The 70871-nt window shown below is 40.8% G+C and overlaps 2 protein-coding genes across 4 annotated transcripts in view; one reads left to right on the plus strand and one right to left on the minus strand.

The window, feature by feature from the left end:
- The first annotated feature begins 9913 nt into the window (after nt 1-9913).
- Nucleotides 9914-47015, plus strand: ACO1 (aconitase 1). Of its 2 annotated transcripts, none has more exons than XM_017833769.1 (21): nt 9914-10001; nt 21557-21677; nt 23446-23614; nt 26640-26777; nt 28797-28866; nt 28975-29158; nt 31814-31953; nt 32923-33094; nt 33546-33646; nt 34621-34737; nt 35980-36139; nt 39362-39497; nt 39984-40068; nt 40350-40506; nt 41066-41190; nt 41443-41547; nt 42221-42363; nt 43777-43924; nt 44341-44463; nt 45373-45558; nt 46297-47015. In XM_017833769.1, exons 2-21 carry the CDS (start codon nt 21581-21583, stop codon nt 46408-46410), a joined length of 2670 nt encoding a protein of 889 aa, XP_017689258.1. In that variant the 5' UTR covers nt 9914-10001; nt 21557-21580; the 3' UTR covers nt 46411-47015. The 2 variants fall into 2 exon arrangements, with proteins under 2 accessions (XP_017689258.1, XP_017689259.1); XM_017833770.1 differs by lacking the exon at nt 9914-10001 and adding an exon at nt 10270-10387.
- A 2318-nt stretch (nt 47016-49333) lies between these two features.
- DDX58 (DEXD/H-box helicase 58) overlaps nt 49334-70871 on the minus strand; it is a 22876-nt gene continuing 1338 nt past the window's right edge. Inside the window, exons 3-18 of one of the 2 annotated variants that reach the window (XM_017833766.1) lie at nt 70019-70197; nt 68088-68238; nt 66172-66297; nt 65250-65363; nt 64144-64297; nt 63101-63359; nt 62220-62382; nt 61710-61811; nt 59459-59616; nt 58690-58825; nt 57663-57811; nt 56335-56425; nt 55451-55621; nt 53795-53946; nt 51847-51996; nt 49334-50133 (exon numbers count right to left, since the gene is read on the minus strand). In XM_017833766.1, the coding sequence (XP_017689255.1) occupies nt 49837-50133; nt 51847-51996; nt 53795-53946; nt 55451-55621; nt 56335-56425; nt 57663-57811; nt 58690-58825; nt 59459-59616; nt 61710-61811; nt 62220-62382; nt 63101-63359; nt 64144-64297; nt 65250-65363; nt 66172-66297; nt 68088-68238; nt 70019-70197 (2552 nt within the window). In that variant the 3' untranslated portion in view covers nt 49334-49836. Of the gene's footprint in view, nt 50134-51846; nt 51997-52067; nt 52733-53794; nt 53947-55450; nt 55622-56334; nt 56426-57662; nt 57812-58689; nt 58826-59458; nt 59617-61709; nt 61812-62219; nt 62383-63100; nt 63360-64143; nt 64298-65249; nt 65364-66171; nt 66298-68087; nt 68239-70018; nt 70198-70871 lie in introns of those variants that run through there. The other variant, XM_017833767.1, reaches the window with a different exon arrangement.

Consider the following 70871-nt stretch of genomic DNA (forward strand, 5'->3'; position numbering starts at 1 on the left):
GAATAATGCAGGATAGGAGAGGACTCTGGAGCTCAGAGCAGGGGCAACCTCAAAGTTATATCCAGCTTTGGTACGAAAGCAATTCCCTGCTTTCTCCCAGGAGGGCTGCTGACCTGCTCTATCACCCTGTTACACAGACAAAACTTTACAATGTGTAACTCAATTCCAGATTTCGGAACGAATGTGAGTTTTCCAATCCATGCTGCAAGTCAAACAATTAAAAATCTGCTTGTGTGCCTTGTGATGTAACTGGGCGAGACAAGCAGGTGATTGTGGACAGAAGCTTTAAAGGTGTGCAGGGCAGCCAATAGCTCGGACAACAGCAGGTCAAGTAGGGAAGGCAATGTGGCAGTGACCCTTATCCCTGCATAGGCTGATGTCCTTAAGCACCCTACAGGCCAGAGGAAATGAACACCCAACCTCAAAAAGTAGTCCATTGCTAGGCTAACAGTGATTCTGCACCAGTGCATTACACCCTGGGCACAGGCACCAGCACCTCCAGCACCAAGGCTGTGATGGGCCTGGAAGCAATTCCTAGGAGAGTAGTTGAGAGCTTTTCTGCACAGCCTAAACCCAGGGACCCATCTGCAGGCTGGTTACAGGGCAGAAAAGCCATGAACCATTCAGATTCCCACCACAGATCACTGGCATCATGGAAGTCTAAGCACTGGAGTGCTGAACTGCATTAAAAAAAAAGTGAATGATTTCACTGATGGAAATGAAGCACTGAGAGCCTCATAACATACAAATTAATGTTTCATAGTAAGTCCCATTGGATAGCTTTCTCTTGACACAATCACTGCTTTTGATTAAGGTCTGTGGTGAATGAGGAAGTCTGTTCACTGAAACAGAGATTAACAATGGAGGTACTATTTGCACATAGAGCAGTAGTAGAGAATTATCCATTCTCATGGCATCTAAATGTTGTGCTAAGAAACAGGATAAAAAACCCCACCAAGCTCTGTCTCCTTCGCTATGTTATCCTTGTGTTCAGTGTGAGCCCTGTTGGTTGGTGCAATTACTGAAGCAGATCCTGCTGCAGGCTTAGTTGTATGGAATGGTTTGAACTACTTGCAAAGAGGCAAAATAAGACAACTTTTAAAAACAGAAATAGTATTGCAGTACCTGATGTGACGTGTAATTTAGCTCTGTGCTCTCACTTTCATTAGGGGGCAGGGATACATTTACTATCTGCCCTCAGAGGCAGGAAAATATGTCAGGGAAACATCCATCCTGACTGTGCCATATCATAAGTGATCTGCTTTGGTTTGGTCAGTGGAAGCCTTGGAAGAAACTAAGTGGTATATTCTTAAATTACGACTGCTGTTTTTATTTAGCATGTTAACTTGCTGCGGGAAAATTGAGAAATCAGAAAGCAAAGTATGAGTACAAACATTTTTTGAAAAATAGGCAATATCCAATTTTTCATTGAAAAGTAGTTAAAAACAGGTAATCAGTCATGTTCAGGCATAAAGATAAGCAAAATATTATGGACAAACATAGTCTACCATTAGGGTGGAGCAAAGGAATTTCTGATGCTTTTCTCTGCATCTTTGCTCTTTGAGCAAAATATACAGATATAGGCAGTATAAACTTTGGACTTCTTTTCAAGAAGCATGTTTTTTAATGCTTTCTATAATGTGCCAGGTTTTTTTACAGCTATGATTAAGTGTTCGCTTTTCATATGGGTGTCAATTTTCACACTTTGAAGAAATTATTTCATCAGCAGTTCTTCTGGCATGAATATGTAAATGGATAATCACAGGAGACAATGAAATCCTGGAAAGTTAAGAATTTCAGGTTGAAAGCAAGTTTTTCTATCACTTCCCATACTTTAGAGAGATCAGTGAGATTTATTTTCAGATGCTTTCTTCTCCTCTATCTCCATTTAAGTAGGAAGCAGGACAGTGAGCGTCTGCTCTTAGCTCCTGCGCTGAATCTGGCTCCACTTTCCTCTCAGTTCTGGAAAAAAGAGTTTGGCACAATTTTCTAGTATGAATGAATGAGTTGTCCAAGGGTAAAAATGGTATTTGGCAAATAAGGCCTAAATAAGCATCGAATTGAACATCAGCACAAGGTGTCAGCACACAGATGAATGACACCTAGGGAAAGTGAAATACTCCCTGCTGCTGTTCTTGCGTCTTTCATTATTATGTCGTAGCTTTTATTTGTTATTAGAGCAAGACTTTACTGCTCCATTTTAGTACTATTATTATCCACAGGGACTCCAGAGGTCACATATAAATGCAGAGCCTTTGCTAAGTTAGTAAGACACATCTGGATGTTTTTTCTGATCAGAAATCAGGAATCAGAGATACAGGAAGAAGAACACTGTCCTCAGGTCCAGGTGCTCAGAGGTTTATGGCAAGTTTTGTACATAATTTTGTGCAATAAGTCCCTCACTGCAAGGTAAAATATCATCTGAGCAGTCTGTAAAAGGGAAAAGTGACAGTATGCCTTGGCTGGTGTAAGTCACAACAGCTCCTCTAAAAGCAAAGTAGCTACAACAGCGTGGATCTTATCAAGTTGAACTACAGACTTTGAGTTTTCAGCCGGTGCAAAAATAGTTAATATTTGTTGAATTAATTGCTATGAGACTTCTCCTTAGTTTATGGCTAGTATGGAGGTGAAGAAAGACATAACTAATGAAGTATCTAGGCCTCTACCAACCCAGATTAAGACAGCCTTTGAGATTAGAGACTGCACTGATTTCAGCTGCCTTGCTAAAGGTAGGTCACAAAGGTTCCCTCTTCTCCCTGACTTTGGGATTAACTGATGCCTGAAAATTACTGTTTCTTAAAGGGAAAAGGCACAGGATTTTTCAAGTTTGTATGGTTTTGTTTGCTTATGGAAACAGCACATCACTTTGGCTAAATGTGTAAAATTATGCAGCTCTTGTAAAATATTCTGAAATACCAGCTAGTCCTAACCCATGATGGACACATCATTACAGAGAACTTTGAATGTGAAGTTGTACCTGCATTGTAGCAAAAATGTAAAGTAAAGCAAAGTGTTATTGTTTCTTCCTGCTATTTAAGTGGAGTAACTCCTGAATTGTGAGCTATAAAAAAGAAATTCATCATCACTTTACTTCTTAGAAGGGAGAGAACCTATTGGAACAGGGCCCATGAGAAGTGGGTAAACCAAGTTCCAAATGTCAGGGCAACTACAAATGATTACTAGTCACAGAATCATAGAATCAACCAGGTAGGAAAGACCTCTGAGATCATCCAGTCCAACCCTTGATCCAACACCGCTGTGGTTGCCAGACCATGGCACTAAGTGCCACATCCACTCTCATCTTAAAAACCTCCAGGGACAGTGAATCCACCACTTCCCCGAGCAGCCCATTCCAATGTCTGATTACTCTCTCTGTAAAAAATTTCTTCCCAATATCCAACCTAAACCTCCCCAGGCACTGCTTAAGACCATGCCCTCTTGTCCTACTGCTGGTTGCCTGGGAGAAGAAACCGATGCCCACGTGGCCACAACCTCCTGTCAAGGAGTTGTAGAGAGTGATGAGGTCTCCCCTGAGCCTCCTCACTCTCCAGGCTGAACAGCCCCAGCTCCCTCAGCCTTTCCTCATCGGACTTGTGTTCAAGTCCCTTCACCAGCCTTGTTGCTCTTCTCTGGACCTGCTCCAGCCCCTCAATGTCCTTCCTGAACTGAGGGGCCCAGAACTGGACACAGCACTCCAGGGGTGGCCTCACCAGCACTGAGTACAGGGGAAGAATCACTTCCCTGGTCCTGCTGGCCACACTGTTCCTGATCCAGGCCAGGATGCCATTGGCCTTCTTGGCCACCTGGGCACACTGCTGGCTCATGTTCAGCTTCCTGTCAATCCAAACTCCCAGGTCCCTTCCTGCCTGGCTGCTCCCCAGCCACTCTGTCCCAGCCTGTAGCACTGCAGGGGGTTGTTGTGGCCAAAGTGCAGGACCTGGCACTTGGCCTTGTTGAACCTCATCCCATTGGAATCAGCCCAACTCTCCAGCTTGTCCAGGTCCCTCTGCAGAGCCCTCCTGCCTTCCAGCAGATCAACACGCTCCCCCAACTCGGTGTCATCTGCAAATTTGCTAATGGTACACTCAATCCCCTCATCAGATCATCAATAAAGATATTAAACAGAACTGATAAAGATATTAAACAGAACAGTATAGGGAATGTAAGGGTAGTGCTGTACAAATGCTTGAGGGTGTTATGTTTACCAGTCACCAAATGCATGCAGAGAGCATGTAGTAGGAAGCAGATCCCTCTTAGGTGGGGGTTAGTGACTGTGTGCAAGTTCTTTAGGCAAGTACAACAACAAAGTGAAAGCAGGTACCTTGGACTAGCCACATGGTAGATGGTAGAGCAGCCTGGGCTCCAGAGTTTGTTTTTTCTACCAACTTTCTGCGTTAGATTTCTCCCCTTTCATCTTTTTTCAGCTGTATCAGATGAGTAACATTTTCTGTCAGAGTCCTGAGCTCAGTAACGGAGTGTTAGTGCAATTGCAATACAAACTATGAACAGTACAGGTCCAGGCTAATTAAGATTATTATACATTGCAGATACACAAAAAGTTTAAAGAATATTTGGAATATGGGTTGTTTTCGGGTGAACATTCCCAGGGATTTAGTCCGGGTTAAAGTTGTCTACACCATTCCAGCTATGCAGATAAATACACTGGTGGTCATCAAAAACTTCTGCATTTACTCCAAGTTATACAATGTCGAAAGGGACAAGAACATTCCTTCCACTTCTACGATGTGAACAGTTTGTCTTTCTAATGCTCAGCACAGCAACTATAAGAGATTACAGAAATTGGTCAAAGATTACTCACTTTGGAAGAAATTCTCCAAAAGCATTATGTAGCCTGGCATTGAAGGCATGGTGAGGACAGTCAAGCGACAACAGTTTTGCTTGTCTCAGACAAGGTACATAATCCCATCCTCAAGTACCTTTTCTTCAGTTCCTCTGTCAGAGTCAAACTTAAGTGCTTTTATTCTGCAAGAGAACTGTACTGTTCCTTGACCGTGTGAGTTTCTATTCAGGAGCAAGATCAGGATCCAAGCCCCCAGGTCAATGCTCTCTAATAGTAGTGAATGATACCGTGCCTCCGCTTAACCAGTAGATGGCAGAACTTAAATCTCTGTTTTGCTACTGAAATTGAAATTCAATAAACATTACGGTAATTCTGTGAAGACTTATTTTAAAATAGAAAATTAAGTAAATCAGTGCTTAGACCAGAAACAAATTATAGTATATTTGTTAAAATATGCCAACCACATAATTTCCTTTAGAGGATACACAATCATCTAATTAAAGAGGAGATGCAGCAGGTCACTTAGGTCAATAACCAGAACCCATTCTGGTATTTCTGAGATGTCTTCTGAGAGATGTTACACTACGTCTTTTCAGACTTGCACTACTGTTGCACAGCAACAATTCAAAAGAGCTTAAAACAGTCGTGACTGACAATGAAATCTGAGCATGAACTCCTTTGTGAGCCGCCAAACAAATTTATTTTCCCGTACTCAGGACAAGCTGTAGGCCATAACCTGCAGGCTATCACACAGGTTCTCACACTCATTCACAGTTGGCTTCCTGGAGTGAAACACTTTTACCAAGTGCTGAATTCATTTGAATATATAAATTCATATCATGCTCTGTAGGACATACTACATTAAATGATGTACCCTTAGGTGCTGCTTAGGGGGACACAGCACTCCAGAACAAACCTCACCAGGCATTTTTATTATACTGCACAGAGCCAGGAAAAGCAGGAGGATACAGGCAGACACTTCTTTGGGATGACCTCTTCAAAGGACAAACAGCTCTGGGTCCTCTAGGCTGACAATTCCATTTTATTGCCTCCCCCTCATCTCTGTCCTAGCTCAGTTAGAGACTGATTGCAGCAATCCTGTGACTGCAGCAATCGTGTAATTGCTGCAACCTCAGTGATCAGCTGAGACTTCATGGAGGATTGCCACAGCACAGAAGTCTACTGCCATATGTTAAGGCTTTATTGGCTGTAATAAGCTGAAAGCTGCCCCTTGGGAATTCAAAGTGTTTGTAACTTCTTGATAGGATCAGAAAGAGTGAAATATGTTCAGAGACAAAAAAATGAAGTCAGATAGGAATTAAACAGACATTATATGCTCCCCGGACTTCCAGGACACTGGTGAATAATCTTACAGAACATTCTAGAAGGAATCTGAGCTTAGACTGAGCTTCTTGTAAATGGATTTCAGCATGACAGAAAGGACAAAGGACTGACACATAGTTCCTCATCTACTGTGAAATAATTTAATGAGAAATCCTAAAAGCAGGAAGTCACGAGTACTGGGATGTTCATGACTGCAGTTGTTATTCCTTTCTGAGTCCATCTTCACTGCAAGAACTGAAAGTAATTTTCTTTAACCCTGATTTAGCTCAGTGCGTGATTGCCCAAGAAAACTCTTGGACATCCTTGCAATCTGATTCTAAAACCAAGAACCCATTTCAGTAAACATCTTCCTCACAAACAATGGATCTAATGTAGTTCTCACCTTCTAACAGACTTGGGAGAGAGGCAAATCCTAAAACAAACTTTAAGTTATTGTAAACTCATCCCCACTGGGAAGAAGGACAACCTCAAATACTCATAATGTAAGTGTCAGCCTGCAATAACCTTCAGACAGCATTACCATAAACCCTTGAACAATCAGCCTGTCTTGCAATCCCCTGATGGCCTCTGTGTCCTTATACAGAACCAGCAGAGGCTGAAGCAGTTTTGCCTCTCTTTCTGTTATATAAAATCTTCCCTCCTACCCCTCAACCTCAGAGGCCTTCCCTCCCCACAGAACAGAAAATACAAACCTTGCAGATATGCAGCGATAGAAGTCAGCCCTGATGTATGGATTTCCCATTTCTGTTGCTGACTTGCGATTTCACTAACCTTTGCTTTTTTGCCCAGGAGACTTTAAGTTAATCAGATTTATCAGGTTAATCAACAATTTCTTTGGTATGTAAGTATGAAGAATGTTATTCATGATTCAAAACTTAGTGACAGATGTGGGCCTTGGTTCTGTTAGAAAAAACAACAACAAAAATATCACAATCCTTTTTTTTTTTAAAGGAAGTGACCCAAAGAGTTATTATAGGACTTTATATCACAAAGAGGAACACAGTTGAAATGCTTTTATTACTATTAATTAAAAATATACAAAAATAAAAAAATCTATCCAATAATGAAATATCTGCAGTTCTAAGGAAAGCACTAAGAGGTTTTAGAAATTCTTTGGTTTTTCAGACCATCAGAGTCATCTACTATCTTGGGGTGTCCTGTAGAAAATATGGGCCTTCACTTTCAACAGCCAAACTACACACATGACTTTGTTCTACCAAACTCAATCTTGTGAGCCTCTCTGGCCAAAGATATGAAAAGAATATTATTAATGAATGTCCAGTTCCATGTTAATCATGTGTTAAAGCAAATCCTATGTTCTAAAAACTAATTCAATTCTAAAAGGAGAATTAAAAAAAGTGCATTTGAATTAGAGCATTTGTGCTGAACAGAAAACAGGTCAACCTGGAAAAGATTTTGAACAATAACTCAAAAGTACTGTATGTTGTAGATTACAGGCCATTTAGAGGTATCAAGACAGAGAATAGCAGGTTTAACTACAAGGGGCCCCAGAAGTCTTAACTGTTACAGTAAAATCAGTAGCAGATGTGCCAAAGCCAGGATTCAGTATTTAGTTAAAAAAAAAAAAAAATCTACACAACCTATCTTGTTGTCCAGACCATGGGGTCTTTACCACTGATTTCTCCTGGTCTGCCAGTTCCAGCTAGACAGTGTGTGTTGGCAGGAGGATCTGCCAGCAGAGGTTGGTGTGCGGGAATGCAACCCACAAACAACCAGAAGAGACATTGTGGGCATTTTCTGTGTTTCATCCTTCTTTCCAAGTGGAGCTCAGTACTTCCATTTTCACTCTTTGCACCAGTTTGCTCACCTGAGACTTGCTCCTCTGCAGCAAAGCCAGCAATCAACTCAGTTTGCTCTTAGCCTAAGTTTTCTTCAGGTAAAAACCAAAGCATTACTGGTGTTTTCCTTAACTCTCATTGGTTAGCATGTCCCCTAGCCACTGCTTTCCAAGAGCTTCCCCAGACTTGTAAGACATTTACATTCCTTCCATGCAACTTCCCTTTACTATGTATGCAATTATTTTCCTAGAATTACATGGGTTTTAGTTTACTTTGTTGCTAAGGAAACTTTCCTGTTTGACCACCCAGGAGCCACTCCAGCAGTCACACTTGCACCACGTGAGCTGGGACTAAGGTCCTTTTGCAGTGGCTGGCTCCAGTGAGCCCATGGGTGCCCCACTTGACTCCCTACACACCCTACTCTTACACAATCAGACCAGGTTTCCTCACCAGATTGACCCCAGGTTTTCCACACCAGAAGCCTCTGGATTCTTAAAATACTTTAATTATAGTGCAGCAACAAAATAACAACTCAAGCTGGGTGCTTTCTAGGAGAGACACTGAGCAAAGCAAACCCTGGGTTTACCTGCACAGTTTAAAAATCTGTGTGAAAGTCTGGGGTCTTCAGCTGACTCATCAGCTCCTGCTGTGTCTCTCAGTGTCTGGTCACTTGTCTGGCCCACAGGTCCCTGTGTCCTTTGTTATGCAAAGGGTCAGGCACCACCTGAACCTGCAGCTGGCACTGCAGCTGCACATCCAGCTACTTGCACTGAATGTACTCAACATTATTCAGGCCCAAACTGTACATCATTCTACTGGGGACACACTGGACACTGATGAACACTCCACAGCACTCGACCGTGGGGGTGATGTAAATTAGGTTCTCTAGGAATGTCCTGTACTCTGACATTGTTCTTCAGTATTGACGTCACGATATTGATCTTGACCAGTTTGTAAGTAAAAAGCTGGTTTTGCCAACAGCCAGGCCAGTGAGCTCTCCCCCAGCCCCAAGAAGCAACGTCAGGTCCCCCTCCTATTGCACTGATGCAAGGATGAGGATGCAGTCCTGTGTGTCAGGCAGTGTCCTGAGCAACACCTGTTGTCTTTCAGGCCCAGGCCATATGAAGAGTGGCTGAGGTCACTTGGTCTGTTCAGCCTGGAGAAGATTGAGGGGAGACCTCATCACAGTCTACAGCTTTGTTGTGAGAGGAAGAGGAGAGGCAGACACCGATCTCTTCTCTGGTGACCAGTGACAGGACCTGAGGAAATGGCCTGAAGTTGTGCCAAGGGAGGTTTAGGTTGGATATTAGAAAGAGGTTCTTCACCCAGAGGGTGGTTGGGTGCTGGAACAGGCTCCCCAGGGAAGTGGTCACAGCACCAAGCCTGACAGAGTTCAAGGAGCATTTGGACAATGATCTCGGGCAATGACTCCTGGGAACAGTCTTGTGCAGGGCCAGGACACAATGACCCTTGTCAGTCCCTTCCAGCTCAGCATACTCTGTGACTCTCTGACCCCTGGACTCTGAAGCCAGAGCAAGCTCACGGGCTCCGAGTACGTGGCACCTCCTGCACACCGCAGCCCGCACACGGAACAGCACACGGAACAGCACAGCCCGCGCCCCGCAGCCCACCTTACAGCGCCCGTCCCCGAGGTGGCTCTGCCCGCAGCAGATCTGACCTTGACCTCGGTGCCACCCCCCTGCCCACCCTGCCCTCTGCACTGACAGCTCTTCCTCTCTTCCTCCCACATACAGGGAGGGGCGCCGGTCGAGGAAGGCAGCGGCCCGCTGAGGGGCGAGCCGGGGCCAGGGCTGCGGGCAGGAAGGGGAAGCCCTCCCGCTCCGCGCCCCCGCCGTCCGTCCGGCTGGCTGGCTGGCTGGCTGGCTGGCTGGCTGCCCTCCCTCGCTTCCCCCCTCCCGCTCCGGCGGCTGGCGGCCATCCCGCCGCGGCTCGGGCCTTGGGGGGCGGGGCGGGGCCCGCACGCCACCGCCCCTTCCCTGCCTGCGCCCGGCGGCCCCTGACGGCGAGCGGCGGCGGTCTGGTGCTCCTCGCTCCCGGTGAGTGCGGGCCCGGCCGCCCCGCTGCGCTCCCGCCCGGTGCCAGCGCCTCGGGCGCCTGGGAGCCGCGTCCCCGGCACCCCATTGCCCGGCGGTCCCGGAGAGAGGTGGCGAGGAGGGGGCGCCCCTCGGGGCAGAGCGGGGTCGGGTGCGGGGCCGGGTGCGGGCCCGGGCGGAGGGCGGGGACCGGCGGCTGGCAGGGCCCGGCGGCTCCCGCGGCGGGCGCTGGAAAGGGTCGCTGTGTTCTGCGGGGGGAAGGCGGAGCGGCCCCTGAGGCACCATCTCGGAGAGGCGGCAGCAGCAGCTGTGTGGGCCCCCGCGGCTCCGGGCCCCGGCCGGCAGAAGTCGGGTCCCTCCAACGCCCGGCTTTGGGCCGGCTGACACAGGTACCGGGATCGGCTTTGGCAGAGCGGGAAGCGAGGAGTAGATGTAGCTGGATGAGATGAGCGGGCGTGGAAGAGAAGTTGTGCTGCTCTGCCCTCATCTGAGTGGATTTTCCTGCTGGAACAACTCGAACCTTGTCTGTTGGTATTTCAGTAGTATCTAAGTAGTAGAGGATAGTGCATAGCGTACATAGAAGGCACACAGCAACCCCGCTATGTTGCAAAAACCCCAATAGATCTGCAACGTAAGTGAGACAGGGAAGGGATGGAAGAAACTTATTGGAAAGTGAAGCCTAGAAAGTGTCAGGTTTTAAGTATTTTAGGAGGCAAAATCGTCTGTTTTGGTACAGATTCATGGTACAGACAGCAGGTGCAGGTGCTCCATAACAGCTATGGAGGTTGTAGCCCAGATTGCAGCTATTTGCCTTCTAGTCTAACCTGACTGAGGACTGTGGCTGTGGAGATGCCTCGTTTCAGAGTCGGGATCAGGTGTATGTTTGGATTAGTCCCGTGTATCTTTCACCACATTGCCATGTTTCATAACACCACCATGGTTCCGTTTTATTTTTTAACTGAAGGTTGTACTTTGCTATTTAGTTTCCACCCCTAAAGCTAGTGTAGGTGGGGGGGGGGAGGAGGAAGACGGAGTGGTCTGGACTTCGATATTCTTTAGTATCAGCAGGAAACTTGGTCTAAAACAGAGGATTCTCTCTCCAAACAATTGGAATTGAATTAATATCTCTGAGCACTCAGTGCTGTTGCTATTGTTCAGACTAGCTCTATCAATCCACAATACCTAAGTAAAGGAAGACCACCACAGAGAAATATTAACACTGGAATGTTTATTTAGTATTGCTTTGCTTAAAAGTGATTGTGCTCCATCAGAATGTCCTAATAAACTTCTGGGGATTGTTACTGCTTCAAAGAAAGTAAGAGGAATGTAATGGACACAGAGTGGGAAATGCAGCTGATTCTTGTGCCCTCCAGGATCTGTATGGTGTGTGAGGAATTATTTGAAAAATTATCAATACTTTACTTATCTTGAATCTTGTAAGACAGAGGAAATGCCTGAAGAAGCCAGAAATATACGTATGTATGAAGAAGTCTGATCATTAAGCTGTGCTTTGCAGACTATATCATGCAGACTACTGCTGAACTGAAAAAACTGTAGGGCTTTCAAGCTGCATTTTTTTGTCATATCACATTTGTAATTTAGCATCTTTTTTTCTCTCTGGTTCCTTTTGGCCCGAGGATGATACACTCCAACTTTGATATTATTCAATGAAGTTTTTATACTAATGGTGGAAGAGCTGAAACAATAAGTGTAGAAAATTAGAGAAGAAACCATATTTGAACAGTAAGAAGTGCAGCAAATCGCTTTCACTAAGTGTTTTCCAACGTAGACTGTCACAGTAGGATTTTACCATTTAAGAGCTGGAAATTTTCTCCCTCCTTGCAGTAACAATCCACTTAAACTAACTGGGAAGATATGGTTTGAAGAGTGGTTCCTTTCCATCTTTTTAAATACAGAGGAGGCAGAGAGTCTGCTCCATTTGTGTGAAAAGGAGGTAAGATTTTTTCAGGGTTCTTGCCTTCAGTCCTGCCTTAGGGATTGGTTAGTTCAAAAGATTTTCTCTATGTATTTGGTGCTTCCTTGGAGGAATTGGGACATCCCACATTTATAGGGTCAGGACTTGTGAAAGGGGGTGTTTAGTTTTCGTTGTTTGGGGTTTTTTTCCCCTCTATCTTTTTTGTGTGAAAACTGCTCCACAAAAGGTTGAATTAAGAGTGTTTTTTGGAAACTTAATTTGCCTCCTCATGGAGCCTGGCCAGTAAACCCTGCTAACAGCTACTTTGAATTTATGAAATTGTATCAGATACACGCTTGCTTGGCTTACAGACTGAAGCCATTGGTGTTTGAAAGCTGAATTCGTCTAGTGTGAATAGTTCAATAGCTACTGAGATTGAAAGCTACAGTTTTTGGTGTGAGAAAATTATCTGTATTTCCAGACCACAAATTCACGATTTGTCTTGAAATGGTGTGAAAAGTTAGGACTTCTTCCCTACAATGTCATACCATTTCATACATCCCCTCACCAGTTCTTTATTCTGAAAAGACTCCTTCTACCTGCATATCTCTGATAGTTTTGAAACAGTTCAGATGGCAAGCTACAGAAAAAGGAGTTTTAAAGGTGCAGGGACAGTAGTTCACAGAGCTGGTGTAATGGTAATGGCATGAGTAGAGAGCTGATTCATAATACTTGCCTTTTGTTTCCCCTTCTCAGGCACCTCTGCAGTGTTTCTTCACCCTTCACATGAGTCTTTTGAAACTAACAGACCAATACTGAGATGTCTTTTAATCTGCCTGCTGAAATTGAACCCAAATTTCAGAGCAAACCTTTGTACACAGTTATAGCACTCTCTGTATTCCAGATTTCTTGCAGTTGCTTCCATGCTGTTTCTGTTGTTTGTTGGTTGGTTTTTTTTTAACTAAAACTGAAAGCTAGTTCTTTGTTAAAACTAGTCCAAGCTGCATATTTGTTAATGAACAGTCTGAGTTTACTAACATAGGGTAAAAGAGGAGCAAGTTTGTACAGAGATAGGAAGTAGGTTAAAGTTCAAAGTTACCCTTTCAGGAGGAGGGAAAAAACCTTCAAGGCTTCATTTTTCGATGTTGGTAGTCTCCAGATAGGGCTCCCTGTATTCTCAGGCATATCACTGCTCATTTTTCTGCAGCAAAAAGGAAAATTAATCTCTGCTTTTTAACTGGGACACTCAGTGGTGAGTCTGCTGTCGCAGCACCCCCTTAACACTTACACCTCCTTAATTATGATCTGGATTTTGTTAAGACTAGATTGCATTCCAGAGGCTGTTGAGGATACTAGACATGTGTGCTTACCTAGGTTACCAAAAGCATGGTGAGATCTATAGAAGTGTTTTGACTGTCCCTCTAAGCCATAAGTGCACAATAACTGCTAAAGTGAGGGAGGAGGTAGCGATTGGCTTTCTGGAGGGATGACTTGCATGAGTTTAATATCTACATCTTGGAACTGGGCATGCATCTAAACTTCCAGCTTGCTTGGAACTGGAGTTACTTTAAGACCTAAAGGTTTGATTTTACAAGCTTGATCTCTGAATTGAATTTTCAGTCCCTACATGTGCAATATAGCACTGCTAGCAAAGTGAAATTGTCAAAGTGCTTATGACAACCTGTGAAATACATGAATTACAGGAATATGCAATTAGTAAGTAACCTGTCCGGTGCATTGGAAGTGTTGCACATTATCGCTCTGAATAAATAAGTATTTCAGCATTGCAGTTTTGGCTATCAGCAGAAAGAAGTAAAGTCTGCAGCCCTGTTTCTTCAGTGTGAGTGACTGAGTTCCTCTTGAGCATTAGAGTTGAAATGGGCTCCCTGAAACTTTGCCTAGATATTGTTTAAAAAAACCTCCTTTATGTATTACTGCATTTTCTTCCAGTGTGGAATAATGGTGTAGTTTATACTAGCAGAACAGCTGCTCAGTCACCAAATTGTTAAAGGACTTCTTTTTAAGGATCTACATGTAATGATCTACATGTAATGAAGAAACACAAAGATTCTTTCTCCGATCTCTGTTAGCACCGAAATCTCATCCCTGACTGTTGACAGCAATACAACAGTGTATATTTTTTGCATAGTGGCCTCACCTGTCACAGGTAGAGTAAGTGTTAAACAGTAAGAGCTTCTCTGAATCACAAGAAACCTGTGTTTATTGCAACGGTAGTTGCACTCATCTGTTCTTTGCACATCCAGAAGTAATTATAGCATTTTATGATTTTATAAAACAAGACTCTACCTGTTCTAGTAGTGGTGTTGAAGTCTATGTGTGGGTTTAGGGTTTTCGTGGCTTTTTGGTGGTGTTTTTTTCCATTTTTTGGTGGGTGGGGGTTTTTGTTGTGTTGTCTTTGTCCATCAGTACATTGGTCCGTCGGTACATTTCCCCTGGGTAACAGAAGCATTTTTCTTAGGCAACTTGGATATTTAAACTAAAAATATTTTCTACAAATATACAAATGTATTTATTAGGGTTTTTTTCCCAAACTGAACTGAATTATGGATGGATTTACTTACCAAAATTTTATTCCTGCAGACATCTGAGTAGTACTGGAGAGGTTGCCTTTCCATATCAAAAATGCAGACTTCTGTCAACGTGCTTAACCTGTGTATTTTCCTTCCTTGGTTTTCAGGGAAGGTAGGCATACACAGACCATGCTGCAATTCCAATAGAACAGAAGTTCCTACATGCCAGACCTGCTAGATCTTTGTTCATGGCTAAACCATTTGTAACCTCTGTAAACTGGAAGTAGTCATCAGTCATTATTTTTAATGAAGGCCCATTGCTGAGTAGAATGTGAAACCATGAGAAGTTTTAGAGGCTCAGGGGAACTGAGCAATAGCCCTTAATTTGACAAGTGCTGTTCAGATATATGTAACTGCTAGTAGTGTCACGAAGTGCATGCTCAATATTGTGATGATGAATTTACAGCTCAGTAACCCACTGCTCTGCTGCAGCTTCCTTTAGATTTTCTTAGTTACCTTTTACTTTTTGCTTTTTAGAGGTGCTTGTTGCGTACTTGGCAGCTAAGTGCAGATACGTATGCATACATACACACAATGAGTGGACAAAACTAAAGGAAACAACTTGAGGGAGTAGGAATGATAGTTGCAATGGTAAGATTGCAGCTAGTGGTAAGATCAGATTCAGGATGAGTGGAAAATGTTCCATATGTCCTCTGCCTTATCACCAGGCAGTCCTACCAGCTCACCTTTTGTTTTCCCAGTTTTCAATTGGAAGCTTCAGCACAGAAACATCATATTTTGTCATATTTCTTCCCAAGTTTCCTGCAAGTACCAGCAAGTCTGAGCCTTCCCCTTTTTCTTGATGACTGATAAAATACCATCTTTTCTTTGGCTGAGTGTAACTTTTTTAGCATTTCTAGTGTCTGGTAGAGTGTTCAAATTAAACTGCTTCTTTGCTGAGTGTGCGCTTCCCAGTAGTGGTCAAGAATTTACTCACATTTCAGGAAAAAGAGCATTGACTACTTGAAATCTGTTTTAGTTAAGCTATTAGGAGTTTAGTTTTATGAAGAAGTGTTTAAAATTAACCTCTTCCTGTTAATAATGTGGGCACCCTCTCATAATTTGAAAGACAGCAACTAAGAAACCAAAGATGGAATAGAAAAGGCAGTTGAACATGTTACCTTTCCCCAAGTGTGATAAATAGAAACCCAGAGTCGGGTGATTTCCAATTAGAATTTATTATATGATAAAAGCAAATTCAGCGGTGGGTGATCAGGCAGGGGTTTCAACAACTCCCAACTCCTGTCACACCCAAAGAAGACAGTTCTTCTACATTTATTTCCAGCTAATTCATGAATATTCATTATACATAAGCAAAAACATTACACATTGTTAAGTCAGACATTCAACAGATATTTTTCTTAAACAAGAATATTATCTATAAGCATCCATAATATATTGTCAAGTCAGACATTCAGCAGATGTTTGCTTGTTATCTATACAAAGTTATAAATTTTTAAGAAAGGTGCTATTATCCAGCTAAACGAAACTCTTTCACTATAAATCTTACACAAGATAAAAGGGAGGTAACTTGTTGTATGTCTTTATAGGGGCCCAATTAAGTTTTATGATTTGTTTTTCTTTTCTCTCTCCAGGTCATATTGACCTTACACTGTTTTTCTTTTAATTAGCCCGAATCATTTTCTCAGTTTATCACACCAAGTGAGATTAATATGTCTGTACTAAAATGCTGGATAACTGTGCCTGTTCTGTTCCTCCTTTATGGCCTGAAGCTTGAAGAAAGTCATCTCATCTAGAATCTTTTTCTTTCCTTTTTTACTTTGTGCGGGTCAAACAAAATAAATCCATGTCCTTAGTTTGTCCTCAGGAACTTATGTAATAAATGTGATTATTTCTAATCGGGAGTCTTTTGTAAACATTTGTGTCATGTACTACAGAAAGAGAATGATTTACTGTCAGCATGTATTTTAGCAGGAAAGTACTCTGTGTGCTACAGTTTTCTCTTTTTATGGGTAGCGAGAGATAAGTAGGGTGCTCTAATATCCCTAAAAAAACCCCAAACCAGTATTGTTGCTGGTATTGATCTGGCTACAACAAAGGAATGTAAGAGCAGTTATGTTTTTTAAAAATAATCTTTTTTTTTTTTGTGGTGTGAAAGAGATAGTTTCTTTTAGCCTGGTTAACTGTATTAAGTTTCAGCTTCAACTCTAAAGAGAGTAGAATAGTATGTTGAAGTGATGTCTAGAACGGTTTTCAGATTTTTTTCTGGGGTATAGTGAGAGGCTAAACAGCAAATTTTTTCCTTCTACAGTCTTTGTGAGATAATTTGTGCAAGTGGAAAATGACAGGATATATAAGCATGCTTTCTCAATTCCATTAATTTCAGTAAAATTTCATTTGTTATCATTGATCCAAGTCACACAACTGCTTTTAAAAGGGTCTGAAGTAGAGTTTAGGGGCCACAGTCAATCAAGAATGTGCTTTAAACTGAACCAAGTCCTTTTCCAATCAATGTTGTTATGATTTGACTAGTACTGTGTTTATATTGGACACTCAGAGAAGTTACAGCAGCTGAAGGTTTGAAATCAGCACATGAAACATATGCTTAAGTCTCCTGTGAGTGTTCTTTTTTTTAAAAAAATAAAAAGTCTTAGTTACATACTTTAATCTTTTTTGTGGAGATCCACATGAGACTTCAATATGCTTTGAATGTACTTGATTTAGTTAAGTATCAAGAGAAGACAAGGAAAGAGAATGGACAAACACCTTTTTCCTTCTGTCCCCTTGGGCTTGTGCATGTTTATTATGTCATGATCATCATGGTCTTCAGGACAATAGAGATTCCCACAGACAGTTCAGCCAACCATTTTTGCACTGATCTTTTGGTGCTAGTAAATATCTGAACTCTCGTGGTAAAAGCTGAGTTTGCTGGCTCACTCAATGAAGTGAGGAATGTTTTGCATACAGATTTTGTTAGTGCAAAAGCTTTATTAGAGTATTGCAATGTAAAACTCGTGTTTCCAGAGAAATTTGAAGGTCGTGACCTCATTGAAATAAATTTGCTTCTCCCGATGTTCATGGTTAGAATCTTTCTGCAGTGTTGCTTCTCTGGGGGAGAGAGAATTGGAACTGGTAGAGAGGAAAGCCAGAAATCAGACTGACTGATGATCAGACAGAGCGATGAGCTGATATACAATCTGGATGAATTGAGAAATACTCTGACAAGAGATGGAGCTGGGTAGCACAGTGATAAGCTATTGCGTTGAGGTAACAAGGTGAGTGAAACCCAATATTGATAGTTAGGGAGTACAGATTTAAGGATGATCAGCATTAGTATGAGCCGAATTGTGGGTATTATTAGGCACGGCAAGGGCTAAAATAAAGGTTGTTTGTCTGGTGCACTTTATAGAAGTGCTTTAACCTCTGAGAAGGTTTCAGCAATGAGATGCTCCTTTTTTTTTTTTTCCCAGTTGAACCATTTTCATAGGTTCAGTCAGCTGAAACCACTGGAGTCCTGGGGCTATGTCAAGAATTGTACAAACACTAAAGAACATCTGTCTGGATAACTGGAGAGGGGAAACTCCTTGGGCTAGAGTAGCTACTGTTTTCCAAGGCCAGGATGAGCACTATTTGTGTGGGTGGGTGTTATCATTAGAAACTTCTTAAGAGGAATTCTGCCTTCCTGAGGGCCACTATTCCACATTTTCAGGTTCACATAATCCACAATTTCAGATGTGACCTCTGCTCAAGCAGTTTTAAGGTTGTTGGGCAGAAGTTCAAGTGCTTGTTTTGGTATGTCTGACCAGGTCATGTGCACTGTGGTCATGCACTGGCCATGGCCAACACGTGTGACCCTGTGTACTGCACCAGTCCCAGGCAGACAGATGTCTTCTCCTCTGTGTGCTAGCCTGTTTGCATGTTTACATTTTGATGCCTGCAAAATAAATATTCTGTGCTGCAATCACAAGTTAATCTGTATCAAGTTAATCAAAAAGTTAATCTGTATCTGTCACAATGATTGGTTTAAAAATTTTTGTATCCTTAGTATGCAGAGTCTTGCTCCTTGGCGTCTTTTTTGGCAGATGACCAGCTTGAGTTCAGTGCTGTGGCCACTTGGTTTACAATTTACTGTGTGGAAGTAGTAGTTGGTGTGACTGAGGCTTCTCTGGCTCTGTGAAATTTGCTACAGCAATGCTGCTAGTTGGTATTTTTCTAGAGACTTTACCTCTTTCTAGGTATTTCTGAATGGCTTCCAGGCTTGTAATAGAGTTGTTCATATCAGTGGGACCAGGAAGGTGAAAAGAACATGTGATCGTGCTTTGGTCAGCCCACAGTTTGGCTTCTTTGTGTAATTCAGTTGATGAGAGGAGGTTTATACTGTGGTACTTCATACTGTGAACTAAAAGAGCTCTGTTCAGGGGAGAGGGTGATATCTGGTAAAGAAATGTTTACATGCAGATAATGCGTCGTAACATTTTGATTTGCTCAGACATGGACTTGGATGGGAAATGTTAGAGCTGCAATTTACACTTGGATGAGAATATGTGAACTGAGTACAGTGGACTCATTGTGGTCATATCAAAGTAATGATCTGCTGGTTTATCTGTTAGGGGATATTTGAATGTTTCCTATCTTCAGCTGCTCTTAGACTTTCCCATAAGAAGTGAATATGCATTAGTTAATGTTCTCAACTTGGAGGCAAAAAAGTAAAGCTCATCAGGAGCGTAACTGGCAAGGAAAGGAAGGAAGAAGTTAATTTTGATCATGCTCAATCATAGAAGCACAGTTTTCTTAGAGGAACAGCTGAGTGGTCCATGCTATTTAAAGATCATGACATCTAAAACTTGATGGGCTTGTGTGCGGGATGAGTATCTGCAGAGCTGGGAGGAGGAATCTTGGAAAATAATTTGTGGATGGGAACGTGTGAGGTGATACATTTGAGAGGGTGTATGTTTGCAGTCTATTTATTTGCCAGCCTTTCAACTTCCCTGGCCATTCAGCTTTTTATCTAGAAATATCCATCACTTTTCCTTTCTTTTATAGTATCTTGCTGCTTTACACCCTGGACCTTTCTTTGTAATCATTTTTGCCATCTCTCCTTGGTTGTTGTGTTCAAAGTATATGAATTTCTAATTTAAAAAATAGTGGAATAATTTAAAAATCCCCCAGAAATATATTCCATATAGTAGTGTTTCCTGAACAGTCAATGAAACTGGCTGGTGAGATAAATTAATTCATTCTTTGACCTTGCTTTATCTGCTTGTGCATCTTTTTTGCACCAGTCTCCAAAGCCTGTCAGAGGATGTGTCTCTCATGCCTTGTTGTATTTGGGTTTTTTTTGTTGTTGTTTGGTTGGTTTTTTTTAAACTGAGGCAAGGGAAGATAATGTTACTTGAATGAAGACAGAAACAGTGCTGTGGAAAAACATCAACAGATCTGGAAATCGGACCTTTGATTATTTCTCTTCTAAAAAAATTTTAATCATGACTGGGAATGTTGCCAGACACTGCAAGAGAATTCTTCTTACTGTTAAATCATTAGCTTGATCCTTGGCATGTGTTGGCCTAAGGCAGTGCTCTCAGAAGAGGCCTGGGCAGAGTTCAAGTCTTCAGCGTGTCCTAGGAACTGTTCCATTAGGCAGTTTGCATGCAGTTAACCTTTTCTGGAGATTGAGAGATATTTGTATAGTGAATTTAGGCCCCTCTGTGGTAGTTGGCCTTGATATTGGGAATATCTCAACTTCTGTAAAGGAACCCTAAATGACCCTAAAGGTCCCAGTAGAATGCTCTAACCCAGTAAGGCATTAGGATAGCCACGAAAAAAAAAAAAAGACAAAATATCTCAAACTAAAATCATGTTTACAATAGAGTCTGCCTAAATTTTCTTTTTGGTGGTGACCTTAACAAATCTCTGAAATCAGGAGGGTTCCTTTTTTTCATTTGATAGGGTTTGTATTCTTAGTCTGTAATAATTCTTCTCAAATAAAACAATAGTGTTTTCTGTTTTGGTTTAATTGTTTTTAATTTTTAATGCAAATGCCTGTCTGTTTAGCTTTAGATCAATGCCACTTCTGCTAGTTTTGGCTAGGATACAGTTAATTTTCTCCCTAGTAGGTAGTATGTGGCTGTGGTTTGGATTTGTGCTGGAAGCAGGGTTGATATCACAGAGATGCTTTTGCTGCTGCTGAGCAGGGCTTCCACAGAGACAAGAGCTTTATGTATTAAAATGTCTGTATCTCAACCCATGAGTTTTCTACCTCTTACTGTTCTGATTGCCTCCTTGACCCCTCCAGGAGAGAGTGAGGAAGTGGCTGTGTGGTGCTTAGTTGCCTGGGGTTGAACCACAACCCACTTAAGAAATGGGGCCATGTTCTCATGGTGGCTCATGAATCACAGAGGCACAAAGAGCTGTCTGGAAGCAGTGAAAAGAAGAGAATAGTGAAGACACTGAACTCTCTTTGTAAAATCATGTCCAGAGAAGGGCAATGGAGCTGGTGAAGGGTCTGGAGCACAAGTCTTAACGAGGAGTAGCTGCAGGAGCTGGGGCTGTTTAGCCTGGAGAAAAGGAGACTGAGGGCTGACCTTATTGCTCTTTACAACAACCTGAAAGGAAGTCGTAGCCAGGTGGGGTTGGTCTCAACGGGATGAGAAGAAATGGCTTCAAGTTGCACGAGGGGAGGTTTAGATTAGGCATTAGGAAAAAACGTCTTCCAGGACTTGGAATAGGCTGCCCTGGGAAGTGGTGGATTCACCACCCTTGGAGGTATTCAGCAGATGTGTTGATGTGGCACTTGGGGACATGGTTTAGTGGTGGACATGATAGTGCTGGGTTAACACTTGGACTAAATCTTAGAAGTTATTTCCAACGTTAAGCTTCTGTGATACTAAACCACGTGGTATATCTGTATTTTCACGATGCTTTTGTCTCTGAGGAAGTGTTGCATGTATATTTGTAGTGAAAAGGGCATTTTTGTCTTTTTGTACCGTTTTGCCTTTTTGAAAGTTGGAACAGATACATTGTGGACTGTGGGACGTGTACTTTGTATGCAGGACACGCGTAATGAAAATGTCTTTGATTTTTTATTTGTTTAGGGATTCTAAGGGTCTTGAACAACCATGAGCAACCCCTTTGTACAGATTGTGGAGCCGCTGGACCCAAAACAGCCTCTGAAGAAGTTCTTTAATCTGAGCAAATTGGGAGATGTGAGATATGGTACGTTGACAACGTAAGGAAAACATTTTGTTTACATTGAACAGAACTGGAACAGGTATTGCCACATTAGATGATATTTGGTCTCTGAAGAGAACTATGAATTCAAAAGATTTTTTTTAAAACAAAATTTGAGGAAAATTTACTTCTATAAATTTAGAACTACAAAAATATTGGCAAGATCACAGTAACATTTTCTCAAGATACTGTGCACACAGCAATCTTGTTTTTTCCTGAGTGGATAAGGAGGGCTAGGCAAAACTAAGAGCACAAGTTTTCTAATATAACTGAGCTACTGTGAAAGGCTGGAAAGGATCTAACACTGATATATGACTGAATCATTCAGAAAGATAATTCAGCTTTAAAAACAGTGCTGGTTAGAGAATCCTTTCTGAGGAGAATCCTTTCTGAGGAGGCTTTTTCTTTAGTTCTTCTGACACTTCACGGATCTTTCACGTGGCACTGGTAAAAATTTTACAGTCTGTGCCACTGAGATAGAAAGGGGGTACCTATAGCTTAAAGCTGTCTGTGTTACATGGTTTTGGTCTTTCAAAAAGGAAACAGGTGATTAAGGAAAATTTAGGAAGCAACAAATATCCATTACAGGCTAAAATAGTGTGTAAGTGAGAAATCGATTAATGTCAGACTTGGTGTGTGAAAAGCAGAGATGAGTCTTAAGAAGTAGACAAATACATGTATGGCATTACCAATTGATCCATTCAGGGATTGCAAGAGTGATAAAGTCCAGATTCTTTAAAGAAAAAAAGATGCAATTCTCACTACCCAACAGAAAAATGGAATAGCTTAGCAACAGAAGAATGGGGCAGGGAAGGGCAGGAGAATATTTTGGAAAAAATCCAAACCAACAACAGCAACAATAACTTGCCAAAACCCCAAACAAACAAATACCCCCAAAACAAAACAAAAAACAACAACAAAAACAACTGAAATGATTCTGAATTACTGTATCCTGAATAGCAGTTGTTTGTTTTTTTTTTTTAATAATATCAATAATGAGGTCTCACTGTGATTAAGTGACTTTTATGTCTCAGGGCCCCTGTGTAGAAAGTTGGGACAAACTTCTCAAAAGATTTTGAATATAAATATTCTGAGAGGCAATCAAACATCTATTATTATAGTGGACAAGGGGGGCAAGTCTTGAGTAACTTGTGTTTTTTTAATTCACACCCATTGCTTGTAGTAAGGCTGTCAGTACTGCTCCAATAGCATTTTGTGTCATCTTCTACAAATATGTCTAATCTGAAATAGATTAACAGATGCACAGTCTAACCTCCATTCAGTTTCATTTTCCATCTTTTGAGAAGAAGAGACTGCATAGACCACTAAAGCTGTGCTTTCTAACATGTCTGGTAGAAAATTATGTTTTTCTAGTGCATTTGTATGTCTGTGTTCAGTGGCAAGAATGAGAGGAAACTGCAGAAAAACAAGGTGAGCACAGCATGTTTTCCAAGTAGCGTTGCTGTGGCGGGTGGAAAAGCTGTGGAAAAGTCCTTTCAGCAAAGATGTCTATGGTCTCACAGGAGCTGAGATGATAAATCTACTCGAAGAATTGAGGGGAAGAGGTCAGTTAGTACTGACCTCCTGACAAAGCCAGAGGCTAGAAAAGAGGATTTGATAATTTGGGATAAAGCCTTGTGAAAATATGGGGTCAGCACTTGAAGAACTGTCTGCCCCAGGCATGGAACTTTGCACTTGCTGACATATGCCTTAAGGTAAAACTGAATTTGTTTCTTGCCTCTTCCCCATGCAGCACGCCTGCCATTTTCTATTCGAATCCTCTTGGAAGCAGCAATCCGTAACTGTGATGAGTTCCTAGTGAAGAAGGGAGATGTTGAGAATATTCTCAACTGGAAAGAGGTGCAACACAAGAATGTTGAAGTGCCATTTAAGCCTGCAAGAGTTATTCTGCAGGACTTCACGTGAGTTTGATGCTCTCCAAAGCTCGGAAGGGGGGCTTTTGAGAGTGCAGCAATGCTCAGCTTGGGGTGGAGGGGTGAGCTGAGGGAAAAAATAACAGTGAGATATTTGGAAAAGCTTTTTTCAAGTTTCCTTGATGTCATGCTACAGACAACATTTGAAGAGGCAGACACTCAGGGTAAAAGCATTGAGTGAAACTCTTCTGGGATGTAGAAATAAATATCTTTACATAACTTCAAAACAGAGGGGAAGAAAATGTGGTGGATTGCATCCAAATGCATTTGGATTGCATCCAAATGAGGCAATCCAAAGTTTAGAGGTTTTGTTCTTTGAAGGGAAGGGGAGTATTGTATTTTTTGTGTGTGTTTTTTGGTTGTTTGGTTTTTTGTTTGTTTTTGGTTCCCTAGGATCTCTTGCTTTCAATTTTCTACCCTTTTCAGTTCTCATTTTTAACCCGCATCGTTACTTTCTCTTCCAAGTCAGTATTATTTCAAATACATTTTTATAGACTTCTCTGCTATTAAAAAAATTAATGTCTGTTTTTCCCAGAAGTGCAAACTGAGATTCCTACCTAATGGACTCTGAAAAGTGGGACTTGTTATTGCAGTGTGTTTAGCCCCCATGTGTCAGTAATAATCATGTAATAGTCCCTGGTAAATGTGGAAAGTCAATTTTCAGGTTGAACAATAACTTCTAACTATTGTTAATACAGCGTTTGACTTGCAAGTTGACTGTTCTTTGTACCTTCGTACTCTGTCTTAATAGAACGGTTTAGTTCATCCATGGTAAGCCCTGTGCTGCTATGCTGCCAGTTGATTTTCTTTCTCAAAAGTAAAGGGTCTTAGCTGTCATACCTTCTGTTTGGCATTTTTGTAGAGGTTATCCAAGTGCTAGAGACCCAGTACAACTCAGATCCTAAAGACATTAGGAAAAAGGGGCTAAACCTCAACTGAAAGAAGTGCTGATTTCCTGGCTATTTTTCACCTGCTGGCTGTTGTTAACACTTTGAAAAGCTGGAGAACAGAGAAAGCTGAACTTTCAAGTAAACATTGTTTCCTCTGTTACTGCAATTCTTTCTTGCCCCCTGCTCTTCTGCTGAGTTTTAAAAATTTGCCTAGAAGTATGCAGGGCAGCTGCATTCCTGAAAAATGAGCTCTTGGACAGGCCTCTGAGGAATCTTTTGAATAAGGCAGCTTTGGCAACTTTCCAAAAGCCATACAATTACATTCAAGTTGTCCTTGTTTAGAATTATTTAATTTCCCTATCTGGATCATTCTCTAATTATTCTGAGTTCTTCTAAATACTGTAGATGGATGTTGTGTCTGTTCCATTTCAGTTGTATAACATTCATAAGCTGGCAAAATAACTCTTCCACTGCTTCCCTCCCACCCCTGCCCTCCCCCAAATTCCCCTAGGTAGCATTACATAATATTTGCTATTTTCCTTGTAATATGCATATCCTGGGAGGTCAAACTGCTTCACATTGCTGAACAATATCAGTTAATTGTGTTAAAGTTAGATAATGTGGACCTTTTTTGCTGTTTATTTTTTGTAAATATTCAGGATTTTCAAGGTAAAATTCTGTGGAAATTACAAAGATTTTACTGTTCTTGTTGCATTGTTTCTGATGTATGCTCAAATGGTAATAGCTTCCTTATAGTCAGAGTTGAAAACATAAACTCTTACTGCTTTGGGCTGCTCTTGCAAAAATGTAGTGTTTTCAGTGGGTTGCTGACTGATGCCAGATCCTTGAGTGCACATCAGAGAACTCTTTTTGTCTCATCAGCCAGCAAAATCAGATAGGCAGATATGTAAGAGGATTTCCCAAGTTGATTGAAAATACCATGGTAAAATATACCTAAACAGAAGCTGACAATGTGAGAAGCTGCGAAGCATCAGAAGCTTCATTAAAATAAATATTGAAATGTGTGTGATCTCTTAGGTAAGTCAGGTGTTGAAAGGCCAGAAGTTCTGGTTATTCACTCCTTATTTGCTTATGAATAAACATGCATTGCAAATGGAGGATGAATGAGAGACTCTCAGGTGCATTACTTTGACCTTTTGTACAGTTTACTGACCTCACGTAGGAAGGAAGGAAGGCAGGCTTAATTTAGGGATTTAAAAATCATTTTGGTTGAATGAGACATACAAACATAGACAAAAAGATCTGTTAAAGTTTTTCTGAGTTATTTGGAGTTCAGGGGGTTGCTGGATGGTCACAAGATATGTGACAATTCATAACAATATGAATGTTGGCTTGTAGCTGTCTGAGTGCCATTTGTGATATAAGGTCTTTTGTCAGTCATAAGTACAAGAATTTGTTAGTAGGAATGCATGGTGCACCTTATTTCTGCCTTTGTGTTTTCCAGTGATCTGCCAGGACAGTTAAATCCACTTCTGAAAATACAGTTATTCTGTGAAGGTGTTTTGCAGTCAAGTCCTTTGTAACTTAGGAAATCTCATGCCCTGCTCTGCCAGTTTCACCTGAAGTGTGGAACATACAGGTTACAGAGAAGGTTCTCCCGTGTCTTGCAAAACTTGGAAGAGATGACTCTTGCCTTAAAATCAACTAAATAAACATAGCAAAGAATCAAAGAAATAACACTGTTGTTTTCCCTCTCCCCACTTCATTTTTAAACTGGGGAGGAGAGAGGGGAACAGAGCAAAAGAAGAGAAACCAGTTCAAGGTCCCTAAGGAATGCTGTCTAGGAACAAATTTCCAAATTCTCAGCCAAGCATGTAGAACTGCTTCTGTTACTTGATGAATTTTGAGTTTAGCTTTTTATTTTTGCAGTGCTCAGGATATAGGTACAGTTCTGTCCCTTTTGTTCTTCTGACTTTGTCTTCCTAAGGGTCCCTTCCACGGAGAAATGATCTCAAGACTGAGGATATGGCTGTGGTTTGCTTTGCATGTGACAGTAGGTGTCTGTTCTGCATCTCCTGGATCTCAGTTGTGTTTGGTTTGGGGTTTTTTTTCCCCCCTCTTTTCCGAATTGTTTCACCATGCTTGTTTATCCTCTGTTTCAGCGGGGTGCCTGCCGTGGTTGACTTTGCTGCGATGCGTGATGCTGTGAAGAAACTTGGCGGGGACCCTGAAAAAATCAATCCTATCTGTCCTGCTGATCTAGTGATAGATCACTCCATCCAGGTTGATTTTAACAGGCAGTAAGGATACAAAATTACTCTTCACTTCTTAGTGGTTGTAAATAAAACGTACTGATCACCAAGGTAGTTCCACTGGTGATATTCTTAGCATTTGTACTATAACATCTTAGACTTTAAGAAGTCTAAGTGATATAATCTAACTTAAAGTTAGATTGTTGTATCAGTTGCTGTGGTTTAGGGGGGCGAATTTTCTTTTTCCTGTGGCACATCTCTTAGCAGTACAAGCCTGGACTAATGGAAACTAGAATGTTAATAGAAACAGGCTCAACCCAGACCTGTGATGATTGTAATTTTCCATAATAATACTGCATTATTAGTAGTTGCTCAGAAATAGCTTTTTTTCCCCACATGCACTTTTTTGACCCCGTAGGGCTTTTTGGAAAGGACGAACACGAATGTCTCCTTTCTTCTTTACTTCTCTAAGAATAGACCTGAGCTACCGTAGGCCCAACTCTGAGGAGCTGCTTGCTGCTTCAGTGCTTCCAAGCACAAGAGCTTCAGCTGCTGCTTATCATGTCTCCTCTAAGCACAGGGCAGGAACATAACGCTTTTAAGTCCTCCCCATGCTACAAAGAGACAAACACTCACTAGCAGTCACTAGACCCACAGTGAAATACAAGACCTCTGCATGGAGGTCCTTCTACACTCCAAGGTACATAAATATGGGCCTACTGAACTGATCTTCCAAACAGATCCTGCAATTACATGTTTTATGATGGTTCCCTTCCATCTTTTTTGTCTGCAGTTACCTTCTTGCTAAAATACACTGTATTTATTGTCCTACAGAGGAAGGAGTTTTGAAACTGGCCTCTTAAGTAATAGCACTGCAAAGAAAAAAATTCCTGGGAGGTGGAAATTAAAGAACATAAGAACCCTTTCTCAGTATTTAGAGGTTTATTTAAAGTAAACATACTGAACTTCTGGGCAGAAATATACTGCAAAGCCTGCTGCTCAGAAGAATGTTGTCAGTTTTCAAATATAGCTTTCTTCATACTTTTTTAAAGTATAGACTAGTAAAGATAGAAATTCTCATGGTTGACATTTCATAGTTGAGAGGGGAGAAAAAAGCCAAAAAATTTTGACTTATGTAACTGTCAAAAATCAGCTGCCATTAACATTTTTTCTAGAGGTGCTGCTTCTTATTCTTAACCCTAAAGAGTTTAGATACAGATGCAAAATGAGAAATAAGCACATGAAGACTGATCTCGGGGCTAATGGATGTTCTAGCACTAATATATTAAACTGGAAACCTAACCTTTTTTCTTTCTAATTTGCATTACTCTATTTTTTTAAGATATTTGGGAAACAGAGTATTTCTTTGTGAACAAGATATGATTATGTCTTTACCATAGGAAAAAAATCAACTATTATGATTCTTTTTCTATATTATTTTAATAAAATTCATTTTATGTTATCAGTAGTATCCAGGACTTAATATAGATCATTTTTTGGTAATCACTGTTTTTTGTCACAGCCTCATTTTATTTGTAGTAGACTCATGTATATATAGAGATAACATTGGCTAGCTCTATGCTTCAGTTCTTTCAAACTCTCCAGATGTAAATTAGGCAGCTTTTCACTTTTTCAAGTGAAAAGTTTGTTAACTCTGCTTTGAAACAAGGAGGCTTCAGGCAGCACCATATCATAGTGATAACCTTTCTTAACGGAAGTTGCATGGCAGTTGTGTTTGTTACCTTGCTGATTACTTCTGATTTGTGTTGGAAAATTCGTATTTCTCTAACATGTAGTGTTGTTTTTCTCAAGCTACAAGTTTAGTGCTAATCTGCATGTGTAATATGCAGATTAGCACTCCCATTTGAAGCAGAGTTCAGGTATTAACTCTTAAGATTTCTTAAATTCTTTTCATTGGTTGCCTGCAGTGATACTAAACAGATGTGATTGATCAGCATTCACTATAGCTAATAAATCTTCTTTTCTTTCAACATTTGGGTGTATCTGACCAGACATAAATTTCAGTCGGATGCTTTTGATTCTGACAGCTGATTATTTCCCTTGCAGATCAGACAGCTTGCAAAAAAATCAGGACCTGGAATTTGAAAGGAACAAAGAAAGATTTGAATTCTTAAAGGTACTGAAAAAAATAATCTTATTTGTGTGGAAAAAAGTACAGTGAATGGAAGTTCTGTCAGTGCTCATGTGCATTGAAAATTTTTGACTCCTGTTCCTTTTGTTTCAGTGGGGCTCTCGGGCTTTTAAAAACTTGAGGATTATTCCACCAGGCTCTGGGATCATCCACCAAGTGAACCTGGAGTACTTGGCTAGAGTGGTGATGGATCAGGATGGCTACTACTATCCAGACAGTGTGGTGGGCACTGACTCACACACCACCATGATAGATGGCTTGGGAGTGCTTGGCTGGGGTATGTGAAATGTATTGTGAATATCTCTGAGCTGAATGAGCTGTGTTTTGGGCTCTGGTGAATTGACTCTGGGTGGCAGGTTAGCCCCCAATCACTCCCTCACTCCTCCTGTTAGCAAATGGGGGAAGAGAACTGGAAGGGTAAATGCAAGATAAAACTGGTGGGTGGAGACAAAGACAATTTAAGTGAAGAGGGGTGAGTGTAGGGAAAGGAAATGAAAGAAGTGATACAAGGACAGTCAGTCACCACCTCCCATCAGCACACCAAAGCCGAGCTAGTCCCTGGGCAGTGGGTTCTTTGGAAGAATTGTCCCCACCCCTCACCCCCCAGGTTTTGTACTTGGCATGATGTTTTATGGCATGGAGTATCACGTTGTTCAGTTTGGGTCAGGTGTCCTGACTGTGCCCCCACCACTGTCTTGCCCTCCCAGTGTCTTGCCCCACCCACTTGCCAAGGGACAGAATGAGAAGCAAAATATATTGAGACTGTGTTAGCACTGCTTAGCAATACCTCAAACTTTGGTGTATTGTCAACACTGGTATGGTCGTAAATCTAAAACACAGCACTATATGGTCAGCTATGAAGAAAAGTTACTAACCCCAAATGCAAGTAACCTGATAAAGTCTCTTACAGTTATTTAAGACTTTTTAAGTAAGCTCCCTGTTCTGGTAACAGCCTCAGATGATTTCTGCTACATGTGTTGTTGGGTTTGTGTTTGGATTTTTCACATATTTTTTTCTATTCTGCATTTAAATCACAAGGAAGTGGATAAGGAAAATATTAAATAAAGGAAGGGGATTGAAGCATCATTGACCATCCAATTGTTTCTTAGTCACTTGGCTACTTTCAAAGTGTTGATGTATCAAAAAAAGTACTGCAAATACTAATCTCTTGGATTGAAGGTGGTGAAAATTGAATCTGAGACAGTTAAATATGGCCAGAGAGGACATTGTGAAAAACAGGACTGTGAAGTATGTTCTCATACCAGTACTCTACAGAATACTTGTAACAGGAGTAAATATAAATAATTTATTTGGCTCATAGTGGTGAACTGCAGTGCTTGAATTATTGAATAAATGAGTACCTATGGAATGAAAGTATTTCCAGTCATCCCACATGGTAGCAAAAACATCAGTTGAGCTTTTATTTTCCTGTGATATGGTGATAGGAGCTTATTGAAACAGCTATTGTACAAATACAGAACACATTGTGTTTTTCAAGAGCATTTGCTAGCATTTGCTCACAAATGTGCTTGTGAAGTTCTGAGTACCATGTGATATGATGGGACTTTGTGTTTTTAATATCCCACCTATACTATTGTAGCAATATTGGTTTTTTGAGACTTTCTATCAAGGGTGAAAGAGTTCCTGTGGGCTTAGAATACAGATGTAAACAAGTTCAATTTATTTAAAGCATGAGAGCTTTGGGATTAGACACNTGTATTTGATTGTACCATACACAGAGACATAATTTAGATGATGTTGCAGCACCAATAGCTGCTTGGAAGAGTGTGACTCTCAACCTCATTTTTCTCCAGAATTTGAAAAGTAAGGCTGGGCATAGTCTATACCATATGAGCCTAAAGTGCCTACTCTCGGATCCAACATTTCTTTCTAGTGGCTGGTAATAGTGAACTTGCTTCATGCTTGCCTGTGGTAGCCTGTCAGTCATGTTTACTAACTTGACTGTTTAAAAAAGATTCAACACCTAGTGAAAGGAGTCACGTGATTGGATCTGTCACAGAATTATCTTTTATATTAACATAGGTATATTATTTTGCATAAAATAAATCGGAAATTATTTTTCAGAACCATTCTTAGATTAAGTGGGAAAAAGGATTGGAGTAGTGGTTTGGCATACATAAGCAACTATTACAGGCAGTTTGTTCTAGCTCAGTATTAATTAAGCTAAACAAAAGGTAGAAGAAGGTTTGAAAGTAGAAGATAAATGTAAGAGGGACTTTCTATGGGCAAAAAAGTTATATATCTGCTTAATTGCTAGTAAACATCATTAGATTGCATATGGCTATGACATCTTGGTTAAATTAGCAAAATTAAGTAGTAGCTTGAATTACATTCCTCTAATAGTGAAGGTATGCTTACACAAAGGTTCCCACCTGCACATGGCCAAACCCTGTTGAAACTTAATAGACATAAGTGAGGATATTTCTGTCTTACCAAGTATCTTTTCTGTTAGTATTCTTTAGTAATCTTCCTTTCCTTCCAAACAACTTTTGAGTTTTTGTTTGGTGACCAACATTCATGGTCTGCATACATTTCACTCACAGCACATCATGTTCAGTGCCATGTCAGTGGTTCTTGGTTAGTGCATTGCACGCTTAAACATTAAAACTTTTACATCTGCTATTATAAAAACGAAGCTTCCTAGAGTAAGTTACTTAGATTTACCTAATATCCTATCTAATGACTTTGGAATAAGGATGGAAGTATGAAACAAAAAGAAATTTAAAAGCCCAGCCTTGCAGAAACTGGGGCAAGATGAGGACTGCCCCTTAGCAGAAGACTAAGGCTGTCTGCTTTTTCTCCTCTTTTCGCCTTAAACAGAATACTCATCAAGCAACTGATGTCATGTGTTTATCTTTGACACATTACTGTCTTTCTGAATAGTTGCATTGTGTACTCCTGTTGCATGCAGGTGTGGGTGGCATTGAAGCAGAAGCAGTGATGTTGGGGCAGCCGATCAGCATGGTGCTTCCTGAGGTGGTTGGCTATAAGCTGGTAGGAAACCCTCAGCCACTGGTAACATCCACTGACATTGTGCTCACCATTACCAAGGTAAATTACCAAGGTTTGATGTTTTTCTATTACTGCTAAGAGCTATGCGTGCTCTGTAGGGCAGAGCCACTGTACTGCAGGCTTAAGAACCCTATGTGTGCTTCCATGTAGTAATTTTGGACTTTTTTAAAGCTCTGTCACTCTGTGTGGGTTGGAATGAGCTGTGCGAGGACAATTCACTAGGGGAATCTGTTTTTCCAGAAGCCCAACAAAATATATGTTGGAATATTTTAGAATTCAGTAATGTTTTTGAACAACAATGCTTTCTCCTCTGCCTCAAAAGAAACACCTTGACTTGTTTTTGAAGTCCCCACTTAAAATAAGGCAATGTAAACCCCCCACAAAACAGACAGTAAGCACTGCAGTCTGATTTCTTAGATGTGCAGGTGTTTGACTCATCATATGTTCATAGTACGTTTATTCACTCTCTGCATTGTCACTGAATTAAGAGCATTACTGGGTCAGCACTGATGCTGGAGGTCAGAAATCTGGTACACAAGTTCATCATGGGATGCTGTCTCTAGAGAGACCTCCAAATGGGGAAAACCAACATTTTTTTATTATTTCATCCAGATGTGCATGTGTTCAATTCAATTCATGTACTTGTGGAGTTGGTTCTCCCTGTTTCCTCATCTTCCTGGGTTTGCTGGCTGAACATTCCCCACACAGTTCTCCTCTTCTTAGAACATGATGTTGACAAAAATACGGTTGTTGTAAAATAGAGTCTAGTTTAAATGAGAGGAAGAGCAAGTTTTAGAAGGAACGTGTCCTGATGTTGTACCTTATTATTGAAACCTTACACCTCTGTGTTCTCATCTTCATAATTTAGTTTACCAAAAGCTTCCTGGTTTCACATGGCTATAGAAACCTTCATAAGAGATTGCTCTGAAGCAGAAATCTGGATTTCATAACAGACATGCTCAGCTTGTTTGACACATAACAATGACAGGCACTGTATTTTTATAACAGCACCTTCGCCAAGTTGGAGTCGTGGGTAAATTCGTGGAGTTTTTTGGCCCTGGTGTAGCCCAGCTGTCAATTGCTGACCGAGCCACCATTGCCAATATGTGTCCAGAGTATGGAGCAACAGCTGCCTATTTCCCAGTGGATGATATTAGCATTGGGTACCTGATACAGACTGGTGAGTGTGAGAAGAGACCACAAGTTAAAGGCGTATTTGAAAGCAGGCCTCTAGGTCTATATGGTGTAGTCATAGCAGTGGGATTGAATCAGGTGGAGCCTTTTGAGCTTCAGTTCATTTCTTATTGATATTTCTGTATTGAGGCTGTGTCTTGCTCTGTGTTTAGGAAGAGCTGGGTATTAGACTTTTGGCAGCTAAATGCCTGCTTAGCCCTGCCTGAACCTGGCTTGTCCAGATGACGGAAGTAGGAACCTAAGATTTTTTTCTGCAAAAGTCACTAAGTCTGCTCAATTGCTTTGCTTTCAGTGAATCTCTAATATTTCTTTTGAAAGAGCCTATGTACAGTGTGAACAGTGAAATAGCTTGTTGTGCATTTTTGCTTGTTCTGTCAGATGGTAGTTCCTCTGTAACATTTGCATTTTGTTTTTGCTATATCTGGCTTTCATCTTAGGACGTGACAAAGAGAAGGTTATGTGCACAAAAAAGTATCTTGAGGCTGTGGGAATGCTAAGAGATTTCAAGAACTCCTCTCAGGATCCGGACTTCACACAGGTTAGAAACTACTCTGCCTTCTGACTCCTTGCTTTATGCCCTATCCTGTTTCATTGTGACAATTGTATGTTTTTCACGGAAAGTAAGAAATAGTCAAGGGACTCCTTATCCTTTGGTTTGGTTCTCAGAGCTGTCTTCCAGGCCCAGTGGAATCAGCTGGCTCTTCAGCTGTGAAAGCTTGGGCATGGGTATAGAATGGCTCTCAACTGACCTCAAGCTGGTGCAGATTCTGCAATTTGTTCCAAGTAGTTTTGAGAAGTCCTGTCCAGACTCAAGTGTACCTGTGAAAATAATGTGGATGTTATCTGTGTAAGCCTTGTTACAGTTTTACCCTTGCTCTGTTCAGCAAGTTACTTTACTTCGTGAATCAGGACACTTGAAAGCTCTGTGGGGTAACTGCAGACCACACAAGTCATTTTCTATGCAAGAAAATCAAGATCTTACCCTGTGTCCAGCAAACTCAAGAATATTCCTGGTTTTCTCTACAGTAAAAACTTATCTTGTACTTGTGTTTAGGTTTGCATGATTATTCAAAAACTTTAGTAGATATGGAAAGATTCAGCGCACTATAAAAGCAAGGTTGGGACATGGGTGAGGAATAGATAAATAATCTGCTTTGGTTTGTGTCAGTACCAGGATTTCTTTATATCATTGTTTTCCCTTGCTGCTAGCATGTAAAAGGGGGAATTAAAAAATTATTTTTTATTGCTTAGATGCTTTGGTCACTTTAGGTTTTTCAGTAACTGTAGTACTTTTGATAGCCATACCTATGAGGTGGCAGTGTCTAAAAGTAGAACTGTTCTTTTTCTTCTGATCTTTCCCTTCTTGTGTGTCTTTGATAATTGCTGCAAATAGACTTAAAGATGTGCAGACTTAGCATCGGTTCAACAGCAGAGGTAAGAATACCTGTGGCTTAACTGGCTTCAACTTATCATGCAGTGCTGAACCACTCTCTGTTGGTTTTATTTGAATAGGTTGTTGAGTTGGATCTCCATACTGTTGTGCCTTGCTGCAGTGGACCAAAAAGACCTCAGGACAAAGTTGCTGTGTCAGATATGAAGAAGGACTTTGAGACTTGTCTGGGAGCCAAGGTAGGGACTGGGGACGTTTGAGCATACAAACTAATGCATGCTTCTAAAAGGTGTCTGGTGTTCAGGAACTACATTCTGGCGTTAACTTGTGCATTATGTGTTTGCCTATTGAAAAGTTGGAAAATGAGGATGTTTGAATGCAGTTTCGAAGATGACAGCAGCAATGAGTAGTATAAAATTGGGGGTTTGCTTCTCTTGTATAATAGTGTTTATGTCCTATTGAAGTAGTAATTCTTCCTGACCTTATGTCTAACACAGTCGAGACATACACTAGAGATTTCTGAACTAGCTGTGATGGGGGCTTGTTAATAGAGGAGACAAAGTACCTAGTGCACTGAGCTCTAAGCTTAACTACCCAGCTTTCCAAGCAGGTTATGCCCTGAGATCCACAGTGTAGTTTTCAACTAAGTATTGAATCTGTTCAGCAGATCAAAACTGCATGTGTCCCTGTGACTCTGTGATGGTGGTGGTAAAGACAGAAAATGATGTCTTCACTCTGCATCATCCAGTCAAAGTGGTTATTGGAATAAGAGCAAGATTTATTTTTAAATTAGTCTTGCCAGACACTTTTCTAAATCAGTTTGAATCCTTACCTTATGCAGTAACCATCCTTCTTAACGGCAGTATAGAACTCCAGTGATTTAATTCAAGAAACCTAAACTACAGCAATTCCCAATAGTTCTTGTTTTCTTACGTTTTCCAAATTCCATTAAATGACCTTATGCTTTCAGATCTCTAAATGTATTTTTCATGGCATGAACAGTGCCTTCTTGCTGTATTTTTCCCGGCTGTTAGGCTTTTGCCTCTCAGATCAGCTCCTGGCATCAGTTTGAGCTATTTGATAATCATGGCTTAAAATTCTTATGTGTTTTGGCTCAAATCTCAGGACTAGCTTACGTATTAAGACTATATGTGATCAGAAATCTGGAACACACAGAAGCAAGAAGCCACCTGAGCAATCTGAGGAAGGATATATTCATGCAGGAAGAAAATACAAATTTTTCTTCAAAGGTTGCCTCCTTTACGAGTAAGCAGAGAGTGGGATAAACTTCAGAAAAAATTATTTTTGTCCACCACTTTGGTTGACCAGAGACACAAGTCTTCCCCACTAGACCTAAAAGCACAAGCATGGCTATAACTGACAGATGCTTCTCATTGGTGAAAAAAACAGCTCATACTAATTTTTAGTCAAAATATTTGTTTTTAACCCCACATTCTTTTGGTTATTTTCTCCTCCTACAGCAAGGATTCAAGGGATTCCAGATTGCCCCAGACCGACACAACACCATAGTTAAACTTAATTTTGAGGGCTGTGACTTCGAGCTTGCTCATGGTTCAGTAGTGATTGCTGCCATTACAAGCTGTACAAACACCAGTAACCCCTCAGTTATGTTGGGTGCAGGTAAGTTTATTTGCCTAATGTGCAGTACGTTCTCTGTGGCTCTGGCTGTGTGCTCTGTGGCTAAAGACAATGATGATGCTGATGTAATTCTACATTCTAGCACAAAAACAGTGCTGGTTTTGTCATTTGGAGTGCTAAAAGTTTCTAAGGTAGCAGAAGGACTTATGGAAATGGTAGCTATAAATCTAGGTTGATGAAAAAGTGTTTTTCCTGCACTGTCTTCTATACAGAGCAAGGTGGAATTTATTAAACCAACAGCTCTGACACTTTTTAAATGCACAGAAGCTGTTACATAGAGCTGAGAAGAGGCTGTTGAAGGTCAAAGCTGGAAGGAGAGGGACAGTGAAGAACTGTCTATGGGTTTAAGTCTGAGGGTGCTGTGATCTGTCAGCAGAGTACAAAACACACACTTACCTAGAGGTTGCCCTATATAGTTGTTGCAACAAGAGTCTGAGGGTATGTTAGGGATGAGTAGAGGAGGAATATTATGTTCTCAGGGACGACCATCTTTCAGACCCTTTTCATTTACACCTTAGCTGCATCCACAGAGTGGTTGAAGGTGGACTTTGTATGCCCCACTACAGAAGAGTTAGTCTGACTTAGTTGTACTAAATTTCTGGTGAGGAGGTTTTTCATTTTTAACCTGGTTAGTCTGTGCAGAAAATTTCTCATTCCTAATGTGTGCTTCTGGCAACAAAATATGAAGAGTGTCAGCTCAAAGAGGTCAGTATATACTAGACAAGTCTGGCCACTTTCCCAGGTGCTTGGCTACATGTTCACATATTTATTTCTTTCCTCTGCAAGCATATGCATAGGTGGTACCTGTCACTATAGGATTGTCACTGCATTAGGATTTAGTAGACTGTCAGACTGTTTGTGGGATGGAGACTTTTTTCCTACGAGGATCAGAAGAGATGTGCAATGGGCAGTACAAAGGCCCTTGACCAGAGGGCCTTGACCAACCTTCCTGGCTGAAGTCATGTAGTTTGTCTTCCTTGTTCCTGTATAGTGCTGGGAAGTTTTTGGCTTGTTGACAGCCTCTGTCAACAGTCACTTTGTTTTTGGTTTTTCAGTGTGGTATTTGTCACCTGTTCTTAGGGTAGCATCTGTCTTTGGATACTTTACAGTACCAGCAGTTCACTCCCTTCCCAGGCACAAAAGGTCTTTTAAATTCTAGCAAAAGGACAAAGTCCATCATAAACCAAGATGTGGGGCAGAAAGGGAAGCAGAGGAGAGATCTGCTTGTTTCCTTACCCCTTTGAGAGGAACAGAATTGAACAAAGTCTCCCAATTTACTTGCCCTTGACAGGACAGCCAAATCAGCTTACTCCTTTCCTCAGGTCCATTCTGATCCTGATCACAGACACAGAGCTGTATTTTTTTCTTCCGAGAACCAAGAAGTAGGTTTTTTCCAGGCAGACTATCTTTGCTCTGCCCCATTCCCTTATTTTTAAGTTGGTGTATCCCTCGGTTGTGCCACCTGTTTAGGATAGTTTCCTCAAGTATTTGCCTCCCAGGTTAATGGCATGCATTTTTAACCCTCCCTGAGGCATCAGGCATGCTGATCTTTCAGTCAGCTTGGTTTAATAGCTCTGTGGGTTTAAAGTGTGGAATCCTCTGCAGATACATGGAAAGTTGGTACTTTGAGTGCCTTCACTACTGCTAAATGCACAGCAGCCTGAAGAATGTAGTCCTCATGATCTTGCGCTCAGATTTAGTGGATACTTTTTCCTTTGCTGCCTTTCTGTATAGCAGCACTTAATCTTTGATATTGGCAAGAAAGGAAAAAAGTAATTCTGTCAGTCTCTGACAACTGTTTGTAAACTACAGTGTTGAGAACCTCTAAGACACCCACAAGAAACATGATAACTTAGTTTTCAGGGTGAAGTTTGAAATGAAAGCAGATAAAACATACAGTGTTCCCACAATAAGTAACCAAGCTAAAAAAATCCAGGATACGAGTAGTTGTTTCAAACTACTGCTATATATCCTGTGCACTTAAGCAGGGGCTGTGTGTCTGTGGGGATAGTGATGTATGCTGTAGGAGCCTTGCCAGTCTAATCTGACTTTACAAGGTATTGGATTAAGGTTGCTTGAAGCAATTTAAGGTCTGACATTTCCTTGCCAGTTTGACTTTGCCTTCTTTTCAGACCTGGTATGAGCAAGAAGACAGAAGCCAACACTTTCAGACAGGCTGTCAGTCTCTTAGGTCCTATGATGATCACTTGTTCATGGTCACATTTTCAAAAATATCCAGTGGCTTCAGTTTCCGCAATTTCCTTTGGTACCTAAGGAGCCTCAGCAATTTCAGGAATGGGGCTGCTGCTTTAAATTCATGTGTGTAGGCCATTTCACACAACACTTAAAAGTGGAGGTCTCCAGGTCATGTATAACAGAGCTGCCAAACACCTGGCAAAGACAAAACAATTTGATGACATCTTCCTGTTGGAGATCATGTTGGATCAAAGCAGAACTGATGTACACTTTATCTAAATGGATGTAATGTGTGAGACAGAAAATGCAGCATGGGAATGTGAAGTTTTGCATAGTTTGCATATCTGCTGCTTCTTTTATATTCATCCTGGAAAAGGGCTGGAGCGGACTAGTTTTCTGAACATTCAACAATGGATAATTTGTTTCAAAAGAAGGAATTTAGGATGAATGTGTTTCTAGTAACGTGCTCCACTGAAACATCTCTATGTGTGTTACAAATCCAGGAATGGTAAATCAGCACTCTTGCAACAAGCTGTAGAATGTGAGATAGCTAATTTGTGTGAAACTCTAGAGTTGGTGCTCTTGTAGCCTTCTGCTTCTGAGAGCAGCAAGTCTTATGTTAGCAGTTATTTCAGCACCTACTAGACCACGGTAAGTGGGAACTTAATAATTCTTCATTGCATTTTTGTGAGACACTTGTCTTACAAAGAACATTCTGAGTTTTGAATGTCTACATGCTGTCCTAGTGTGAGTGCATCTTGTTTAATGCAACTTCCAGCAACCTAGTGGAACAGAAATTGCAGTCTGGATCTACAGTTCAACAGAGGTCTTGAGCTCTAGCTGATTATTAGGGAATTAGTGCTGTTGGCTTGCTGTACAATTTCATTGCTGGAAATGCTGCCTTTTCTGTTCCCAGTCATTCAGTGGTACTTCTCTTAACCTGATCTATTGATTCGCCAAACTGTCTCACTTCCAGGGAAAACTGCAGCTGTCCTTTGCATTTTTCAGGATTGCTTGCTAAGAAGGCTGTTGAAGCTGGTTTGACAGTGAAGCCGTACATTAAAACTAGCCTGTCCCCAGGAAGCGGGGTCGTCACTTACTATCTGCGGGAGAGTGGAGTTATGAGTTACCTTTCCCAACTAGGGTAGGAGTGCTTTTCTTACTGTTGTCCTATGGCTGCTTAACTAAAAGCACTGTGAACAAGTAATGCAATAAAATATTTCTCTGTGCAGCTTAAAAGATATCGCAGGTACCTTATGGTGTGATCCTGCCTGAGTTAATGCATTGCTGTTGTGCTGGCTGGCTTTGTACCAATGATGAAGAAGGCCTGCTGTAACTTCTTGAAGACTTAAGTTCTTAAGCAGGAAAAATGGGTTATTTTCAAGGCTAATTGTTTTGAAATAGTATAAATTACACTATATTGTTGTTCCTCTCGCTCCATTCTTTGTGCATGGACAGTGACTGCAGTGATGAAAGTAGAGGACATCCTCAAAAATGCTGTTTTTCAGCAGCAATTAATTTGTTAAAGCAGTACATCTTCTGAAAGTAACCATTACCACCTGCTAAAGGGTTAAATGTCTCACTCCAAAATATCTTTCTGTTAACTGATGATTTTTTATGCTCTTTCTAGGTTTGATGTGGTGGGTTATGGCTGTATGACGTGTATTGGCAACAGTGGACCCCTACCAGAGTCTGTTGTTGAGGCCATTACACAGGTAAGCAGTTTTTCCTGTACAGCTTATCTAGGTAGGCTGTTCTCTGCTGTGTGCTGTTCTGAGCTGTGTTATCCTGTGCGCTGCCTCTTCTCAACTCTGCGTGAAGTCAATTCAGTCTGTGTTCTCTTTTCTGTGGGAAATGTTTTGCAGCAGTCTGGAAGGAGACAGATTTGTAACTGTCCAGTCATTGCTGTTGCAGTGCAGTGACGCTCTGCAGACTTGCTGGGTGTGTGAATTCTGCTAGCATCTCAGCTATCTTTGTCTCACACTCTCTTTTACAGGGTGACCTCGTTGCAGTGGGGGTGTTGTCTGGCAACAGGAATTTCGAAGGGCGTGTCCATCCCAACACCCGTGCTAACTACCTGGCCTCCCCACCACTGGTTATAGCCTATGCAATTGCAGGGACCGTCCGGATTGATTTTGAGACAGAGCCTTTAGGTAAGACAGTGTCAGGATGCTTCTTTTGACAGCTTATAAACGAAACTCTTTGGAATTAACCTCTTCAGAAACATTTCTCGTAGTGAAGTGCTTCAAAGTACTAAGTATCTCTGGGAGACAAAACATGCAGTTGTTAAGAAACAGAGCAACAAGGAGTCCGTAGGATGGAGAAAGCAGGAAGCCAAGCCTGAGCAATATGCTCATTCCACTGGGGCATGTTTTTGGTTATATCTGGGTGATAGTAACCTGACTTAGCTTTTATAAGCAACCTGATTTAGTAGACTTTCCTTGAGCAGGAAGTTCAGCTAGACAACCTTCAAAGATCCTTTCCTACAAAAATGATTCTATAAATTATTCTAGAATGCCACTGGAAGTCACAGAAAAATATACAGGCATTATCAAGTTTATGACACACTTTTCTGTCAAACCCCTGTAGGTAAAATAAAGTGTGTCTTGTGAGTGTTAAAAGGAACACATAGCTAGAGGACACAGCGATGAGTTTTTCTTTCTTCTTAATGGAAAATTTATGGAACAAACATGACAATACCATTTTCTGCAGGAATAAATGCTTCGGGGAAGAAGATTTTCCTGAAAGATATCTGGCCAACAAGAAACGAAATTCAGGCTATTGAGCGTCAGTTTGTTATTCCTGGGATGTTCAAGGAGGTCTACCAAAAAATAGAGGTGAATTAATCCTCTGGGCAGTAATTGATTGATGTTCTGTGCTATTCTGAAGTATTAAATAAGATGGTCTCGATAATGAAATGAACCTTTTTCTTCTATTGCTGTTCTTCTGTTCTAGCAAATATTCAAATGAGTTTTTTTTAAAAAAAATGTCTTCTGGCTAATTAATTCTTACAGTCATGTTCTGAAAATTGCTCCTTATTATGTTGTTTCTGAAAACTTAAAAGTCAATGGGAGTATTTTGTTTTTCAGACAGTAAACAAATCTTGGAATGCCTTAGATGCTCCTTCAGATAAACTGTATACTTGGAATCCCAAGTCTACCTATATCAAGTCTCCTCCTTTCTTTGATGGTCTGGTACGTCCATGCTTTCCCTTTGAATCAAGCCAAAGTGTGTAGTGACATTGACTAATTTTAAAGGTGAAGCAAAAACAAGGGGTATGAGGGCAAGGGCATCCATCATACCTTATCGAGGCTTTGGTTCTTAGATGTTAGAATTGCAATATTGTGTTCCTTTTAATACAAAGGCGTGAGTGAATCTGAAAATTGTAAAGATTCCCTGTCAATTCAGGGCTTTTGAAAAGTCCCCTTTACCTTATAAGTTGAAATACTTTTAAATGGTCTCAGAGCAAGTGAAGAAGAAGAACAGGAAACAAAATACACAGTTCTGCCTGTTTGCATTTTGCACCAAATGGTTCAGGGTTCAGATTGCTATTTCAGTATTAAAAAGAAAATGTAGATTTTAATGCATGCAAATGCTTAGGAACCCTGGATTTTCATGCATGTATCACAGGAAGCCTCAGCTAGATTTCTTATCTCATCTGTTTTCTTCATGCATGAACCTGCTGACAGACAGCCAGGGCATCATATTTTGTTCAAGAACATGAACATTCTTAATAGGGTTGTTTTTTTTCTTTCTCCTAACCTGTATAAGAAGAGAGACTTTATTTTGCAATTTGCACTTTTTAAGAAAGGTAAAGTAATTGTTTTTCATATAATAATTATTTTGTTTGTGTTTATGATGGCTTAGACTATGGCTCTTCAGACCCCGAAAACAATAGAAGGTGCTTATGTCCTGTTGAGTTTTGGGGATTCTGTGACAACTGACCACATATCTCCAGCTGGGAACATAGCCAGAAATAGTCCTGCAGCCCGTTATTTGACCAGCAGAGGGTAAGCACTACTTCTTGTTTTTGCTATGAATTGAGAAGAGGAAGCAAATCACAATTGCTATACCATGTTACAGGCACTCATACCTTCTGTCTGTTCACATGCCCTTGTGTACCTTGACGGCTGCCCAGAGAACACATAAATTAAGAAAGAAAAACATTTCTCTTTTTGCTACTTCAGCAGTTGTCACCAAGTGTAAGAACTTGAATAGCATGTGTGAATCTGTTAGCACTGTAGAGCTGATGACATTTTTATAGAGAAAGGGGAAGAAGATTACTTTCATTCTGATTTTTGCAGTACGTCTATTCATAAATAAGGGAATCGGGATTTGTCTCCCTGTCAAAGCAAAAGGACCGTGGTCCTTAGTGCCAGAAATTGGATTTATATTCATTTCTAGCACGTGCATCTATTTCATAGATCAAGGCTCTTAGGAGCTACAGAACATCCCAAAGTTTAGGTTTCAGTTCAGCTGCAAAAACTGGCAGATCTGTTGTGGCTGGAGTCCAAAATCCTGTAAAATATTGGTCTTTTACTATGGCCAGTCTGTCAGTTTAGTACTTGGGATTCAACTTAAGACAAGATTAGGACTTACCAAGTTTACCTGTCCAGTTTTAACAGACAATATAATGCTTTTATTCTCTGGTTTAGCACTTCTTACAATCTTAGTGGTGTTTCGAAGAACAGCACTGACTTAAAAAAAAAAATCAACCCACTAGACCTAATAATTTTGAAGAGAAAATGGATTAAAACAGTGTAATATACTGAAAACTAACTGTTCTGGGCTCTTTGACCCCTGCTATCTGTCACTTCAAAATCCGAATAGTCCTACACACATTACGAAACAGTTGTTGTATGTTGTAGCTGCTCTTTGGATGTAGCTCAATGCAAACAGCCTAATTTTCTGTCACATTCTGGCACATTTTTTGTTTACTGGTTAGGCTGCAGTGTCCCATCATTCTCATAGCTCTGCTTGCAAATGAACTTCTGTAGTTCTAACTTTCAGCAGGGGTCCTTGCTGCCTTTTAGGTATTTAGTACAGTGCTCTGTGTCTGTTCTAAATGCTATAGTAATATAAACAACAAGGAGAATTTTCAGTAGCCAGCTATTAAGAAAAGAATTGTTGCATCTTCTGTCTTAATATGAATTATATCCTTGCATCACTACTAGATCCTGTTCTCTAGGGCAAGGATTGAGAATACTGTGGAAGCTCCTTTTTATGACCAAACTGTACCTGTGTTTTAATTATTTTTCCTTTCCTTCCAAACATCTCAAAAGTAGAAGTATTAGCTAATTGCCAAGCTGGGAACTTTGTACATACCTGCTTCAGAAACACCAGTTCATTGCTTCCGTTTTTTGAAGCCCAGAGTGCTTTAGTCTAAAAACAACACCATTTCCATTCTTCTTTTCCTTTAATAGCTTGACTCCTCGAGAGTTCAATTCCTATGGCTCCCGCAGAGGGAATGATGCTGTCATGGCCAGAGGGACATTTGCAAACATTCGCTTGGTCAACAAATTTATTGATAAACAAGGACCTCAGACTATCCATTTCCCTTCTGGGGAAATAGTAAGTACACCTGCTGCTCTTAACTGGGGCTCATTGGCAGTAGAGTGTTAGTGCTGGCTTTTCTTCTTACAGCTTAGGTCATTTACTCAAGTGCTTTTTACTAAAGCTAATTGAGGGGAGAGGAGCTGTATTGACCTCGGGAAGCAGGTCACACATACCTACGATACGGTGCTTTGAGGCATGTCAGTGGGGGGTATAACCACTGTAGAAGCAGCAGGGGAAGGTGCACGTTTGTGTTGGGAGTGAGATCAGACTAGAAGCCACAAAGTGCTATATGGTTAATATCCTTTAAGTAATGCTTGTTGGGAGGCGTGGGCTTCAACCGTTTATGTGGGGACACTTTTCTCCTCTGTTGTCTCGGGAACTGTTCTTCCACCCTCAAAAAGTTTATAAAGTGTTTACCATTTTTATTCCAGCTGGATGTGTTTGATGCTGCAGAAAGATACAAGCAGGCTGGTCATCCTCTGATTGTGCTGGCTGGGAAGGAATATGGTGCAGGAAGTTCCAGAGACTGGGCAGCTAAAGGACCATTCCTCTTGGTGAGTGGCTACAGTAAACTAGAAGGAAAACAGTACTTGAAAGTGCATTAATGTGTCAGGAAAACTAGTTTATGAGCAACAACCTGGGTAGCTCATTCTCACTTTAGGTAGCAAGAGCTGTTTTGAAATCTCAGCTGCCTCCAAGAGCCACAGCAGAGTTGCAAAAGCTATTTAAGTATTAATAGATCTTGTTCAGACTGGAAGGCTTGACTGATCTTCAGAAATCCACAAGCCTACACCAGAAAGGCCAGTTTCTTTATTTGTGCTTCCCATAACCCCATAAACCGCAGGTCTGCTTTCAGCTGCCTCCTTAAGCTCACTTAGCAGAGAAGCTAGAAAGTGTAAGAGAAAAGTAGTATCACTGAAAAAGAAATGTAACATGGCTTCACCATGGGAGTCTAATAGAGATCCACATACAGTGAAATATCTCTTTCTTTCTTTGTCTTCCAGTCCTATACTGTTTACCAGCCCAAACTCTGATTAAAGCTTTCTTGGTATGGAATTTGTGTGTATTATTAGAAAAAGTTTTATGAGAGTTAATGTTTAGTAAAATTTCAGAAATTACTTAAACTGCACCCTGGAGCTTGTAGCGTAGGAGGGCAACACTGAATTAGGAAGAGTTATGGAAATAACTACTGGTGCTCTACATAAGACATGTTAAAGTAGTATGCAGGATTTCTGAGAAACCATGTGTAACTTTTTTTGATAGTTAGGCTTCTTCTAAAGATGTTTGGAAATTAATGTATAATCAAGTCATCTGGACAGTTTGCTGTCAGAAAGACCTGCTGATTCTACCAGTAGCTGGTAAATAAAATGGAGGGGACCACAAAAGAACCAGTTTTCTTCTTGTGAGTACAGAAAGGCTGTCCTGAACCATGAAGATAAGTAAACCTGTTTTGTGTTTCCCAGGGTGTCAAAGCTGTGCTTGCTGAAAGCTATGAGAGAATTCATCGAAGCAACCTAGTAGGGATGGGAGTGATTCCTCTGCAGTATTTACCTGGAGAGGATGCAGGGACTTTAGGACTCACTGGACGGGAACGTTACACGATTATCATTCCTGAAAAACTAAAACCACAGATGAACATCCAGATTAAGGTATGACACACCAAAGAGCTGAATTTTCTGAATCACTGGAATTTCACCCAAAATTAATTGTCTCTTCAAAAAATATGCTGTCCTATGTCAGTCAGCTTCTCTCACTTGAGAAAGGGACAATTGAGATGGTGGAGAGGTAGAAAAAAGTAATTCTAATAGGGATTAAAGTGAAAGAGGGTAGAATTAGACTAGCAATATGAATAACAACATATAAGGCACTGAAACCACTGCCCAGAGAAGTTGTGAATTCCTTCTCCCAGGAAGGGTCCAAGGTAGGGTTGGATGAGGCTTTTAGCAACCTTGTCTAGTGGAAAGTTCCTGGCCCGTGGCAGGGGGTTACAGGTCATCCTTAAGGCCAAACCATTCTATGATTTTATGGTTTGCTATAATGGGATATAAAAGCATGATGCTCAAACTGTTTTATTTAACACAAAGCCATCCTGTGTTTTGGACCAGTCTCTCAAAACCCACTATAAATTCTTCTGTCTCAGTTATAAATGAGGCAGCAAATGCAATGAGACTCCATACCATGTTTAGTATGGTTGGTTTTATACCACTTTCCTCTTCAGCAGCTACCTGTAGTCTAGTGTGAAAAGAAATAGTGGTACCTGTTTACTTTAGCTTTCTATCACAATTTTCTAAGATGGCAAAACTATCCTAGTGGTCCTTATTTTACTATGATGTCAAGTGACATGTGGAAGGTTCTGCTGCTTAAATGATTTTCTTTAACCCCAACAGCTGGATACTGGGAAAACCTTTCAGGCCATCATGAGATTTGACACTGATGTGGAGCTCGCTTACTTCCACAACGGCGGCATTCTGAACTACATGATCCGTAAAATGGCATCCTAATTAAAAAAAATTAAGCGAAAAGGTCCAGGTTCAAGCCTGCTTCCAGTGAGCACAATAAACCTGTAGTAATCCTGCATTTGAAAGTGTGAACCATAAAGTGAACAATTTTTTTTTGTGGATTGTATTAGAAGGCTTGTTTACAATGATGAATTTTTCTGTGTATTGGGAAACTGGACAGGCCCATATGGACAGGCCCATATAAAGTAAACAGCATTTATTATTTGTTTCGTATGGCAGTTGGCTTGACTTACCTTAGAATACAGTGCAAAAGTCATTAAGATACTGCTGGCATCTTTAGAACTATTGGAGATCATGTGCTGATTTCATATATTCGGTCCATTTAGTCTGACTCTGAAGTTAAGTTTTATGCTCACATCAGTGATCTAAAAGTTCACTGACAGTATAAAATACTTTTATTCCTTCCTGATTACCTGATACTGACTTGCTTTCTGATTCAGTCATCAGAATCTGAATCTAATACTGAAATTATTTAGCTGTTTATTAATTTTAAAAATGTGAACTCTGTTTAAAATCTAAGCCTTTGTGGAAAGGTGGACTTATTGGGGATATTTCTAATGGATAAAATTAAATTTATTTTTAAGAAATTTGGTGGTTTCTATCATTTTATCCTTAGTACTGGGATGCAGAACAAACCTTTGACTTTAAACTCTTCTCATTGTCCCTGTATGAACAGAGTCATATGAGTCTCAACTTCTCATGTTTCATTTTTGTTTCATTAAAGAGTCTGCATGAGACAGGATGAATACAAATACTATCAGATACTGGTAGTCTTCTGTAACCCAACAGAACACTGGTGTGATGTACTTCCCTCGGTTTTGTACCCTCAAGAAGACAATCTCCATAATTTCAAGATCCTCGTCAGCAATTTTTATGGCAGTTAGCAACCAGTAATTACACCAATGTATTCACTGAAGTCAGTGACTGCCCATTCAACAATACCACATGAATCTGTTTACAGTGGTAACAAATCTCCAGTTACTTGGAGATAGACAAGGTTATAGTACTAATTCTCATCTTAACTGTATTTAGAGCAACTGCCACAGCAAGTAATACAGTGGAGAAATTCTTTCAAAGTAATATCCTAATGTATTTTTAGTGCAGTCAGCTCTGGATATTTTTCTGGATTAAAAAAAACTATTTAAATAGTTCTGAAAGAAGCAAAGAGACTAAAGGAGGGGATAGAGATTGCACTGTACCTGCTTGATTACAACAAACAGACCTCCACTAAGATGTTGCAGGATCTGGAGCATCTCTCCTGAGGACAAGCTGAGAGAACCAGGACTGCTGAGTCCAGTGAAGAAAAGGCTCAGGGACATCTCCGCTGTTTGTGTACAAATATCTGAATGGAGGGCACAAAAGAATATACAGCCAGAATATACAGAATATATCTTTTCAGTGGTGCCTAACGACAGAGCAAGAAGCAGGGGGCGCAAACTGAAACCCAGGAGGTTCCCTGTGAACATTAGCAAACATTGTTTCACGCTGAGGAACCAAGCACTGACTGGAAGAGACTGCTCGAGAGAGCCTGTATGTGTGTGTGTGTTGTCTCCATTCTTGGAGATGTTCAGATGCTGTCTGGACATTGTCCTGGGCAAACTGCCTTGGGTCACAAGATGACCTCTAGAGATCCTTCCCAGCTGAGATCCCTCAGCTGTTCTGTGATTCTGTGAAGCATCTTAACAGAGAGTTGTTAATATGGCCACAATCTTAGTAATAAATATGCAACTTTGGGTTCAATGAAAAAAAAAAATCAGATGTTCTCAAAGGTCAGATAAGAGTGCTGGTGTTCTTCCCCACCCTCCTATCCCCACTGTGTACTGAAGGGAAGGCTTGTTCTATCAATTTGAATTCTTATTAATGTGTTACCCCGTCAACCTTTATTACTTATTTAGGCTAAGCTGCAAAGTTTAGACTGAAATTCTTGTTTTCAAAGAATAGGAAAATACCAAAACTTCTCAAATTCTGTAACTTCCCAGTAGTTATTACTCTAAGCTGTGAAATTTAGGGCTGATTATTTTTTATGCCAAAAATCAGAGCAAACTGATACTTAAGGACTGTGATTTTCCAAGTACTTTTAATTAGAAAGTGCTAAAATGGCCTTTTTCAAAAATCTGTTATTCCTATTATTTTTGGAGGGAAGGCATTATCCAAACATAAATCATCTTTATTCATTGTTCAAAGTGCATACAGCTTTCACGGTAAAAGGCATGGACTGGGGTGGAACATGAAGCAGTGCTTAAAAAGTTCTTTTGCTTTTAATGCCACACAACACTTTAACAGAACGCAGGCCTCACTGACTAGGATTTAGGTAGTTTAAACTGGTTTTTGACTCTTAAATTATGTTCCTTTTCAAGGTGGGTTTTGGGTTTTTTTTTCAGAGTTCGGGTGTTTTGGACACATAATTCTTCTACGTACATACCTTATTACACTATCAAATGCATAAAGTGAACTGCAAATGTCTTTCTTCCTGGTTCCAGAAATACTGAATATTAACCTCATTGAAAATGTGTAGAATCAGCAGGTGCTTTAAAGGGTACAAATATAACAATATTTCATAATTGTAGCAATTTCCATTTTTCCCAGAAAGGTCTGGAATCTGACTAGAGAGAAGGAATTCATGGCTGGGCTTCGCAAACGAAGATTTGGGGAGGGCTCTACCCACATTTGTTACAAACACACTGGTGCCTAATGAGGCCAATACGAGATAGGCATGTCCAGTTGCAAAAGGCACAGCAGAAAGACTCCTTAGGTGGAATATTCTGCAGGACACGATTCTTTCTGCGTTGCCTTTTCTCCTCAAGGGTGATCCTGCGTGTGTTCTCAAAGGAAACAGCAGCGTTATAGATGGTGTGTCTCCAGACCTCCTGATTGGAGGCCAGAGTAGACCAGTTATGGTGATCAATATGGCCAAGGCTGAGATGTTGTTTCAGGGAGTCCTTGTATCTTTTAGAGAGAAGGAATATATACATAAAAATAACATTAAAAGTAATTTTTTTAAAAGTAGCTAGAATAGTGCCTAAAGTGTTTGTACATGTAAGCCATATTGTCTGCATGGAGGTGTAATCCAGCCAGTAGTAGTAACAAAGAAGATGCTGTTTCACACAAAAATTCTTGAAGTTGTGGCCTGTCACCTTATTTTTTTTCAGACCAGCTTCTTCATAGCCACAGGAATTCAGATCTAGATACTTAGGCACATGTTCATCCTTCTCATGAAACTTCTAGTGAAATATTTCATTATATAGCAAATTTTTTTTAGTGGCCATACTAGCGTTTTATAGTCCAGCCAGATGTGGACAAGGGGCCCAGCATATCAGCATAAAGAACAAAGTCTTTTATACATGAAAAATGATCATCCAGTATTTCAGCTGAGTGCAGTAGGGTGATATATCCATTAAAATGAGGAGTTCAGCTGGATGTTTCTTCATCAAAATTCTTCAAAGAAGAATTAATATTTTTCCATTTCTGAAAATCCATCTGTGTCCCAGTTTCAATGTCCTCTACTACAAAGCTTCTGATTTTGATGATTGGTAGATTATCAAATGTCTTGTACTTCACTGTGATCCCCCAGTCATGCTGGCAATTAGTTTTTTGGCAATGCATCTTGCTCTTTTTCTCAAAAACATCAAATGGACGTGGTTTCTGGTGAGGCTTCATTATATAACGCTCCTTGAATGCATCTCCTAGGACAGTGTGATGAGAGTCCTGAAACAACACATGGCAGAAGTACTTAGTAGTAGAAACAACATTCCTCATTTTTTTCTGATGTTCCTCTTCCCTTCTCAAGTATGTTTTCCCTGTTAAGGTGATTCCTGTCATGCAGGAGGCTCACCTTCCAGCCCCTTTCACTCATTGCTCTTTTTTCCCCCAATCCATTGAATACCAGGGCCCAGGCCTAGGCTTATCAAAACCAAAAACAATTGCTTTGTATAACCAGTCACCAGCTTATATATATTTGAAATTACTAAGCTTTTTAGGAAACCATGCTTGCATGGTTTTATGCCTTGTGCATAAAACTAAGAGAGTTATTCAGACAATGGACAACTTTGAGAGACTCCTGCTTTCCATGAGGGGTGATGCAATTACTTTCTAGTGGTAGAAAAAACAGCCCTAACAAGATGAAGGAGCTACAGTTGATGCTTATAACATATATAATCAAAGATTGCAGAAATTAAAAACCATACTTGAAAGCATATTTATAATTTGTGCTGGAGTCTGAAAATGCTAGATCCTCCTGAAAATGCATCTTCCATAAAATATATAGGCTGAACTATGACAGAACTCAGTTTGTAGGCATTATTTAAAATGGTTTGAGGGGTTATTTGCAGAGTACTAAGCAAAAACTCTTACTGAGGAGTCTTCTGAGCTCTTGGATCAATCTGCACAGGTATAGGTGATCAGCCAGCAGCATAAAATGAAGTAAAAGTTAGAGGTGCTTTAGATACCCCTTGAGAGTTGCCAAAGAAATGTAACCAGGTTTTCACAAAGCTGAGCTATTCCCAACTTCTTGCTCATGCATCTTGCCTGTGCAAAGGAGTAGTGAACTCCTCTACATTCCAAAAACAGCTGGTAAAACCAAAAATATTCATTTCCCTTATTCATTTCTTGATGAATAAGGGAAGTGCCTGAAGGCAAACACTCTGTAATGCTCAGCTGTGGCCTGAAGCCTCTTATCACATCACAACTGCACTTTTAAGAGCAGGACAAATAGAAGCAGCTTCAAGAGAACAAACTGCAGAACTATAGAGGCTCAAAGTGCCCAGAAAAGCCTCTCTTCCATGATCATCACTTTCCATTGTAAAGAGTATTGCCTTCTTTGGTCTACAGAAAACATCTTGATGTTCAGAAAGAGTGCAATCAGAATGTCTCTGTAAGATACATAGAAGCAATGTGAATTACCTAAAGAATGGAAAACAAAATAATATAGAAGAATTAAAGGGTTCCTCTTGTGAAACCAGGGTTTACCTTGCTTTTCAAAACTGAAAACTGGCCCAGAAGCCAAGGAGTTAAACAGTGAGCTGATCTCAGTACCTTGTGTGGGTAATTTTTAGTTGACAGAAATGGTGGGAGAAATCTCTCAACTGCAGGGAGACTTCCAATCTCACACTAATCAGGAAGGTAAATATCCAGCAGTAACACTAATAGGTTATGTAATTGAAGATCAGGTGGTTTTCCACAAAATTCGTCAGTTTCAAAGGGGTTTAGGAAAACTGAAGTGATTCCTGCCATATATATTTGCACACCTTAGACATCATCAACTAATATATCGAAGTCACACCTCTTCCTGTGGTTTACTGATTTACTCAGAATTTCTTTTCTGGTCCAGTTTGCACAACATAGCAAACTTCCACACTGATTACCAATGCTGTTGGTTCAATAATGCTGACTTCCCTGATGTTCATGGATGTGTTTCCATACCTTTATAATTCTGATGTCATCTGTACAGCAGGCATAGGCTTTGCATTTTCCACACAGAAGATTTTTTTTCCCTTCCACTACTTCATGTTTTATAGTTTCTTTCTTCCTGCAATCTCGTAATACCTTTTCCTTCACTTGCAGGTCACGTATCTTTATTAATAAATAAAAATCAAGATCATTATGAAATTAAGAGAAGCCCCAAAGTCAGCTTGAACATGACTCGGGATATGTAACATCTAGGAACCTATTAATTAAAGCAAACAAAACAAAATAAAACATTATTTGCCAGGTTTAGAATGTAGGTCTAGAATAGGACTATGTGATGGACAGCATTTATGCTGTCTCTTCCTCCTTCCCCTCTAGCCCCTTATGACCTCTCTGCTTGTAAGGCTCTTAAGTCTGTGTGAAGACTAAGTCATGTGAAACTCCCTGCAGCACAGGTAGTGCTGCTGCTCTGGGAAGCTCGTGGTTTGGAAAGCAAGCATGAGACCACAGAAACTGCAGGTAGAGAAAGAAGAAACAACCACTGGAGCTGGGAACCAAATGCAGAAACAGAATCCTCTGAGAAGAAGCAGCCATACAGAGGAGGCTGCTGTGGGAGGTGGGAGAAGAAATTTCACCAAGGCCAGAGGGCACAGCTCAGTCTCTGAAATCTGTAAGTCCAAGGGAATATGGCAGAACTGTGTATAAAGCCTTTTTATTTGGAGTGGCTGCCACTAGCTTATTCCGGTCTTCCCTGAGCCCTGGGAACAACATTGGTACTGGCCACCAGTTGTATTTAACTCCATTCACCCCCATTCTCTGGGTCCAGTCATCCAGCCATTTTTTTATCAAATGAACAGTGCACCCACCCAAGCCATGAGCAGACAGCTTCTCCAGGAGAATGCTGTGGGAAATGGTGTCAAAGGCTTTACCAAAGTTCAGGCAGACACCAACCACACCCTTTCTCTCATCTACCAAGCAGGTCACCCTGTCCTAGAAGAAGATCAAGCTGGTCAAGCTTGACCTGTCTTTCCTAAACCTATCCTGTCTGGACGTGATCCCCTGGTTGTCCTGTACGTGACAGGTGATGGCACTCAAGATGATCTGTTCCATGACATTCCCTGGCACCAAGGGCAGGCTGACAGGCCTGTAGTTCCCTGGATTCTCCTTCTGGTCCTTTGTGTAGATGGGCGGACACACTGGCCAACCTCCAGTCACCAGAGACCTCCCTGGTTAGCCCGGACTGGTGATAAATGATGGAAAGTGCCTCTCTGAGCTCCTCTGCCAGCTCCCTCAGTACCCCGTGGGTGGATCCCATCGCATCTCAAACTCGTGTGAGTCTAAGTGGTGTAGCAGGTCGTTAATCAGTTCCCTTTGGATTATGGGCACTTTGTTCTGCTCCATATCTCTGTCTTCCAGCTCAGGCGGCTGGGTATCCCCAAAACATCTGGTCTTACTGAGGCAAACAAGGCATTAAGTAACTCAGTCTCTTCTTCATCCTTTGTCACTATGCTTCCCCCCACATCTAGTAATGGATGGGGATTCTCCTTAGTCCTCCTTTTGTTGTTAATGTATTTACAGTAACATTTTATTGTCTTTTACAGCAGTAGCCATATGAAGTTCTAGTTGGGCTTTGGCCCTTCTGATTTTTGGCTGCGTAACAACACAGTATCCTTGTACACGTGCCCAAGACAGCCTCCAACTGTCACATCACCCACAGGTCCTTCTCTGTTCATAAGCAACAGGTCATAAATTCTACCTCAACTTGTAAGTTTTTTGCAGTTACACTACAGCTGACATTCTGCAAGCGAGCAGTACACACTGTGCCTTCTCTGCTGATCTAGCCTTTGTCTGAAATCAAATACAATGAACACTTTCCTCAGGTTATTACTTGGCCCTAGACAGGTGAAGGCTCAGTAGGTAATGCCTGTGAGATTTGAGTATGAAAACAGCGCAAATCACAAACCTTTCTTGCAAATGTTGTTTCATCCCAGTTCTGCAGGTTTTCAATAGCTGCATTCATCATTTCTTCCTTATAATGGTTCTGTTTTTCATTCTCAACCACCTCCACTTTGCTTGTCACAAGGACGCACTTGCTGTCTTTTGCCCTTCCACGACCTATACAGCAACACATTTTTTCTCTTTAGTTACTCATAACAACATTTGCAAATGTGGCAGCTCTGCCATAAGAGCCTTTTGCGTGGCTGCTTTTGTTTCCAGTGTTCAGATTCAGGTAATGCTACTTCTAAAAAACATTCTCTCAGCTCTTTCTTCAATAACAAACCAGAACAAGATGTCTCATTCCAGGTATCCTCATGGATATCCCCCAGCCAGTATTGTAGTGCCTGCTTCTGTGGCCTCCCTCAGCTAGATTCAGGCATGCTTTAAAATTCAATTATTGTATAGCATCTTGCTTTCTTCTTGTGGTGTAAAATAAAAATATAAGGGGAAGAAGTTTATCTCAGTCTTACTTATTAGTTTTCTGCCTTGCTAATTGGTGTCTATTAAAAAACCCCCAAACCTGTACATCACAAAAACCTGAGAAACTGGATATACAGTGCTGACAAGAAAAGAGACAACAAAGCAAGTGCCATCTCTGCCAGCTGACTGCTGCCTGCCTGGTTTTTGTTGCTGATACACAGGCAAACTAAGAACTACAGGGATCTTATAGCAGTTTAGAAGTATTTCACTTATAAAAAGTGTTCACATTTCCTCTCGAGCTCCAGTTCCACAAAAATCACAGTTGTATGTGGTTTAAAACTGACATAACCCGTTTCCTTTGGACTCTTTATGGCTTTTTATGAATAAACACTATCGTTTCACCCATACAGGTGAATTCTGGGCCAATTATTTCCTTATAAGACAAAGATAAGAAAATCTCAGGACACAAACCCTGAAAACAGAAGACCGAGTACAATGGAGATCACTTCTTGTCAAGTCACAATGTTAACTACTTGGGTGAGAGGATGAAATATTTCAGATCCACCCTTGAATGACTAGGCAGTTTTATGCTGTTCAGGAATGTTAAGCAGAAATGAATATTTAATGTGGCTCTTCATTTCCCTCCGCTGGCCGTACTGTAAAATCACCAAAATTCAAGACCAAATTCTTGACATACTTTTGGACAAGCCAAGATATTGCCTTTTTTTGGTCTTAAATGTTAGAGGTCTGCACATGTGAAGGCCTCAGGTACCCCAGAGGAGCTGGGTTGGTAAGTGGGCAGAGGAAGGCCTTCAGAAGCCAAGGCAATACATTAAACTCCATTACAGCAGTCCTTTGTCACAGAATGATTTGCACTATTTCTGACTACAGCTCTTCCAGCCATAGTTCTGCTTACTTGTAAAATTATCTACTTGAGGTATCAGTCCTCAACAGTTCAATAACCTAGTGCAGCATGGCTAATTTGCCTAGCGAAAGAAAAGTCACACGACATCAAGGATGCGGCTCCGCCAACAAATTTGTCATGTCCCATCATTCATCTGACTTTGCTCTGGGGCACAGAAGAACAACAGCAAGACATGCACATATTACTACAGTATTTCCAGTGTGCCACTCAGTAGCACTTCATGTCCATTTCTAGGCCCAAACAGGTTTCTACAGTAATAGCTCTAACATTCCATACCTCTGACTTGGATCATTTTGGTGACATTACCGAAGTATTCATAGAGCACAACAAGGTTGCACTCAGAAATATCAATGCCTTCATCAGCAACGGATGTAGCAATTAGCAGTCTGCTGTCTTTGTCGCTTTTGAAGGCATCCAGCACACCCTTCTGCATTGGCAGGGTCATACCTACAGTAACAAAGAACAGTGGCAGGAAAAAAAGCACTGAAGAGTTCCTATCTTGAAGAGCAAGATACCTGCATTTGCTCTTCTTTAAGTGATTAGAAATTACTATGTCCTCTTGAACTGGAAAACTACTTTAAGTTTGCATATGCAGCTGGGTATGTATTATACCCACTGAGCAGGGATTGCTGTTGTGTCACAGGAATTGTCATCCTGGGAAACACCATTTCAGACAAAACACCCAGCTGATCTTTACTGGAGAGACCCATACAGCTTAGTTAAAACCCAAGCTAACTCTTGACTTAAGCTGTAGATAAAGCATTTTGGCTGTAACTTCTGTTTACCTTAAAATGTCTTTGTTCTATCAAACACAAAATAAGAGAGGGATCTATAAAAGGAACAGGGAAAACACTAGAATTAATCACAAGAAGCCATGACAGTGAAGTTTCTAAACTGCTTTTGAACTAGCTAAAGAATCTTGCAGAAAAGGGCCACTGACAGTGTTACTGCTGCTTTAACTAAAGATTCTGGATAGAAAAGGCAAGGGTCTACTTAGGATTGGTTAAAGGTCTTCTAGATATGAAGAACACAAGTGCAAACTTGCATGACCTTCCTCTGTTTAAGAGCACAGAAGATGAACACAGGAAAAGCAGAACCATTTTAGCAGCATAGCCTCCATAGGTTTAACCTATGTTATATCTCAGTGCAAATCTGTGTACCTGTTTTATGTTCTTTTCTTCCCTGACCCATCAACGCATCTGGCTTTATGTGGCTAAGTAGAGGGTTTGCTTCCATCCACTTCTTCAAAGCCTGTAAAGCAAATCAGGGAGTTAGATCCTCTGTCCAGGTTAAATGCTAGTTTGAGATAAACAGGTAGAGCTTGCCTATGCTTGCCTAGAAAATTAATACTTCCAAAAGAAGAACTAAAAGCAGAAAAGAAGGTGGAACTTGTGTATCAGGAGGGAATATTTATAATAGGTGAGAAAAGAAAAGTCATAGCTGTGATGCCAGATTGAACCATGCCACAACTGATTTCCACTTTTCCTACTCCTGCAACTTAAAGGCTGGCTAGAGGGCAATAAGCCTTTCCTTGCTAAAAAGTGTGCCTTTTTCTCTTATAAACAAACAGATCACTGACTGCTACACCTCTGGGATCAGAGGAAAGGAGCTGCTATTTACAAACTGGACTTTCTCACTACGAAGTGAAAGTAGCACCTCCAAACTGCTCTTACAGAAGAACAAAATTCTGCCAAGCCATGGTAGGCTTTTAAATCTGAATTGAAAAGCTGCCAGCAGCTGCTTGGTATTGTTAGCTTGGACTTTACCCTGCCTTTAATATTTTTCTGGTTTGCAATTCGTCCAGCATGTCCATACCCGAGGATAAAACAGGTGGTTGTGTCTCTCAGCTCATAAATCTGTTGACAGTAGCCAGAGACTAATGATACCTTGCAGTAAATGTTTTAAAGCTACTGGAGCTAATGATTAGCAGCACATTTACTTCAAGCATGAACATTTTCTGGGAACAAGGCATTGGAAGGGAGAAAAAATGTCATCCAGCCTACATCCTTGATCCTAGCCAAGTATGAAATAGATCAGTGATAAGAAGAGTCCAGAGAACATCTGCTCTACAAAGTCTTTCCTTTTTCTTGATCAAAAACAGGTGCTAGGACACAAACCGCCTTTACGCCCATACAAATCCTCTGGGAAATGTATAAATACCTCCTGACGTGCCATCAGTAATAGAGTAGAGCTGCTGATTTATAGCACTGTCACATTAAAGCCAAAACTCTTGTAACACATCTTGTTAAAACTGACTTTAGACCTAAAGTAAAAATCTGGTGGCTTAACAATCAACTATGACATGTAGTAAGATGTGATGAAAGACACCACCCCTGCGCCACAGTTTTCAGAAAAAGAAAAAAAGATAAATTCAGGAAGATCAAATATATGCATATTTTTCTATTTCAGATCAAAATGGGAAGGGTAACAGATGAGGCATTATGTTTTCCCACTTCCCACTTTAGGAGCTTTAAAATGGAATTCTTACGGCTACTAAGGCTCTTGTCTTGGCAAAGAGAATAGTGCGAGTTTGTGGGTTATAGCGGTATGCTTCGTCCAGGATGGAAGCAAGCTCTTCCAGCTTGGGATTCTCATTTGATTCATCTTTTGAAAGGGCAGTCAGTTCTGGTTCTTTCTCTGAAAGAAAAAAAAGAGGTGTCTTGAATAATTTAGCTCCTTTAATTCAGAAAGCAGAACTCCCACACAAACCTACTTTCAAATACCACACATATTCTCTTTAGCTTCTCTTTTTAGCAGAGAACGCTGTTGGTTAAATGCAACAAAACCCCCAGGAAAAACAAAATTATTAATTTCTCACATTTGGTAGCAAACTGATAGGAGAACTGTGATATACTGTGCATCAAAACACAGCAACAAAACAAAATCAGTTCTTGCACAGAGCACTGTTATTTCTCCTTAGGAAAAAATGGACACACAAAGGCAGACAGCCCAGTGATTTAAAACTGCAATCAACACTGCAACACACCAGAACACAGGCTGGAATATAGCCCACTGCTAACTAAATCAGAAGGCAGAGAACAGTGCCACCTCTAACTTTCAATCAGAAGGGTATAAGGGCCCCCTGCTTCTACCAGAAGCCTGGGATTTATCCAGGAGCATTGGACAGGAGGCCAGGCAGTGCACTGATCATTGTATGTTGGCTTATCTAATGATGCCAGCATCCATGATCATAGAGTATTGCCGTACTTGTGGGGCCCACCTGGGAGGATACTGCTGCCTTATCTCCAGGTCAGGCATTTAAGAACCTACTACAGCATCCAGCTACAATGACTACTGTTTTCTTAGCTCTTGCACCAGAGGCTTGCAGTCCCAGAAGATAAGTCGTCCCCCCCCCACCTACTCTAACACTACATTTGCACCCACACAGACACTAGATCTTCTGAAAAGTGCCATTTCAGGAAAAACAACTGCACTTACTTTGAAGAAAACACCTGGACCATCCTAGCATAAACTCTCTTCTCCCCTGCAATTGTCACAAATACTGTGGGAAATACCTTGAAATTTGTCTGTCAGTTGCTTCTCTAACTCTGTATATGGTCCATTTTTCACATTCGTGAAAAATTCATTTAGGTAGGCTAAAGCATCTTCGAGGCGTGCATCTTCACTGATAATGAGAGCATCGTTGAATTTCTGCCCAGAAAGAGACATACACATTTTAAGCCTCATTTTTCATGGGACAGGATGAACACAGATTTTAGTTACCTAGATTAAGTACTACAAACCTGTAGTGTTCTTCCATTTCCATGACAACACAAGCACTACAAAGTCTCTTCTGCATTAATCTGTTCTTAGTGAGTATATTAAGACACAAGTCTTCCATGCTATGCTTTAGCCTATGTCTAATTGTTTCAGTCTTCAACATCCTCACAAGGGGAAGCAAAGGGGCAGGCACTGATCTCTTTGCTCTGGTGACCAGTGACAGGTCTGGAGGAAATGGCATGAAACTGAGTCAAGGGAGGTTTAGTTTGGATATCAGGAAAGGGTTTTTCACCCAGAGGGTGGTTGAGCACTGGAACAGGCTCCCCAGGGAAGTGGTCACAGCACCAAACCTGTCTGAATTCAAGAAGAGTTTGGGCTCTCAGGCACATAGTGTGACTCTTAGGGTGTCCTGTGCAGGACTCAATGGTCCTGATGGGTCCCTTCCACCTCAGCATATTCTATGATTCTAAATAAAACAATCAGGTTCAACCCCTGCTTCTAGGTGTATCAGAAGGAACAGAATGACTCCACCTCTGTGTGGAAGGAAAGAAGATACACACTTACCCGCAAGTGTTCGGTACAAATGAAAAGGTCTCTACAAATGTTGCTCTCCTTCTCTTTATCTGCCAGCTGCAACAGTCTGCATTTCTTCTGAGTTAGAACTATCCACTGTTCATATTTCTGTGTTCCAAAATCATTCTTGTTGATTTGGGAGATAGTATCTAGTAAAGGAGGAGGAAAAAAAAAAACATTTGTTCATCTTGACTAGTAAGTAATAACCATTAGCTAGAGGATAACACACTTCCCATTAATGTTGGCTCTGAAAAGCCTATGCAGAAGAACACTATCACGATACAATCATGGAACCACTGAGTCTGGAAGGCGTCTGTGGAGACCTTTAGTTCAACCTTCTACTTAAAGCAGATCACCTAGAGCTGGTCCCTCCAGATCATGTCCAAATGGACTTGGAGTTCTTCCAAGGACAGAGACTTCAACTCCTTTGGGCAACCTGTTCCAGTGTTTGACCACCTTACAGCAGAAAAGTTCTTCCTGATGTTATTTCTGTTTGTGCCCACTGCCTCTTATCATGCCTCTGAGAACCACCTGTGAAGAGTCTGTGTCTTCTACACTCCCCGTGTTTCAACATACACCCAGATGTTAGGCTAAAATTAATCCAGTACAATTCAACTGAGGATCTGTGTACATATACACATCTGCAGAGACTTTGGCAACAAAATGAGAGCTCACATCCTATAAGAAGCCGACAGTATTCAAAAACCTGCCTGTGCATTGCTCCTTGAATTACCAGCTACTCAACAGTTAAGTATTCATTGTCAAAAAGTCCACAAGCATATTATCCAAGGGCCTGTGCTTGAGGCAGAATTAGGCAGTAACTGTTTGTTGCCTACATACTCTGCCTGAGTGCTTCACAGACTTCAGTAATCAGAGGGTCCACAGAGGGAGAAGCCAATGGCACTCATACAAGAGGAACTGTGATGCAGAAATAAGCTTCAGAAGTGTTTGCTTAAGTTAAAGTGAACTTTGAAATTCTCACTGTATTTGTTATTTGATGGGGTTTCTTGGGATGGTTGTTTTGTTTGGGTTTTTTTTTTTGGTTGAGTGGAGGGGTTTTTTGTTGGATGAAGTTTTTAATTTTCTCTTCCTACCCCAGAATATAGTTCACTCTCAAATACCTGGAAAGTGGAGTGGAGGGCAGGGGAGGAAATCTAAAACTGAGGTAAACAGGCTTAAGGCACTGTAGTCAGTGTGCTAAAGCCAGTCTAAGCACAGACAACATCCTTTAATTCAGAGCGGGAGAGACCAAGACTGATTCTGAGCATAGCCATCCATGGGTCTCTACTTTGTACCCCTTCAGCTCAAATTTTTTATAATAATAGCCACGTACTGGATACCATTTGAGAATTCTGCAAAAGCAGAAGAGACCAGTTTATTTCTGAAGGACTGCAGAATTAGGTGTCAAGATCACGAGACTTAATGATCTTCTCACAGTCATGCATTTTCCTCTTTGCACTATAGCTCCTGAAGCTGGGATCCTACTGACAGTTGTTTAGTTTTTTGGGTGGCCATATCCTCTCTCTGGTGTTGTTCATGTTCCACAGATCCTACTCTAGAAAACTACCTCAAAAGCTTTTCAGTAGAAAATAATGGAGACCTGGTAAACAGTGGAAGTAGGGGTAACCCAGAGGCAAAAAGGGGAGAGAATGCTGACCAGAATAGGTGGACAGGGCACCCCTAGAAATAACTCTTGAGTGCAACTCAGAGGTCAAAGAAAATACAAGAAATGTCAGAGCACCAAGTGTGAAAATAAACTTTTACTATAAGGAAGAAATCCAAAGTAGCGCCGTAACTGTGACCCTTCTTGTTTTCCTAACAGAGACAGACTTAGGTATGAAGGAGTTGCAGAAATATTTAAATAAGAACATACAGATACCTCTCATCAAAGAAATCCAGCTCATTGCATTTTGAATGCAAGCCCCTTTATTTCAGATTCTTTAATTCAGAAGGATTTGACAATGTCAATAGCACACCATTCTTAGCTCATGAAACACAGGTTGAAATTCGGGCAAAAAGATTTCTGATTGTCGAACTAATCATATATAACAGGAAAATAGTTGACTGTCCTATCTGTAATCTCTTATTTAGGAAATATGGGTTAAAGGCAAGTTAAAAATTAAGTAGAAAGAAAGTGGAAAAGGAGTGACTGTTCTAGCAGCTATAGGATTCACACTGATATAATCAAATACTGAATTGCAGTACAGGCATATTACAGAATCTTACCCTCTGAGTAAATTACCTGATGAGTAAATCTTCCTCATCATCGCCTCTGTTTCAGACATCAGACCTGAGATAATGTCTGCAAAGTGATTCTGAGCTCGCATTTTAACCCATCTGACATCTAGAGACAAGAAATAGAAGTCAGTGGCCTAAGTAAGTAAAACATTTTCTGCAGCACAGAACAAATTCTTGTCTAGAAGTATGCTCTCTATGGTGCTCTATGCAATCACAATCAGGTTTACTGTTAGTGAGTATTATAGTTGCACAGAAACTGCCCCCAGCCTTCACTGGCAGAACTGGAATAAAAACAGAGAATGTGGATTACAGCAAAGAGAAAATGTGCCCAGTGAGCACTGCCTTACTGCAGGGAAACAATGAAATGCAAGCCTAAACTCTTTTCAAGCTAGCAGAAAGCAAAGCTCCAGCTTAGTCTAAGCTTTTACCTTAATCTAAAAAAAGGGGAATTGGATAGCTGCCTTCATCATGGTGCTTTGCATCTCACAGGAAAATAAAACCAAAGTGTGCTTACGTGATTCTGGCTTGTTTCTGAATCTCTGCAGATCCTCTTTGTTCTCTCTGACAGTGGATATGGCCTGTATGTCAAGGCAGGAACAGAGGGTACATATGTGCTCTACAGTTTCCTTGATGTTCTTGGCATTACCAACTCCAACAGAAGCAGTTAAACCTACAATCTGAGCACATACATGAATAGCAGTGGTTGCTCTTTTGTCACAAATGGAATAAAAACAGGAGACACTATTACCAGTCACCAAATTGCCACCATCTTCAAATACAAGATAATGAAACAAGCAACAGAAGTAAACAAGAGGCAAGCATGAAACCTTGAGAGCGAAATCTTGTCTGCACTTGTGCCCTCTCCAAGGCACTCTAAGTATTTAAACTTAAAATAAATTATCCAGCCACTTGTACCCATAACCAAGTGTATTTGTCAGTGCTTATCACACAGAGAAACAGCAAACCCACCCCCAGAACCATCCTTTGCATTCATTAAGAGATGTCTTCTCAGCTGGATGAAATCCTCCTGCCAGGAGAGGCAGTGGCTCCATTTTATTGTCACAGAAGACAGCAATGGAGAGGTGACAAGAAGATTACTAAATTACATGTTTTTTTTCCGGTTCAGCTTTCCTGTTTGCTCTCACATACTCCAGTCCCTGTCATGCTTGAACAGTCCTTGGCAGCTGCAGAGAAGATGTAACATGGGAAAAAAGCCTGGAGGTGTCCAGGAATGAAGAAGTGTTCCAGATGCTACTGTTCCAATTTGTAGCCATTGTTAAATGGAAGTTTGAACTGGATCAGCACAAAAGGCAAGAAAGACTTCAGGCTTTGCTGACTGCATTGCAAAATACTTTTCTTTCATGTTTCCACCCCGTCTGACAGCACGGGCCTTACCTGAGGCAGTTGGTTTGCAGAGGAGTTAAATTTTTGTTCCAGGTATCTGGTCATTAACACATTGTAAGGGTGGTTGCCTGTGGTGTTGTGACACTCATCAAATATCATCAGAGTGAAGATGGAGAGAGAGCTAAGGATCCCAGTCTCGATGCTATTCACAAGAATCTGGGGCGTGAGCACAATGATGTCACTGTCCTGTATAACGTGTTCTACTGAGACGTTTGCAACTGTTTCACCACATATTCCTTGAACAGAATATCTGGGAAGAAGATGCAAAAAATAGGGTATGAAAAAAGGTATCTTGCAGGGCAAAAAAAGCTAGAAGAATGGACTTTTTAGCAAGCCTGAAAGGTAGTTACTAAGTTCTAAATGTCAAATACTTGGAGCAGGCAGTTTGACCACAGAAGCCGAGATAGGAAACTGCTGAGGGTAAGCAACTGGATTTCAACTACCATTAACTGAAATATATTAGATTTGAAGAGTGATGAATTTGTATATTTAAGGTGCATCTGTTAGTTCTCATGTAACATCCCTTTTCTGTATAGGTCTGGCATCACGGGACTGTTTTCTGTTCAGCAGTCTTCTTTTCTTATAAGCTGTAAGGAGATATATGTTGATGTTCAGTAATCAGGTCCTTCAAAGTCAGAAGCTATAGGCTGTCAATGCCCCTCTAAGCAATTTTCAGTCCCATCTGAAAGATGGACTTTCATTTTCTCACTAGAGGTTGAAAAATCAAAGCAGTTTGGTTCCTTCCATTTGGAAAAGAAAGACTCTGAGAATGACAAGAGGAATCTCACTGCTGCTACCTAGAACTGCCTCATCTTTGGAAGCAGGGATGAAAGGAATCTCAAGACAGAATACACTTCACCCTTTACCAGAGATAAGCACAGATACTTCAGCCATTTCCATAGATGTGCAACAACCAGTGCTTAAACTTTTCAAAAGCAGACTTCAGATTCTCCAAACAAAGTCTGCCATAGCAGACTTCCCTAAAGGGAAGTTTATTTTCTGTGGAGGAAGACATCAGGTAGAATTGCACTTACCCACTTCTTTCAAAATGCTGTCTGAATACATTTTTCTGTTGTTCATACACTGGCACTTTGGTTGCAAGAAAGACAACTTTTGGCTTTTTTCCAGAGGGCACGTTTTGCAAATGGTGTTCACAAATCAGAAGCGCCACAAAAGTTTTTCCAGATCCTTTAAACAAAAAACATGAAAGGTAAAGCACTAATATGAAAGGGTGCGTTTGTAAGCAGTAGCTTGTCTCATCCAGATGCCCTGTAACAAAGTGGAGTTGACAAGGGGGCTGTTACACTTCCAGACTCTCTTTTTTTTTGAACACATGCTTGCTGCTTATTCAGGTGAGTAATTGTCTCTTTCTCTCTCGCAGCTCAGTCAGTAAGGACCACTAAGCAGAGGGAATTTAATACCCATTTGCAGTTGTATTTGAGTTCTACGAAATCACTGAATCTAGTTTTGCTCTTACATCAAACCAGACTATGGTATGGACACTGGGCACTTTCAGCTTCCTTCCTTCCCCATGCAGTCTTGCTCCTCACACACATCTTTTCCTTTGGCACTCAGGCTCACTGTGCAGGCCATCCAGAGTTCTTTGTCCCTGTCTCTCCAGGGCTTAGGGGAAAATTAGGCTAGCAACATGGAAAACATGGGTGCAAAGAAAGGTGATTGATCTCTCTTTGCCTGCTAACTTCAATCTTCTTAACTCAGCCCTGAGCTACTGCAAAATTTCTGTGCTGTCTTGATGTTGTAGGCATTGCAGTAGAGAAAACAGGGGAGCCTCAGGCTAACTCGTCCTATTTTTCCTTCAACTTGCAAGTCAAATTTCTTAAATGTCTGCAAAGATCAGTGACTGATTTTACCTCAAAAATCCACACCAGAGACTGAGAAAGCAGAAGCCAGAACATGGAAATCTGAATACAGGCACTGAACTGCCAAGACGAATACCTGTCTTGCTCAGTCTCTGTGCTGCCCATGGCTATTAATTTCAGGTTAGATATGGATCTACTGCAAGCAAGACTGCTTTTAAATATAAATAGCTGAAAAAGTTTGACTCAACCCCTTACCCTTCCCTATCCTTCATAGCTATCTACACTAAGAGAATCTTTCTAAGAAATGTCTATTTTCCTACCTGTAGGGGCACATATCAATGTGTTTTTCCCATTGATAGCAGGCTGCGCAAGTTCAGTCTGGTAGGTTCGAGCCTTCTTTGGTTCATAAACAGATGAAGACTGATGGACCATTCCTAGGAAAGAACCATGTTTTTGTTAAGAGTGTTACAACAGAAACGTGTAAAATATATTGTGCCCCATACAGCTGCTGTGTAAAATGACAGAGGTAGAAGAGCCCTTGCAGTCCATCCAGAACATTCTCTGACAGCCTTTTAACAGGACAGATGCACCAAACATGAATTTTGTGTTGGTTTGATGGCATGCTTTTGTTACCTCTCAACTGTGCTTCCTAAAATGAACTAATTTAAAGGTCTTGGCTGACAACTCTCACTTAATCTTGTCCTTTTTTTCAACTCAGGAAAAACCCACAAGGGATTATTTTTCCCCAAATGTATGCACAGTATTCCTTCCAGCCTTCTGCTCTACAGACTTTTGAAGTTATTACTCTCTTAAATTGTGGTCTTTTCAGAGGGTTTGCACTTCTGGAACAGGAACTAGAAACCACTGGTGGAGCAAAATTTGCCATACAAGATATGACAGCCACTGCACAGATCCTTTACAGCCACATTCAGCTTGGTTAATATCTCATCATGTGTGAAGTAGTTATATCAGACAACAGTCCGGTGTTTGGAGACCTTTTTGATAATGAGCTGACAGAAGAACTTCTCACTAGAAATGTGATGAATGAGAGGCAACCCCTAACATTTGCAATGCCCAGCATGAGATCCTTTAAGCATTAAAACAGAAGACAGCTAACTCAAGTCAGAGATTTGTACTAGTTCCTCAGTACCTTCCTTTGTGGCACACCACATCTGTGTCCTTCAGGAGTCTAACGAAATGGAGACTACCAACCACAAACTGTTTTTAATTCTTAAGTCTTACCTGAACCCGAAGAAAGATTTTCACTGAGATTATTATCACACTCTGCTTCTTCAGCAAATGTAATTGTGGTTTCAAAGCAATTCTCAGAGGCACCTGTCATTTCACCATCAACATCTTTGCCATTATCTGTATAATCAGGGGGGAAAAAAAGCATATTGTTGATCCTTTTGATTTTAAAATGTTGTATTTGTTGTGATGGAGTTGGTTGCTGGCATAGAAAGACTACATAAAATGATGCTGCATCCAGGCTACCTTTCAAGGAATATTGATAGCACTGAGAATCTTGGGTTTAAAAGAACCACATATTTGGTGCACGTGTAGCTTTCTATTAAAAATCAAAGGAGGTAATAGTTTGGGAGGAAAGTGATATCCTCTGTGTTTACCAACAAGACAACACTGTGCAACATGGACATTAACCACAAGCATGAAAAACACTTCGGAGTTCAAAGCAGCTTTGTAAATTCAAAGCCCTGTTCTCCCTTTCTCCCCACCTTCTGAAAGGACCCAGGAATGGCAAGACTATCTCCATTCTTTCTCTTACACTCTAATTGAAGGAGATTACAAAGATGCTAAAATTTTCTTTGGCCTCATAATTATTACCTTCTCAAGGAACCATCCCTGGGCTTTGCATGAAGAGTTTCTTTGCAAGCAAAACACATGACCACGATAGTGCTGCTTTTGGAGAGGGAGAACAAGCACATTTGCACCCCAATCCAGCTCCAGAAAGTACACAATATCTGCAGTTAGCTTCTACTAGCAACGCTTCTTAACCACTACCAGGAAAATGCTTCCAGTATAGACAATGTTTCTTCAACAGGCTGACTTTGGCTTTTTTAAGCTGGACGTTACAGGAAGCTTCCCCAAAAGACAGTGATGTCTTTAACTTATAAAATATAACTGTCAACCAAATAATATCTATAGCCACCAGCTACATAAAATAATATCTATATACATATAGGTATTATTCTTATCTATTATTTTACATGTAAAATTATTTAGAAATCTCTTAAGTATGTATATAACTTTATACATATATAATAATCAAATCTCCAGATAAGAAATTACACCATTTGACTACAGCAATAAAAACATTTAAAAACTAGAAATGTTGCTTACGAAATCACTTAAATATAGCTTGTCCCAGTCAATTAATTAATTAATTCATTAATTTAAAACAATTTAAACAAACACTTAGGGTTTGGGAGACAGCAAATATAGGTATGAAGAAATACAGTCCAATTTATCTAAAATAATTTATTTTGTGGCAAAATAATGTATTCTGCTCTAAACTCTCCCGTGCTGCAGGCTATTCTTATCAGTATTTTTCAAGTAGGGAAAGGTAAATTCAATGACAAAAGCAAAATTTTATGACAGGCAATTCTGCACTTTTACAAAATATGGACATAGTCACTTGGTAAGGGCTGCTTATCAATTTGTCAAAGAAAAAATTGTATGATCTGCTCTGTAGATCATAGAAGTGTATCACTCTAGACTATCAAATTACTAATCAAATTTTATCAGAAAATATTGCATCTATTGCAACTCAAGCAACCAAAAATATGGCAAAAGGGGAAATACAGAAGAAGAGAAGGAAGAAAATAACTGTTTTGCTAGTTTTATGTCTTCAGACCCTGTGCTGTCTGATTCTGATAACCAAAAAAAGGCATTATTCCTAATCATACGGGAGGAAAAATACTCAAAAAACTAATTTCTGACTGTTCACAGGATAATACCTGTATTTCATATCACATAAAAGACATTTTAAATAAATTCTAAAAAGGATTTTATTTTTAGACAACAATAAGCAAGGTAGTCCAACGGTATCCTTTTAAATTGGTCTTATTCTTCTGAAAAAAAATTCATCTGTCTGGTACAAGAACAGGAAAAGAGCATCATAAAAACAATTCAAAATTTACCTTCTCTTAAATTCCACAGTTCACTTGCATTGTAATACCCTGCCATATCCAATGCCAGCTGAAGACTTTTCGGCCAGTTTTCCTTATCCGAGCGACAGAGACATTCAATGAGTTTAGTTATCCCCGCTGCTTTGCTTCTGTATTCACAAATCTGCACGCACCACAAACAGAAACTGCTGTAGGTTCTGAGTGATCAAAAGCACTGTTCTTTGCTTGGTAGTTGATTTGTTACGTTTGATGTTCAGTTGAAAATTGCATTTCCTTCTCACCGAATAAAAGCTTTTTCAATAAAATTCAGTCATTTACCTACTGCTGGTTCAATTCTGCCAGCCTAGCTGTATACTAAACTTACCTGGACTACATCAATAGGTAGGCTATTTGCTCAAATATTCACAAGCTCTGAAACATCACAGAGATAACTGGTGAATTTTCATCTGGAAAGGTCCTTGTAATAAGCTGTATCTGCCATAAACCTCTGAGACTGAACTGGGCCCCTCAGTTCAGGAAGGACATTGAGGGGCTGGAGCAGGTCCACAGAAGAGCAACGAGGCTGGTGAAGGGACTGGAGCACAAGTCCTATGAGGAGAGGCTGAGGGAGCTGGGGTTGTTCAGCCTGGAGAAAAGGAGGCTCAGGGGAGACCTCATCACTCTCTACAACTCCCTGACAGGAGGTTGTAGCCAGGTGGGCATTGGTCTCTTCTCCCGGGCAGCTATCAGCAAGACAAGAGGGCACGGTCTTAAACTGTGCCAGGGGAGGTTTAGGTTAGATATTAGGAAGAAACTTTTTATAGAAAGGGTAATCAGGCATTGGAATGGGCTGCCCAGGGAAGTGGTGGACTCTCCATCCCTGGAGGTTTTTAAGATGAGACTGGATGTGGCATCAGTGCCATGGTCTGGTAACCATGGCGGTGTTGGATCAAGGGTTGGACGTGACGATCTTGGAGGTCCCTTCCAACCCAGCTGATTCTATGATTCTATGATTCCATTCCAGAATAGGGAAAGACAAAGCTACAAAATTTATGGCAGACCTGACGTTTGGTCAGATGCCATAGCTTTCCAAACGTTATGTACCTCCACAGAGAAACAGCAATTTAAAAATAAAAAAGTTGCAAACCAACCTTCTCGGGAGTCGTAAGAAGTGAGAACACCTTACACACTCCTTCAGAGGGCATTGGTACGTATTATTAACCAGTAAATCATTGGTAACATCACTCATTATCAGTCATTGATAACAGCACTGAGTTAGAACTGGGTAGCAGTATGGCAGCTTCACATCCAAAGGCAATGAAAACGCTATCAAATTCTGTGACACAGCATCTAGCTAACGACTTCAGACCAGAAGTTCCATTTCACCCTACCTTTGGGTGCTGACAAAACCCAAAGAGCTACACAAAGTTTCTAGTAGTTGCTACAGTTAAGGTAATAGAATATGTCAAATCCCATGACAAGAAAGAATCAATGTAGGCAACACATAAATGCCACTTTGTCTAATTTGATCTGTATTTTTAGGAGCATTAATGGAGTGTGAATGCTCCAGAAAGGGGCCTATTTTAAAGGCATAGTAAGGCACCCATTCCCCTGTAATGTGGCACCTTGCAGAGCCCCTGAGATCTCTTCATGTGAGAGAAGAGATACACGGCTGAGCACTGTCAATGCCAAAGCCACCCAATCCTGCTTCCCTGCCTGCCATCCTTTTGCATGCCTCCTTGTCCACCAAGCCAGAGGGGTGAAGAATGAGAAGTGCAAACAGCACTGCTGTGGGATGCTGCAGCCACACAGCAAGGCCTCCTCTAAGGAGAGGAAAGAAAGTCCTTCCCCAGGGGACTGTAGCCAGCCATCCTCCTTGCCCAGCCAGCCGTCACACAGGCACAGGTGAGGCAGCCAGCACTTCTCTGCAGCAAAAATAAGCAAATACCAGGACTTTACCATACCTGCAGGATCTCATCACACTCCCTCTCTATCAGGCATGTGTTTATGTAAGGCATGAGTGCTACTGGGTCAATTTCTAGCATTGTTGCTTCTATCCGCTTCAACAGCTGTCTGTGCAGTTCCAGTTTTTCCAGTTTACTGAAGTCCCAGTTTTCTATTGCTTCTGCCAGTCCAGTGTAACCTTTCAGAAAAAGAGACAAATTGTTACTATGAATTCAATCTCCAGCTAGAATAGGTAGGAACAAGCTGAAAAAAACCCTGCTTTCTCAGCCACACTGGAGAAATTAAAATTATTTTGCCCAATAAATGATGAAAATCTAGGTGAACCACAAACAATTTTTATTTAATAAGTGACTATTTTCCCTTAGAAAAAGGAAATATAAGTTTCTTTGTATGTCTAGCATGAAAAAACCCTATGCTAAAGGAACAGTAACGCTTGCAAATAGGAAAAAGAGTTACAGAATGTTACAGGTCACATCACTCAAGCAACCATAACCACCCCTGTCTTTTGATCATACAATCCTTGGATCCTTGCAGTCCATGATATTCTTTCAGAGGATTTCCCACAGCACAGGATACTATTCAGAATCACAAGCTGCTTTAGCCCCCTTTTATTTACCAGCCCTTTATCTTTTAGTCCTGTCCTTGGCTTCCCCCTTCTTCAAAAATCCCTGCTGTATTAGATTCAAGTCAGTCCTTAACAGACAGCACTGCAGACACCTGCAGCCTAGACAATCATCAAATAGCTGTCCCGGAAAATACAGTGGCAGAGAAGCATATTTTAAGGACTTGTATGATTTGCTTGAGGGGTGGAAAAAAGCAGATCTGGGTCCCAGAGGAACTTGTGGGCACACA

This window comes from Lepidothrix coronata, unplaced genomic scaffold, assembly GCF_001604755.1.
Source record: "Lepidothrix coronata isolate B3197 unplaced genomic scaffold, Lepidothrix_coronata-1.0 Scaffold220, whole genome shotgun sequence".
NCBI lineage: Eukaryota > Metazoa > Chordata > Aves > Passeriformes > Pipridae > Lepidothrix > Lepidothrix coronata.

Coding starts and splice junctions, on each gene's coding strand:
- ACO1 (XM_017833769.1), top strand. CDS start 21,581: ATGAGCAACCCCTTTGTACAGATTGTGGAGCCGCTGGACCCAAAACAG. Junction 26,778..28,796: donor CAGGTTGATTTTAACAGGCA/GTAAGGATACAA, acceptor TTTCCCTTGCAG/ATCAGACAGCTTGCAAAAAA. Junction 43,925..44,340: donor ATTTCCCTTCTGGGGAAATA/GTAAGTACACCT, acceptor TTTTTATTCCAG/CTGGATGTGTTTGATGCTGC.